The 72,089-nt window shown below is 35.8% G+C and overlaps 1 long non-coding RNA gene across 1 annotated transcript; it reads right to left on the bottom strand.

The window, feature by feature from the left end:
- Positions 1-49,146: 49,146 nt before the first annotated feature.
- On the bottom strand, positions 49,147-58,725 carry LOC125256304. Its single transcript, XR_007182088.1, has 3 exons — positions 57,849-58,725; positions 49,271-49,386; positions 49,147-49,181 (listed from the first exon to the last, which is right to left on the bottom strand). It is a non-coding gene; the product is annotated as an uncharacterized LOC125256304 (long non-coding RNA).
- Between the last annotated feature and the right edge of the window lie 13,364 nt (positions 58,726-72,089).

The raw sequence follows: 72,089 nt of genomic DNA, 5'->3' as shown, positions 1-72,089 counted from the left end.
AGGTTAGCCGCAAAAAGTCATCTGGCCGAGTTCCCAGAATCCATTGCATTCACTGACATGTTTGATATATAAAAAGTACTATGCCCTAGACCTAGATTGCATCTCCAGTATACACACTTTTGCATTATAAAGTTCTTTGTCTGTGTTGAGATGTTTTTCTGGTGAGCAGCTGGTGTTTGTACCGACATCAGCTGAATCTCTGCGGTCTCTGGTGTCCTCATGCATTGCTTACTATGAAATATACAGAAGGTAAAATGGAATTCGTTTGTTCTAATTTAGGCAACACAACATGTCATGCTTTTATAGATCATATTTAGCTTGCAGGACTTTAAACAGGCATGTTTGCTGGTGTATTTCACATGTCTTTATTATTATTTATTGTTTTTGTTTGTTTTTCTTTATTCTAATTTTATCACTTTATTTTGGCTTTTAAAAAATTCTAAATAAGACATGAAGGCACTTATGTTGTTGTTGTTGTTGTTGTTTTTATTTTAATGAGCAATACTTGGTCTACTGCTCACCACACCGTTGCATCACTATTTTCTTTTTATTAATATTTTCAACAATTTTCAATTTGAAAATTCAGTTTTGTTTACCTGTGCTCTTCATCTCACCTGTAAATGAGGTTGGAAGGAGCTCTGGACCAAAGCCATTTTCGTTATATCCTGCCAACCAAGAGACATACTTCCCTCCTGCTTTAAAGAGAGAGTTCACATAAAAATGAAAATCTGATGAAATCAAAATGGAGACTCAAATTTAAATCATTATTCACTGATAATTTTCCCCTTCAGTGCGATATTAAGACCAGAACCTCTGCAACTGGATCAGTGAGTCAGTGATTTATGAATGATTCAGTCTGATTCATGAATGAATTAAGTCTTATTTACAGTATGAACAGGATTAACTGGTTTGCACCTGATTCACTGAGTTAATTATTATAATCAGGTAGAGTGCACTAAAATCTATGTTGAACTCAAAAATTCAGACTTTGTGATGCATGAATGAAATCAGTTAACAGCAGAAATGCATTAAAAAAATCTGTACCTTAACTCAATTTGCTATACAAACTTAATGATTCATTCTTGAATCGGCCTGATTCTTTCCCAAATCAGTGAGTTCAACTCACTAAATGATTGATCCATTCACACCTGGTTTGCTGCTGCAACCAGATCATTCAGTCAGTGAGTTGAACTCTGATTCTTAAATGAATCAGTCCATTTCATAATTCATAATGATTCCTAATGAATTGCATGAAGTACAATTTGTGAATCAAATCAACTGGTAAATGCCCAATTCACAAAAATGAAATGTCAATCAGTCAGTGAGTTTAAATCCAATTTTGAAGGAATCAATCCAATAACTTCCGACTTGAAACATGCATTTTCGTTAAAGCTTATTTGAAAAAACAAGAAAATCCTGCACACTATCAACTTGCAAAACAGTAAACAAGTTCTTTATTAGCAACTTTCGATCGTATGATCTTCATCAGGCATCAGGTACCTTGTAGTAGTGCATCAGTGCCTGCTAATAAACGTTGCTAATAAAGAACTTGTTTACTGTTTTGCAAGTTGATAGTGATTTTCTTGTTTTTTCGTATTTTGACTTTATTAGTCTTATCCCACATGGAAAGAACCTATATGTGGATATATGCGCATATATGAAACCTATATGCAGTGTATATGTACATATATGCTGCATATATGCACATATATGATAATATATATGCTGCATATATGCGCATATATACTGCATATATGCTATATATATGCTGCATATATGCGCATATATACTGCATATATGCTATATATATGCTGCATATATGCGTATATATGCTGCATATATGCGTATATATACTGCATATATGTGTATATATGCCACATATAGGCAAAATTGAGGTGCATATATGTGCATATACAGGAAATATAGGTCTCCTGTATTGCTTCTTCATATCCATATATATGCCCTATACATACAAGATATGTCTTCTATATAGCTAATGGCAGGATCTGGTCATTTTGTAGCTCATATCTCATTTTTGACTGTCATACATGATGCCTAGCTCATATTTTCTATTATCAAGGCAAAAACTAAGAATTAACGAAAAAAATTATGCAAGAACTTATGTATGTGCGAATGTAGCAGTTATGTATTTAGACAATTATTTTGTGATTCCACTTGCCATGACCATATTTGGGGTTTCCTGCCGCCATGCTGACTTGGGGTGTTGACGCACTTTGCTGCTTCCCAGTCTGCATGAGACATCACAGCGGTAGGTCGCACAAAGTTTTTGCGGTGATTCAATTAAGGCCATGTTTCATGTAACAGCTGAATTCACATGATATATTTGTATGATTGTAATCCAAAACCCCTCTGTGATGTACATTCAGATGTTTCGTTGATTATTTTTCTTTACTTAAGTTACTTTTAATATCTCTCTTTCTCAGCGTTGTGCGTTTCTGCCGCATGCTGTTTGTATGCTGCACAAATCCTCATATATTGCCATTTGTGTTATACAGAATAAAGTGAGGACCTGATGGCAAGATTTTTCGCAGTCTGTCTTTGATTACGACACAACGCAGAAAACACACTGCTACACGTGAAATTGGTCCCACATGGAAAAAACCTATATAAACATATATGTTTCAATATAGGTTTGATATAGGTTTTTAATATATGTGACATATATAAAATTGGCCGTTTTCCTATATTATGTGTACATATATGTGTACATATATGTGTGCATTATGTGTACATATATGTGTGCATATATGTACATATAATATAGGAAAACGGCCAATTTTATATATGTCACATATATGTAAAACCTATATCAAAACCTATATTGAAACATATATGTTTATATAGGTTTTTTCCATGTGGGATCCTACGCACCCATCTATGACCTACAGGTGTGCAATGCTAATTGACCGCTTATTTGAAATGGTATGTGTTGTGACAAATGCTATACAAATAAATGTGAATTGAATTGAACTTGTGAACTAAATCCACTGGTTGGCACCTGATTAACTAATGTAAATATACAAATCAGGCTAACAGTGCAAAAAATCTGTCCTAAACTCAAGTTACAAATCGGACTGAACCATTCATGAATTGTTTGTTGCTTACAGAAATGTTGTTCAGGGTTTGCTAAACCATACCTGTTTTGTTTTTGTGGTTAAAATGAGTCTGTTATAGTCTGTTCAAATTAAATCTACGCCATTGCGACGCAACTGAAAACAAATCAGGCATTGCTTCCCAAAGCCCACATCAACATATTTGAAAGATCTCAAAAGCAACTTTAATGAAGTTCAGATTGGCTGACGGGAATTAGAAGTGATGATAACAATAGTGCATTACGCTTGTGTTCTAAATTTCCAGTGTAACTCGGCCTCTGTAAAAGTGCAGAGGCAGTGAGCTGTGCTGTTATGGCCCTTAGCACCCTGTGGTGGGTTATTTATAGCTGACATTGCCAGCCAGCACTGGGTGTAATGTAAGGACACATCCACAGAGCAGAGGGGTGATTAAATGTCTGAGTAATTGACAGTAGCCCTGGAGGAAGTGAGGGAAGAGTTAGAGAGAGAGGGAGTGAGACAGAAAGAGGCAGAGAATAACTCATTTGGTTTCCCCTACTACAGCTCTCCTTTGTCTGTCCCCAGAGATGAACAACTCTAAACTGCCACCAAATGCCATCAGTTCGATTGGACAAATACTGACGGTTGGACGGGTAGTAAAGTCTCAACCATTCATGACAGGTCTTTGAGCGTCTGTCCTGACTCGGATCAATCAATATTTTTGATGTAAACCAAATTCTTCAAGAAATCTCAGCAAATTCTCAGTAGTCTGTGCAATGAATATTAATCACTAAGAACAATTCTGGTGAGATATTTATAGTTTTAATAATGCTCTTGTGTCCTAGCAGCAATGAGCTGATTGCGTAACAGTAATTAGCAAACAGACTTAAGCAGCAGTGACGGATGACTTACGCCGACCTTAAACGAGACAGGATACCTCTTTTCCACCGAAATAGTCATTTTAAAACCATTCCATCTGTTTTGACTAAAGAAAAGACTCTACTAGGATGGAAAATTCCAGTGTGGCCACTTAAACGTGCTGGTCTTGAATCAGTAATTGTCGAAATAAAACTTGTTTTGAAATTATAATCAAAAGTTTTTTTTATTGCCCAATGTAACACCACACATTGCAAAGCACAATGTGGGTTTCTCCTTCGGACGAAATCGCGTTCCTCCCTCGGACGAAATTGCGTTCCTTTTGGCTACTTTGTAGTTGTACTGAGTATCAAAGATATTAAAGGTGCCCTAGATTCAAAAATTTAATTTACCTCGGCATAGTTAAATAACAAGAGTTCAGTACATGGAAATGACATACAGTGAGTCTCAAACTCCATTGTTTCCTCCTTCTTATATAAATCTCATTTGTTTAAAAGACCTCCGAAGAACAGGCGAATCTCAACATAGATTATCAATTAATTTTATGCCTCCAATATTTGCATATGCCAGCCCATGTTCCCAACATTATGAAAGGCATTAGACAAGGGCAGAACATCTGGATGTGCACAGCTGAATCATCAGACTAGGTAAGCAAGCAAAGACAACAGCGAAAAATGGCAGATGGAGCAATAATAACTGACATGATTCATGATAACATGATATTTTTAGTGATATTTGTAAATAGTCTTTCTAAATGTTTCGTTAGCATGTTGTTAATGTACTGTTAAATGTGGTTAAAGTTACCATCGTTTCTTACTGTATTCACGGAGACAAGAGCTGTCGCTATTTTCATTTTTAAACACTTGCAGTCTGTATAATGCATAAACACAACTTCATTTTTTATAAATCTCTCCAACAGTGTAGCATTAGCCGTTAGCCATGGAGCACAGCCTCAAACTCATTCAGAATCAATGTAAACATCAAAATAAACACTGTACTTGCGCGATTAGACATGCTGCATGACAAACACTTTGTAAAGATCCATTTTGATGGTTATATTAGCTGTTTGCACTTTTTTTATGTTGTTTAAAGCAAGCGCGAGCTCTTGGGGCGTGGAGCACGAGATTTAAAGGGCCACACACCCTGAATCGGCTCATTTCTAATTATGCCCCAAAATAGGCAGTTAAAAAAATGAATTAAAAAAATCTATGGGGTATTTTGAGCTGAAACTTCACAGACACATTCAGGGGACACCTTAGACTTATATTACATCTTTTTAAAAAAAGTTCTAGGGCACCTTTAACAACTTTCACTCTTTACTTGTCTACATTTTTGAACTGAAAAACTTTGAACTTTTTACTCCAATACATTTGTGATGAGTAATGCAGTTACATTTTGCATTACATTTTTCATGGCACCTAACTTTTTCTGCAGCAGTTTGTTGTTGCTATAAAGAAGCGATATCTAAGGGCATTGACCCAAACTTGTCAGCAAGGCTACTTTACGTGAATGCGAATGCATTAGCAGGTAGTTGCGGAAACGCTGAACCCACTGTTTGATTTGGAGATGAGAAAACCAGCACATCCATTGCAAGTAGACTTTGACTGTTTAATTTTACTTAACATTATTTTATTGGTCTGCTATATTGACAAGACCTTTTTGAAGGATATTGATTTACTTATAGGCTATATGTGCACTTGAGCTTAACTGAGACTTGAGAGTTTGTAGACATTTAAGAGACTGTTCTGTCAACCTTGATTTATTGCAATATTGAGGTATTCAGTTTTATTTTGATTTTACAAAATAAACATGATTTCTCATCTTACAAATCAATTGTTTCTTGTGTTTCACTGGCATGTCTCTTTGGTGTTGAGGACTAGTGCATCTTTAAGCCTATATTTAGTATGAGTAAAATACTTAAATACTCTTAAAATCAGATATTCTAAGACACTTACTCAAGCTGTTTTGGAATTGGTGACTTGTAACTTGTCATGGCAATAAAATAAGTATTTTTAATGCAAGTGTAGCAGTGCCCACTACTGCTTGAGCTCAATGCATTATTGCATTCAGTGTTGCTTGCAAACGATAGCTAATAAAACAACAAAAATAAAACAAATTAAAAGCGAAAATTGGCAACCATGCTTATTCTTCTCCATATTATTCTTACCACATAAAAGCTAAATGCAGTTTGATTGGTTGTGATTAAACTCACCTCTAAAATAGTCTATTTTTAAAAGTTTTTAACAGAATTAAGGTGTTCATGTAGCTCAAGAACAGTAGAGCATGGCACTAGCAGTGGCAAATGGATTTAATTCTCAGCAAATGAACCAATAACGCCTTCAATGTAAATCATTCTTAATAAATGCATCCAGAAAATGCATAAAATGTAAATGCATTGCTGACACTTTCACCTGCTACCTCTCTCTTAATGAAAATAAAGTGGCAAATCGCAGTTACTGTGTACCATGTACGGACAGCCTTAAAGAGATACAGATGCAAGGGTGAGTAAATAACTAACATTTTAATTTTTTGGAGAACTATCCCTTAAAGGTTAAACACTGCACTGTTTGTTTGTGAGCAGATTATGTATTAGCATACATTTTACATCATAGAACTGACCCGCACTGACTTAAGGCCTGTTCACATCAAAAAACAATAACTATAAAGATAACGATAAAGATATAGTTCTAAAAATCATTCTAAATATAAAAGAATAGCACTGTCCACACCACAGCTATAACGATAACGGTATAGTGAAACGATATCGTTGGGATCACTTTCAGAATGATTTTTTCCATCTGTTGAACGATAAAACACTGACAGCCAATCAGAATACATTCTAATTTAAGGGCTCGCACATTTAAAATGGCAGATGACATTGTGGAAAAGTTAATTGCCGAGGTCCAGAAAAAGCCACCACTGTTGACAAGTCAAACCCCCTTTTCAAGGATACTTTAAAGAAAATGGATATATGGAAAACAATCGGTCATAACCTCGGAATAAATGGTGACAAGTATTAACGATGAGATCATTATGCCAGGCAAGAAAAAAGTGTAACATAAAAATTACCTCAGGTATCTAGCGCTAGTTTCGACAACATTATCTTGCTTCCTTTGAAGTTGCAGTGAAAAAGACTAGGCATTGTTTTTATTCCACTATATTGACTTTGTCAGCTAAATTCACTGTTAGATTGTATCGATTACATTATCTATTCACTCAAAACATAGCATGCTGAGGTTATCTGCTGGTTAAAGCAGCGTAAATGCAACAAGAACAGCAAAAACATGTTTTAGACACTTTGAAACCGCAGCGCGTGAGCTTAGAATAAACAGACCATTATCATTCGTTGGTGTGGACACAAATGTAGTTATTGTTATAGCTATCATTCTTAGTGTGAACGGGGCTATATGCACCAAACTGAAAGAGATTCACAGACATCGGCGGCCAAGCACTGGCACCAGGACCGTTTCATTGGAGAAGTTATAGGAATCATTAAGATTCTCCACCTTGACAACATAATTTTGTGTTTTTATTCCCAACTAGAAAATATCAAGACATATTTAATTCACTGAAAGCCATTTGGTAAAGGTTGTGCAACAAAAAAGCCAAGTGCTCTTTACTCTGAAAATGGACAAATATTCCATGAGTCATGGCCTGTCATTGTGCCTGAAACAGTAATAATGCCAGTCCAAATATCAGCAAGGACAGTCAGGCATGTTTCCGTTCTTCAGTTCCCATGGTGCCTAGTGCTCTGTAACGCCTCAGTAACCAAGAGAGCGAGAGCAGAATAAAAAGAGCCCAGCAGGATCAATATCACTCAGAGCTCTTTTATGATAGCAGGAAAATGCCCTGGATCTGCCATGTGCAATTATATCAGAACTGCCTCCGTGCATGCATGCAGACTCCCTGACACTCCACGATCATCTCCAACCCTGAGGGGTGTTTCTGGATAAAAGCAACCAATGAATATCTGAATATGTGCCACCTTGTCCCTTTGTTGAACATCTAGTAATCCTACATTCCACATTTGTATGTCAGTCTACAGGTACCAAGTTTCAACACACACATGCAATAATGGCAACCCAGGCTTAACATGCCAGTGGCGACATTTCTGCAAAAAGATTTTGCGACAATTTCAAAGTGAAATGTCCAGTGAGTGGCACTTAAAGCATCTTCGGTTTTATCCACAACATATTGTGAATCTGACAGTGTTTTTTTTTTTACTTTGTTTGTTGCACTTAGAGCACTATGGAGATGAAGTGTCACGTGAGTAGCGATAAAAGATTCAAAGATTATCGCATCTGAAAATAACATACCACCTACACTTAAATCCCTACCCTAAACCTAACTGATAGTGTTTACAAAAGCAATCGTGAGATAAAAAAACGCATTTGCTAAGGCAAATATTCCATTAACATGCTACACGTGACTGCAGTGCTGTACCAGATGAGCTACTACTAAGCAAGTTTACAAGCCATGCATGTAACACAGACTTGACTTTACAAATCATTTACTATAGTAAATGTGTTTTGAGTCATACAATTAATTGATAATCTTCCCTGTAATCATAATTTGTGTGAAAAGGTATTGGTTTTTTACTGCTACTAAATATATAGGTATGTTTTTGGAGTTTTGCAAAAATGTAGGTAGAAGCACATTATGAGACTAGGTTACAATAACATGCTTAAAGAGAGAGTTCAACCAAAAATGACCAATTCTCACACTCATTTTAAACCCCATTTGGATTTTTATAGTTTTATGGTATTTTTGCATACTTTTCAAAGTGTTAAAACTACAGACCCCATCATAATTGCATGGAAAAAGGTGACTAGAACATTTGGTCCCACTTTATATTAAGTGGCCCTAACTACTACTATGTACTTACATTTTAAATTAATCATTTGATACAATGCACTTATTGTGTACATACATGTTTTTACATTGTACTTATATTTTAAAAACACCTGCATGCAATTACATCTGTAATTAATTTCTGTACTTACATTTATAATTACACTGTTGACCCATCCCTTACACCTTACCCCTACCCTTAAACCTACCCATACCACCAAAGCTTTCCCTAACCTTACCCGTATCCCACCTCAATAGCAGCAAATGTGTTTTTCAATTCAATATGAACCCAATAAGTACATTGTACTTATTTTTTGATGTAAGTACATAGTAGTTAAGGCCACTTAATATAAAGTGGGACCGAACATTTAAAGTCATACAGGTTTTGACTGACATGAGGCTGAATAAATGATAAAATAATTTAAATTTTTGGATTATTTACCCCTTTAGTGTAGTGTTGTGCACATCTAACAGCCTGCAAACATATGAACTAGGGAATGAATTCGTCTTTCATTTCTTTATCCCTTCAGTGATAACAGATTCTTGCTAATTTTAGATCTCCATCGTCTCTTTCTTGCCTCATTATACGTGTCATACTTTATCTGAAGCTGTGGCATTTTCTCACATGTAATGAAATACGAGAGGTGGCAGCCATTGAGGTAATATCCTGATGCCTTGCAAAACTGAGATAAAAATACTGTATTCATTTTCATTTGGTGATTGCAATGCAGCGCTCAGATCAGTAAACATGTCACTGTCAATTGAAAGCTAATATTAAGGCATAGTTATTCGTGTCTTAAAGCTGACAGGACCCAGAGGAAAATGTCATTGCTCTTGATTTTTCATCACTCAGGAGACCTAATGGTGATCTCAGATGGTTCATTTAAACATGTTTCTCCTAAAATTATATTGGGAGAAATAAAAATAGAATTTCTGAATAAAATATGATTGGTGCTTCTCTGACACAATGCTGGGGTGTTTTTAAGAAATTCTGAAGTGCAGTTGCTAGGATCAAAAGAGCCCATTACCAATTTGTTCAGGTAATATTGAAAGCTTTGACTTGATAATATACTTTGGTAAATTGCTAGATCTGTGCACGATGTGAGACTATGTTGAGGTCTCTAGAGCAGTGGTTTTTAAACAATTTGACAAAGACCCACAAATGTGATGATCTAATTGTGAAGGGCTCACTTCTAAATATTTAAAATATTTAAAGGCAGATATACAGTATACACTACCCAGAAGTTAAGGGTTTGAGATTTTGAAAACACGAACTCTGTCATTGTATCTGAAGAGCGCGAGCCTTCCCGCATCGCACTGTTCCTGTCTGAATGGAACGTCGAAACATCCCAACACCAGATGATATAAAAACTTATGTTTCTCGGCTGGATAAAGCAAACCAGTGTCTCGCTAGTAAAGTTTTGATGGATGAGGATTGCAATCCAAGTTAAGATGATTGCGGTGAGGTACAGGAGTTATACATTAAACAGTCCGTTATATTGATTTGCAAACAGATCATGTATGAGCACTCTCGATTTGCAAACAGATCATGTATGAGCACTCTCGACGCACTGATCGCACATTGTATTTATGCACAGACACATTTTAGTACATTCACGTAGTTTTCACACACATTCAGGATAATGTTTTGATTTGTCCTGTATATGTTGCTGTGTACTTCAGTATGCAGGTCAAGGCGGTTGGTTTAGGGTTTTTTTGGCATCTCCATGTGGTCCTGTTCAGTATCTCAACTTGACTGTTTGCTGTTGCAAATAATAAACACTGTAAATTCTGAAATGTTTTTTACTACTTCTCTTCAGTTCACTCCACTCATTTTCTTTAGGGTTCAGGTCAGAGGACTGAGATGGCCATGGCAGAAGCTTCATTTTGTGCTCAGTGACCCATTTTTGTGTTGGATTTGATGTTTGTTTTGGGATCGTTGTCCTGATGGAAGACCCAACCACAGCCCATTATTGGATTTCTAGCAGAAGCAATTAGGTTTTGATTTTTTTTTATCTGTTGGTATTTGATACAATCCATGATACCATGTATCTGAACAAGATGTCCAGAACCTCCAGCAGAAAAATAGGCCCACAACATTAAAGATCCAGCAGTATATTTAACCGTGGGCATGGGGTACTTTTTATCCATGTGTGCACCAAACCCATCTGGTGGGTTTGCTGCCAAAAAGCTCTTTTTTTTTTTTTAAGTTTCATCTGACCATAGAAGCCGGTCCCGTTTGAAGTTCCAGTCTTGTCTGACAACTGAATATGCTCGAGATTGTTTCTGGATGAGAGCAGAGGATTTTTCTTGAAACCCTCCCGAACATCTTGTGGGGATGTAGGTGCTGTTTGATAATTTATTTTAGGCTTTCTGAGACTCAAGACTCAACTAATCTCTGCAATTCTCCAGCTGTGATCCTTGGAGAGTCTTTGTCCACTCAAACTTTCCTCCTCACTTCACATTAGGACGATTTAGACACACGTCCTCTTCCAGGCAGATTTGTAACATGTTTAGTTGATTGAAACTTCTTAATTATTGCCCTGATATTGGAAATGGGGATTTTCAATGTTTTAGGTATTTTCTTACAGCCACTTTCAATTTTGTGAAGCCCAACAATCTTTTGCTGCACATCAGAACTATATTCTTTGGTTTTACTCATTGTGATGAATGATTACGGGAATTTGGCCTTTGTGTTTCCTCACGTTTATTCTCCTGTGGAACAGGAAGTCATGGCTGGAAAATTTATGCTCCTAGTCACCCTGGTGTGCTAAAAAAATTTAAATATGAATGGGAATATACTTCAGAGATATTTTACTCATAAGAATTTCTAGGGGTGCCAATAATTGTGACCAACATATATTGGAGAAAAACATTTATTTCATAATGTGAGTTTCCCCCCACTTTCAACTGTTTTCCTTCAATGAAAGGTTAGAATTTTGTGAATTTTTTGAATGAAAGATCAAAAGGATAAACAATGCAGATTTATTTTCACATCCACCTTTGCTCATATTTACTAAGGGTGTCAATAATTGTGGAGGGCACTGTATAATGTATAATGTATATTTATATATATATATATATATATATATATATATATATATATATATATATATATATATATAAATATAATATAATATGAGTGCTTTGGTGTACATAAATGTGTGAATTATATTGACTCATATCATTTGGTTATTTGGTGTCCTTTTGGAGTCCTTTTTTGGAAAGACCTTGAAAAAAGCTGAAAAATACAGTTTTCACTTCAATCTGATGGTTTACTTTGCTGGATATAGGCAATGATGGCAAAATGGACGTGATTAATCGTGATTAATTTTGCTCCCTGTCTGATTTTGTTGCTGCAGCAACATTTGAGAAACATTTGAACTATTTAGAGAGATCTTGTGTGCTTTGTCTTTCCTGTTGTGGGGGTGTTTGACTTCAGCTTGTGCTGACATCTTGTGAATAACTCAATGGCAGGTCTGAGTTTGAGGTTTGAAAGATACTCTGGAATCAGTTTATCATTAGGTGAGTGCCTACCACCTGTCAGGGGTCAAACTTGAGAGAGGAATGAGAAATGAATGGCCACCAGCAGACAGGTGCGGACTGTGTGTGAGTAAAAGTGTATCATATTCAGCACTTTCTTGAAAAACCCTTTTATCAGGAGACATATTTCTTCTCCACTCTCTATAGGTAGTCCCCTAGAGGTGTGGCAGTTTGATCTCTAAGATTGTGTGTGAGTATGTGATGTTCAAACACTGAACTGGACTCACCCTCTGCCTCTCTGCACCTCTCAAGAATCCATCTCACTCCCCTGCAGGACTATCAATAACCCGTTTGGCTGGAAATCAAAAGGTGTGGCTGATGTAATGTAATGAAACATCCTTTTTGGCCAAAGGTTATTGAGGAATTTAAGTTTTAATGAAGTAACAGAATATGGAGAGTTCAGTATCTGAACTGTTTGTTTACAGCACATTATTTACTAGCAAACTGTCTACCACACACATACACACATATATATATATATACACACACACACACACACACACACACACACACACACACACACACACACACACACACACACACACACACACACACTTTCAGTTTAAATAAACATTTTTCTCTTGTTTCTAGAAAGAGAAAAAGTTATTTAAATAAATTTAGCTGCCCAAAACTGCATCATGATATAGGTGCTTTTTTTTGGTTTGATTGTTTGGTCCAACCCAGAGTTCGATTGCCCCTCTCCCCCGCTGGTCTCTGTTCACATTATATTATTTGGGTTCAAAACGTGGTACACTTGCATCATCAAGCGTACCCATGCTGCTAACGGCTATGAAGGAGAAGGCACCATAATGGATAGAACTGCTCACATCACATTTGAGTTCTTTTTTTGTTTGTTTTGTTTTTGGAACCTTTGGTTTTGTTTCCAAAGCATCAGTACATAACGGCACTTGCGTCTATCTGCCCAAATGCACTGCAAATGTTCTAAAGATCGTGGGATTCAATTTGTGCTGAAGGTGAGCAGAAATGAGATACAGTACACATTCTCTTTAGTGTGTGTCAGTCACGCTTAAGTGAGTGAGAACCAGTGTTGGAGAAAGTTACTTTTAAAAGTAACTGTGGACTTAGTTACTTTTTTATGTAAAGTATTGTGTTACATTACTTTTGTTACTTTTTCCTCACCTAGACTGGATTTGATTGTTTGTTTTTAATAACAAAATAACAAAAGTTCTATTTTCAGCAAATGTATAGGCCTTTTCACACCAAAAGTGAAATGAATCAGGAGAAGTAAGTTCAACACTCAAAGTAAAGCACTTCAGCAATCAATAAAAAAAAAAAAAAGAAACACAAATGTGATGTTTAAAGTCATTTTTGCTTATTACTATGGTTGGATTGGATCATCGAAGGTCAGCAGCAAAGACATTGGTTAATAAAGTGAGATTAAATGCATAAATTATGTATTATTTAAGATTGTAATTATTGCAGGTTTGCATAATAGTTCGAATTTCACTGCATGTTTTATTCATTTTAAGGAATACTAAATCTGTTTTTGTTGAAGTGAGATGAGTAAATGCCTGCACATTTAGTCTAGAACTACAATAACCATCATGTTTATACAGCGCACACAACACCTCTGAACCTTACTCCTGATTTCTCTCATCGTGGGGACATGAGTGGTGTCAGTCAATAAATAGGAAAACTAAGTAACTTGTGTTAATTATTTGAAAAAATAACTCGGATGTTCTGTTGCAAATTTAAAAGTAATGTGTTACGTTACTTGTTACTTGAAAAAAGTAATCTGATTATGTAACTCATGTTACTTGTAATACGTTACCCCCAAGGGCTGTGACGGTAGGCATGACAACCGCGCCGCCGCGGTGGTGAAGTGTCACCGGCGGTAGTGTGACGTCATATATAATATGTATTTATATATCTCAGAGATCGCGTTAACTGAAAATTTTCCGTCTTTGATGGAATTTGTTTAGCAGTGACGGAAAAAATCTGCAGCCCGTCCGTCATTTTGACAGATTATGTAGTTTGTATGTAAGCTTGTTGTAATTCCTACCCCTGTCCAGTAGGTGGTGAGTGCACTCCAGTGTGTCCGCAGAGCGCGAGTTCAGTCTCCAGAATAAAATGAAAACGATGCGCTTGGTTACACACAGACGAGCACCGTTTAAGTCAATTGAATAATGATAAAGTTACTTATGCATGCTTACTTAATTAAGTTTTTTTTTATTTTTCTTGCTGACTATAAGTTTATGGTCAACGAATGGCTTTTCTGAGGTATAATGTTAGGTGACATTGTTGGCAACACTGACTGAACTGACGTGACATAGATTTCGGTAAGCTACTGTATCTTTCAACATATTTTTTATTTTCATTCATGTTTATTTTGTTCTGTACAGTAGTAAAGAGGAAAGGATGATCGCATTCACTCACAATCCATGACAAGAGTTCAAGATGAAAACTGAAAGTGACGCAGCTTGTCTTTGATCAACTTTCTTTTCATAGTATAAATAAATGCAAGCCTATGCCTATTTGCTTATCCTGTAAGTTCGTGAATAAAATGTCTTATCATTAAAATATAAAAATTAAAATGACTGGTAATATTGATTATGATGGATTTTTTTTACGATCCTGTCCATCAAAATGACGGAGAAACGCAAGTCTAACACTATATATATATATATATATATATATATATATATATATATATATATATATATATATATATATATATATATATATATAATATATAATATATATATATATATATATATATATATATAATATATAATATATATAAACCCCGCCCCCCCCCTTCGGACCCCACCACCGCAACACCGGTGGTTGTTGGTGATTTACCACCGCGGTAGTAAAAATTTGCCACCGTCACAGCCCTAGGTGAGAACACACACACACGTAGTGTTTTATCAAATCATAGGTATTTTAGAATATAATTTATACCTGTGATGGTAAAGCTGGATTTTTTCACTTCCGCAATTTAGTATGAATGCGTTCATATCAGCAGCAAACCGTACCAGAGTTCATATGAATCGTACTTCAGACCACCCTTTTTATGCAGACTCGGGTACATTTCGCGTTTGTGCACCTGATTTTGGTAAACAGCGTTCACATTATTCAAACAAACCAGGCTATGATGCCAATTGAACTTGGGTGCATCCCAAAAGTACTAGTGTGAAACCACCCTAAAGGCCCGTTCACACCAAGAACGATAACTAATGATAACTTTATTTATGTCCACACCAACGAATGATAATGGTCTGTTTATTCTAAGCTCCACGCTGCTGTTTTATAATGTGTCCAACATGTTTTTGCAGTTCTTGTTGCATTTGCATGGCTTTAAGCAGCAGATCATGCTATGTTTCGATTGAATATCTAGTGTAATCGATATATCTAACAGTGAATTTAGCTGACAAAGTCAATAGTGCAATAAAAACAACGCCTTTGACAGCAATTTAACCACCACTTTCAAGGTCCAGAAAGGTATTAAAGACATCATTAAAATAGTTGACGGGACTGCAGTGGTTCAACCTTAATTTTATGAAGCGATGAGAATGATTTTTGTGTGCGAAAACAAAACAAAAATAACGACTTTATTCAACAATATCTTCTCTTCTGTTTCATTCTCATTCTCTGTTTATGTCCAGTTTAAGCTTGTTTTTTTAAGCTTAAACTGTGAAAGTTTTTAAAAGAATGTTTGTTTGACTTTGTAGTTGGATGTTCTTGACTCTCACTCTGAATGTCTGAAAAATCTCAACACTTGCTGACTATTTCAAACTTCTGTCTAGCAGTATTTGACCACATAATTAAGGAAATCTTTTTAATAGGACATAGAATGGTCTGTAAATTCTTGTCTTTATGTTTAAGTCTAAGTAAAACGAAAAGGTTTTTTTTTTATGACAGAAAAAGTTTTTGCTTTTCTTATTATATTTTTGCATCCTCCTTATTTAAATTGTGCAAAAAAACAAAAACAAAAAACGAATAGCTTTGGCCTCTATGACCAGCAGTGGTTCATATCTGAAATGCTCAGACACAAAAGCATGCATTAATTTCCTCTCCAATATCTGGCATCAGGTCGCACAATCCAGTTCATAACATACATGAAAATCCCGCTGCTGAGTAGTGCATTTAACAAAGGTTCTTTATTTCTGTAGAGTTCTGTATTTTTTCCACTCCCTTGTTGCATTTTCTTATGACAGTTCATATGGTAATCATGTGTATAAAGGTCAAAAAAGGACAAAATAACAGCAGACACGAGAAACTGACTGAAATATAGGTTATTTACTGAAAACTGTCCTAAAAAGATTCTTTTAAATGTTACCTTTTGTGTTCCATTGGAAAACATAATAGCATATGGGTTTGGGATGACATAAGGATGAGTAAATAACTATTTCTTTAACTTTAAAGCCTTAAACGGAATGCGATTATATTATCTCTGTATGTGCATCCAGGTAAGAACTTATTGTCAATCACATTATAATTCCTGAAGAATGTTTGAAAATGTTAAGAGGGTCTAATGTGCTGTGTAATAGCATCTCTTGGTCCTTTCTGGTTGTTTTTGGAGCTTGAACAAGAGTATCTCTTGGAGTAACTGGCCCCAGCGGAGTCCTCTGTCCCTCACATTTTACACACTTACTAACAAAATTAATATTTGTGGGAATGACACTCAGCACATATTACTGTCCAAAAGGCAATCTTTTTCAATTCTGGGTTTTAAAATTTTGTTTTAAGAGTCTGGCTCCACTAAATTATTCTTCATATTTGGCAAAAACAAGGAGGCTGATTTTTATAAAAGATTTAACAAGGATGGAAAAAGGCCACAGTCAGCCAAACCACAGTGGCTTTCAATGAAGCGTGTGCTGCAATAATGCAGACTGGAGAAGGTATTCAGCTTTCACTGAATCACTATTAGTGCAGAACAGTGGGAATGTAGCTCTCCTCAATGTTTGGCAAAAGCCTCATCTTTGCCTTGATTGTTTTAGCAGAGCCTTGGGCTGGATTTTAATTGGGAGAGAGAGAGAAAGAATATTGAATAACCTTGTGGTGTCCACAGAATGCTCTTTAGGGACAGAATACTTGAGCTTGACTGGGGAAACCTTGATGTCTTTATTGAATATTGCCTTTAGGCAATATTAATATTGGGGGGAGGGGGTTACTGTGTTAACGGTAACTTTCACTTTTAAATTTGTGACCCTGCGTACTCTGTGTATATAGGACTATAGGTAGCGGGCATCAGAGAGCCGCTATTAAAGGTGCCCAAGAATGCTTTTTCACAAGATGTAATATAAGTCTAAGGTGTCTCCTGAATGTGTCTGTGAAGTTTCAGCTCAAAATACCCCATAGTTTTTTTTTTTATTAATTTTTTTAACTGCCTGTTTTGGAGCATCATTAACTATACACTGATTTTTTTCAGCGCGCCGCCCCTTTAATTCGCCTGCTCCCTGCCACACGAGCTGTCGACTCTATTACAGTGCATTTACAAAGTTCACACAGCTAATATAACCCTCAAATGGATCTTTACAAGATGTTCGTCATGCATGCTGTATGCATGCTTCGAATTATGTGAGCAAAGTATGTATTTTGATGTTTACGTTTGATTCTGAATGAGTTTGAGGCTGTGCTCCATGTCTAACGGCTAATGCTACACTGTTGGAGAGATTTATAAAGAATGAAGTTGTGTTTATGCATTATACAGACTGCACATGTTTAAAAATGAAAATAGCAACGGCTCTTGTCTCCGTGAATACAGTAAGAAACGATGGTAACTTTAACCACATTTAACAGTACATTAGCAACATGCTAACAAAACATTTAGAAAGACAATTTACAAATATCACTAAAAATATCATGCTATCATGGATCATGTCAGTTATTATTGCTCCATCTGCCATTTTTCGCTGTTGTTCTTGCTGGCTTACCTTGTCTGTGCACAGATCCAGACATTAATACTGCCTTTCCTTTTCTAATGCCTTGAACATGGGCATACATATTAATGATCCCGACTGTTACGTAACAGTCAGTGTTATGTTGAGATCCGCATGTTTTCCGGAAGTCTTTTAAACAAATGAGATTTACATAAGAAGGAGGAAGCAATGGGGTTTGAAACTCAATGTATGTCTTTTCCATGTACTGAACTCTTGTTATTTAACTATGCCGAGGAAAATTCAAATTTTTATTCTAGGGCACCTTTAATTACAACTTTTGAAAACGTATGTTTTTAATAAGTAACTAGATAAGACAGCTTGGGGTGTGAGTTTGTGCAGTGTACATTGTAGAACAAAACGTCAGCGTAACGTTAAGTTACGTTTACCAAAGGCTTTATTTTACTCAGAAATTGTAAAATCCCATTATAAAACCCATACCTTAAATGACTCTTTGAAAGAAAAAAAAAAAGAAGTGTATTTAGATCTTTTAGTTTGGCTTGAGTCCCATTCAATTACATGAAGAGGGCAGGGTTTATTACCTATACTGCAGTCAGCCACCAGGGGGCAATCAAAATGTTTTGGCTTCACTTTTCAGAATGTGTCCAACGCACATACCTGGACTCTGTCCGAAATCAACCCCCTATACCCTTAAATAGGGCACTATTTGAAGGGACAGCTATTTGTACTGGTGTCTGAAACCATAGTGGACGTTATCGAGTGCATTCATTCAATCCCACAATGCACGCAATAGCAAGTGTACAGCTGATGTACGCTCAACAGCTAGAAAATACCCATAATACGCTACGATTTTCCGCATCTGACCAGAAGATGGTGCACACAGATGAATCATCCATCCATCCAGAATAATATCATACAGATATAAATTCCTTGTTTAGTTAAGGTTTATACATAGTTTCCATGAACTGGATGTAACTTGATATAACTTATGGTTATATGGTTACGATTTAAAACAAACCTGGATTGTTTATCTAAGTGTATTTTAAAGTTGTTGTCATTGCAACAGTTTGATAAATTCAAAGGGAGCAGGTTTATTTATGTAAATGGAATTAATACAATGTTAAAAAAAATATATATATATATTATTATTATAAAAAAGTTTGGGGTTGGTTACTATTTTTGAGGCTCACTAAGGCAGCATTTATTTGATCAAAAATAGTCTATTTTAAAATATTTTAAAATCTAATTTATTCCTGTAATGGTAAAGCGGAATTTTCAGCATCATTACTCCAGTCTTCAGTGTTACATGATCCTTCAGAAATCATTCTGATATGCTGATTTGATGCTATAGAAACATTTCTTATTATTATCAATGTTGAAAAACAGCTGTGCTGCTTAATATTTTTGTGGAAACAATGATACATTTTTCAGGATTTGTGTTTAAAAAAAGCTTGAACTCAAACGAGTGATTTCTTAACTAAAAAACTTGTGATGTTGTATAATCAGGCTCTAAAAAATAATGGTTAAAAGGCTAAACAGATGGCATCATTGTCACATAAAAAAAAAAAGGAATATGCTTAGTTTTACAAATTTTTAAAAAAAAATCTCATATATAAAATTTTAAATGTTTGCACAATAAGGCACCATCTGTTCTATGTAAATTGATAAAAAGACAGGATGACACAAGAAGAACCACTAGGAGTATAGCGAGTGGAAACCGTAGGATTGATTATCGTACAACTACACAAGGGCAAAGAGCCTTTTCTGTAAAGGGCTCCCAACTCTGGAACATGTTGCCAAATGAGTTTAAAACAGTATGTGATTTTTAGTTTTAAAACAAACCAGAGCTGTACACATATTTAAATTTAATAATTGTTATTTTTATTCATGTTTGTTCATGTTAACTAAAGTAGTCAACTAATGTTAACTAATGAAACCTTACTGTATAGTGTTACCGTTTTTGTGACATTGTAAGTCTTTACTGTCACGTTTGATCAATTGAATGTGTCCTTGCTGAACAAAAGTACTAATTTCTTAAAAAATATATATTTTTAAATATTCTCAATCCTAAAAGTTGTAATTTATATAATCGTTCTTATTTTTAAGAGTATATGACATCATAACATGCTCTGTCTCAGCTCTGCATTGCTATTCGGCGTTTTGAGTAACGATACATAGATGTTTCGGTAAGATCTCTTTCCTGAAAACACATTTAGCCCATAAAAAGGAGGGCAACTGCACTGAACAGTTTAAGAGGTAGTAAATAATTGGAGTGTTGGCTGGTTTGGGCAGACTTCTTATTCATTCCACTGACTGCACCTTTCATTTTCCCTGACGGTTAGTGGGCTCTACTCCTCGGGAGTCATATTTTACATGTTTAATATGGTAATGTTCTTTCTTCACCTTGCAGATGCTGAAAGCCCCCCGTGCATCAATGTCTTAAAACAGTCATTAGCCACCTACCATTTTAAAGCACATAAGCGCTCAATGATTCCGGTAGATGCTTATCATTGTCGGTGCCTGGGGCTCAGAATAAAACCGGCTGGAGATCTCTCAGGCACCAAGGACCTGTTCAGAGCGTTAATCAGGATTGCTGATGTCTAAAGGCCATGTGCAGTCTGGAATTACCTGGATTTAGTCTAACTCACCACGTATATTAAGAGTGAAATTACTACACCAGAAAAAAAAAAAAAATCTTTCTTGACTAAGGGATAACATAAGTTAGGAAGAGCTGATGCTCAAAAATGTTCTCTCAGCTGGACTAAATTTAAGCACAATCCTGAATTGTTTTTCTAAACATACCTTGAAGTTGTTCAAAGGGAAGCAGGTTTACTCGGGTAAATGGGATTAATACATACAAATACAAAATAATAATTGGATTAATTTATTTAAAATGTATTTAAAATATTATTTTGTAATAATAATAACAATACTAATTATTATATTTTAATAATTAATGGTTTTTTAATAGTTTTTAAAATCTCTCACCAAGGCTGCATTTATTTGATTCATAAATGGTTAATAGAGAGCTATATATATATATATTTGGTTATGGAATCTATCTAAATGAGTAGAATATGGCTCTAGAAATAAAGCTATTAATGTCAAATTTGGTGCATACGTTAAATAAATGCCATTGATGGCATTAAAAGGTTAGTTCACCCAAAAATGAAAATTCTGTCATTAATTACTCACCCTCATGTTGTTCCACACCCGTAAGACCTTCGTTCATCTGCGGAACACAAATTAAGATATTTTTGATAAAATCCAATGGCTCAGTGAGGCCTCCATTGAGAGCAAGTTAATTTAGACTTTGAAACGCCCAGAAAGGTACTACTATCTGATTGAAATGAACCTATTCTTCTATATTCATACATGAAGTGCTTTAAAATGCTGTCAGTGTGTTAATGTACTTTTCAGTCTCTATGCAAATGTACAAAAACTGTACTGTATCTGTGCTAAAACCACACTTTACACACAAATACCCATGATTACTATGAGAGCTCAATCTAATATGACACACTTAAACCAGCACTGGTGAGGGAGTCCACAAGAGAACAATAACAACTCTGAAGGAGCTACAGTACAAGCTTCGTTGACTGACAGACTGCGCATTCAACATCTGTTGCCTGGTTGCTTCACCAGTAACAGCTTTATGGTAAAGCCACTTATGATTTAGTGGCAAAGAATAGCCTATGTCAGGGGGAAAAAAAACTCTCGGCAGTAGAAAAAATCTTGAGTAGAGTCTGCAAGCGGGACACTCTCAAGCCAGCTGGAAGAACGTTCTATGATCTGATGAGACCAAAATTGAGCGTTTTGCCATCGAAGTAAACAGCATGTTTGGCATAAACCTAAGGCTGTGTATCATCAGAAACACACCATCCCCACAGTGAAGCATGGGGGTGGCAGCATGATGCTTCTCCGCAGCAGTCCTGGAAGGCTTCTGAGGGCAGAGAGCAAAAGAAATTCAACAAAATCCGGGTGGAAATCCTGATGGAATCTACAAGACAACATGACTTTGAAGACAATTTGTTTTCAAGCATGACAATGACAAGTGCCCCTATTATGCTATTTTAAAGGTTTCTAATTTTGTTTTGGAGGTCTCCTACAATTGTTTACATGCATCCAACATCATAAAACACTATATTTCTCATAATATACATCATCACCTCTTTTCTCACAGTGTCTGAAACGGTTCAATAAAGGATTCGGTCTCTCTAAACCCCTCCTTTCTGAGAGCCTCTGGCTCTGATTGGTCAGATGGTCCAGTCTGTTGTGATTAGTCAACTGCTTACAACGCATGTCGTAAACAAATTCCCCATCTGAATTTCAGCTCTGGTGTCTTCCTCAGCACTTGTACAGAGATAGAAACAGTAATGATGGCGTCGGTTTTACCGTTTCAGTTCAAGCGCGAGTCCTCATCCTTTGGAAGTGCGTGCAAAGTGGATTTGCTTTCACAGCGCAGAAAACAGCATCTTCTCTATATGTCGACAACACAAACCACACTTTTTCCAGGCCTCAGCTACAACTACAGTGTTTGAGGGAGGGTCAAAGTAGATGTTGTTCGTGGGCAGCCAATGAAGACCATAGGCTAGCATTATGCAAATTTATTACGAACCTTGATCTTTGAAACTTTGCAGACCTTTTACGTCCACAGACAACTATATTACACCCTACATGATAGGTAATATCCGAAAACCATAATGGGGCACTATAATGTCCTATAGTAGTCACAAAAGAGTCCAGATAGCAACCAATTGAGAATGTATTGAACTTAAAAAAAAAAAATGCTAATTGAAAATCATCAGTTCTGCAAACAAGAAATTTAGTGGTTCATAGTTCTAAAACAAGTGTAAAAGAATAAACTTTCTAAGGGAGTGAATACTTTAGAACTGTAGATATTAGCCTGTGTTTGTCATACTTGAGCCATCTGTTTCTGAGATGAATGGTGCCACATCAGCTACAAAGATTTCCTGCACATCAGTGTAAATCCCCCATCATTACAGCTTTTTTCCGTGTCATATTTGGAGCAGATTCATTATCTGAGTTTTTCATTCTTCTATTTGTTTTAAGATCCGTCTTTGAAACTGTCATTACATAAACACTGTACCCACCCACTGGCATACACACAATCACTAACTAACTTCACATAAACACAAACACTAGAAACCAACCAAAGAGGGGGGAAAAAAAATCTGGATCGAACAATGTGCCCTGTGTGTACACATATTCTTTATCCAGACGCTACCAAAGTGACATACAAGAATGTGCATGTATTTCTGTCAGCAGAAAGAACAGGGTTTGGCTCTCTTTCCAGAACATGTCTATTCAGATTTTCCAGCTTGCATATTTGGGTTTCAAAGGGGTTTCTATTGAATGCAAAGTCAGAATAATTAGTTCCCTGTCTGCATATTCCTTGGCACTAAGTGTTCCCCTTTGGTCCATCGGAGTGTTTTAACATGTTTCTACTTGGGCTGTCAATTAAATCACAGTTTATCAAATATAGTAATGTTTGTTGAAAAAAAACAAACAAATGAAGACATTACGTTATTGTGGCAGACAAGTAAATCACTGAATATACATAACAAAAAGTGGCTATGGAAGTCTGCATATTATTGAATTAATTTCCATATTTATTTCCATTTCATGACTGGACTACAGTCCCCAGCAATTCATTTAGTTTGTCAATCTGTCTGAGTTATACTTAGGGACCTTTTGCATAGAACTTATTGTATTCCATCTGTGGTATTTCTAAATTGTTGGTCCACGCAAATAAGCCTGGCAATATCTTTGGCTGTTGTTTCTAACTGTTTTGTTTGTTTGCTTGTTTGTTTTCTCTGGGTCTCACACCATGAGCGCCACACAAGATCATCAGAATGCAACTTAGCTCAGATTTGGGCAAAAATGTGTTTGTTGTGCTTACAGTTCATGGAAATAAAAATACAGGATTGTTGGTAATTACTACAGAAAACCGACAGAAATTCATAAACTATTATGGCAGAAAACACAAGCAGAAGAGGTGTCATCTTGCCAACATAATTTGCATACCTGTTTTTGTTGAATGAACGAAAAAAATATTTTTTAGTTTATCTTTTTTGTAAAAGTTTATCTTTTTTTTAATAAACTTGTAGCTGAATTAAGTGTTGGTCAACACATTTTAGCATATGCATTGTTACAGTATGCTGTTACGCTGGCCCATTTTGAAAGCTTTTCTTTGCTTTCTTTTTTTCTTTGTTTTGTTTTTCAGCAACGGATTAATTAATACGCATCAGACTCAGTATGCAAGGTTTCTGTGCATGACAAATTTTTAGGACGATGAATATGGAAAAACACATACAAACATGGCGTACTCCTTGTGCAAAGACCTTAACACTTTACAATAAGGTTTCATTTGCAAACATTAGTTATGAACGATACTTCTAATGCATTTATTAATCTTAGTTATTCTTAGTTTCAAACAAACTGCTTAGTTGAGCAAACAATGAACAGTTTTATTTTTGTTAAATAATGTTAACAAATGAGACCTTATCATAAATTAATAATGACTTTCTTCTGCAGAACATATGAAAATGTTTGTTTACCATCGATTTACTATGGGAAAAAAACACACACTGAAACATTTCTCAAAATATCTTATTATTTCTTATATCTTATTTAGTAAGTCATGCAAATTTGGAACAACATGAAGATGAGTTTTCTATCCTTAACAAAGTGACGTCCATGTATTCAAGTGAACAGTTTTTGCTTTGTAACAGTAGTGTTTTGTACATTTAAAATACCTGAATATTTTTTTCCTGGTAACATTTTATTTTAATTTTACTTTAGGGGAGTAACGATACCCTCACGTTACGATTTGATACATATCCCGATATTGAACTCACGATACAATGTTATTGTGATACTCCAAGACATATTGAAAAAGGTTAACAAAAAATGTACTGTGGATTAAAATGCTAAATTTGGTATTTCATTGGGGGTGGAATGAATAGGCTTGGACTTGGTGCTGGTAACCCAGTGCACAGGGCTATGGTGACACCAGAATAAAAATATTCATGATTCTGAAGATGAAAATACAGACTTATTTTAGATGTATATGCTTGCAATCTGTCATTAGATAAAATAATAGGCCACTTTTTACTGGTAAAATAAGGCATTTGACATTATTAGGACCCACAAATATTATACATATTGTCACTATCCACCATATATTGTTGCATTTTTTATATTGCGATATATTGTGACATGATATATTGTTACACCCCTACTTTTCATACTGACTTCAGTTGCTCACCCTACATATCCAAATGCCCACTCCAGAATGCCACTGAATCACAGTGTATGATGCACATGACGTTATTGAGCTTCTTTTACAAATGTGTTCTAGGACAGAGGTGTGAGAATCAATGTGGGACCTGTCATCCCAGTGCCTAAAAGTCTCATCAATCAGCTCAGATGTGAACATCATCTTGGGTGACACTTTTACTTTGACCTTTGGATCTGTCAGTGTCATTCATTGTCACATAAAAGCAGGTCATATGAGGCTAAAATACAATGTTTTTGAAAGTCTCTTTTGCTCTCCAAGGTTGCATTTATTTGACCAAAATACAGAAAATAAGCTATAAAACTGTGAAATATTATTACAATTTAAAATAGCTGTTTTCTATTTTAATATATTTTATGTCATTTATTTCTGTAATGGCATTACTTCAGTCTTCAGTTGCACACAATCCTTCAGAAATCAATTTAATATGCTGATTTGGTGTTCAAGAAACATTTATTATAATTTATTGAAACTATATATTTTTTTTTGTAACATTACATAATGTTTGTAAATGTCTTTACTTTCTCTTTTGATCAATTTAAAGGGGTCATGACATGAGAAATGATTTTTTTGAAATACGAGGTCTTTGTACCATCAAAACATCCTGCAAGTTTCATAGCTTGAAATGTTCTCATTATAAACAAAGCATTTATTCACTCATGCTCCAAAAATGGTTCGTTTTGATATTGCGGGTTCTGTGACATCTCACGGGCAAATACATTTGCATAAGACTGCCTCCAGATCAAGACGTCAACAAATATACATCATCACACCATAGGCCCTGCCCACTGCCATTCAGTCGCTTAACGGCTTACATTTGGTTACACTGGATGTGTCGCGTCAAAAGCAAATAGAACCCATTATAATCACTGACACTGTCTACACTGAATACAGTATACAGGTGCGTGTTCAGTTTCTGACATGCTCCACGCACTTGAGTCTGTCGACAACAGAACAAATGGAAGAGTAAAAGAACATTTACCTTGACACGTCCAGTTTAAATGGCTCATTTGTGTCTCTCTACAGACATCAGAAGGATCCCAGTGTCGGAAATAATTTTATTGGCATCCCAGATCACGTCACAGGATTATATGTTTGTTCAGCGCATTGTGCTTTTAAAGAAACTTTTGTTGAAAGATGAAGCAGCCAACTGTATTGGATCTGACAGCATGTAAGTAAATGATTTTATAATGCTTTGTCTGCAAATGACGGTTTTATATGGAAAATACTTTCAAAACACTTGCATTCAATAGCGGGTAGGTGTTGAGTTCCTATGAAATTACGTTCAATACGGCCAATCATAAGGGTCAGAATTAAGGTTGAAAATAGTCACTTTTTCCGCATATATATATGTTTTTTGTGGGGGGAAAAAACGGTATTAACAATATAAATAAACCTCAAGACACATTAAAATAAAAAACATGTCATGACTTCTTTAATACATTATTTCTGAATAAAACTATTGAGTTCTTTCTATATATATATATATATATATGGTTAGTTCCTGTCCTTGATTCTGATTGGTCAATAGCTGTATTTTATTCACGATAAAACACGGCTTTGACCGCTTCACCCAACGGTTCTGTGCATCACTACACAACACCCTTAGCAAGCACTCTTAGCAACGTAAACTGTATGTTCTCAATTGATATTGTTCATTGAAGCTTATTGTATTATGTAGAAGAGTGTTGTGAGAAAGAGATCGACTGAGCGAGTTTAGAACCCGAATTCAGATTTTGCATTTTCCTTCAGGTTAGTCGTATGTTCATAATAAAAAATCTGTTTAAATGTCCGATGTATTATCTTGTCCTTTTAACAGTTAAGGGGTTTTCCCGTGACTGACAGTGCTAGTCAAAGCATTTGTCAGTTGCGTTTTGTTCTGTGTTCACAACAATTAAGTCTTTTCAATGTAAAAGTCTTCACTACTGACTGACACACTCATAAAGACAGTCTTTGCCGCCATTTAATGGCGTAATAATGTAACTTCTGTTGCTATTCACGGTCAGGGACTATTTTTTCCGGCGGAAGGAAAGCTTTTAGTGAAACTTAACTTCATGAAAGTTGCACTGATACATATTTTTGGCTTTAATATTTGTATGGTGTGGTAACTCCGCTTTGCATCGTGCCTAACAACGCCCTTCATCTGTGACTTATTCACAATACAGCACAGCCTCTTGTACCTTATTGCTTACATATTGCTAAACCCAAACTTTTGGGAGGTAGTGACCTCCTTGGGCCACTTAAAATAAAGTTAAACTTCTTGGTAGCATGAAATAAAGATGAAATATGTCCATGCTTGGTCCAAGAACTATACTTTCGGTGTTTTGAGCCCCAGCGTGCTTAGAATTACAGTGCATACACTTGTGTGGCAACTGAACTGAAGAGCCCCTTTGGCTCAGCGGTCCCATAGAGGAATATTGTTGGCCAAGTCTCACACACGCTCCGTATTCCCCAGCTGCAGGAAAGGTTTGAGTATAGAGCAGACAGCATGTGAAACAACTCTTTAGTGGGACCTTCAGAAACCTATCTAACATTATGGTGTCAAGAGGGAGCAAAAAAGGCGAGAACTTGAAGACAGAGAGGGTTTTCACACTCGCTAAGTGTTTGGTTCTATTATGAGCGCTTGTGTTCTGTGAGTTGTCAGTGAGCTCAGATTCATTGGGAAATTAACTGGCTCTGCTCCCTCAGCCTTTAAACTAACATAACAAGAAAAGACAGAAGGAAAAGGAATGGAGATAATGAATATACAAGTTCCTGTGTGGCTTTCCCTGGTAGCATAAAGATGATTTGGCATCAGTAAATATTTCTGGACTAAAGACAGAAAGGAGGGAATATGATTCACAAGATGGAGTCTACAGGTACAAAATACTGAAACTAGAAGAAAACAAATGTTAATGCAATACATCCCACAGTGCATCCTGGTGCCACCACTTCCCCAGGTAAATGGCACACACGGCAATTAACATTAATGAAACAGACAGCCTATATATTAAGACCTACTGTATCACACTGATCTAATATAATATTACGCATTAGATGCTTTTCCTCAACAGTTAACCAAACGTTAACTTAAGAGATAACAAATAATGTTTGCGTGAATACTCGCCAAGAATTTTTTTTTAAATACTGTAATTCTGTGTATATCAGGATCGCACGCTATGAATATTCACAAAGTTGGAATGCTGCATTTTAGAACTATACCAAACTTGTTCTGAGAGGAAGCGGCAGTCGTCCAGAAGTGAGCAGAGAAAAATTGCATTTTTCAGGGACAAAGGAAAGGTACTCTTCTCAGAAAACCTACAAATAAAGATAATTTTAGATGTTTTAGCTATTTGGAGCATCCAGAAGCTTAATGAACTCATTTTTGTGAAAACCTCAAATTTTTCACTTATTTTGCCTGTAGCTCGAAATTAGCCTGTGCAATTCCGACTCATTTTGACAGCACGGGTCACATATGTTCTTAAAACAAGGAGATTTCAGTCTTTTTCCCCCATTTTTCTGGGAGTATTCATGGATGAACTGGGTCAGCATGTTGTATTTTTCACCCTGGCAGGGCTCTTCTACTCAGTTATTTTTAGAGTAATTAAGACTTGTATCCTTGTGAAAGGCTGGAGGTCTAGGAGAGGCAGAAAGGAATAAGATGACTGCCTGTGTTAGCCGGGTCCCAGTCAATGATGGTTATAATATTTGCCACTGAAGAAAAGCCTGGAGCAGTGATGCAAGAATAATAGTCATTATTATTAGTACTAGTAGTAGTAGCAGTAGTAGTAGTAAACTCATCCCGTTTTTTTTTTTGTGTTTTTTTTTTTTTACATCACATGGATGGCCGTGTGCACTGTTTACCTGGGAAAGTGATGGCACCAGGATGCACTGTGGGATGTATTGCATTAACATTTGTTTTCTTCTAGTTTCAGTATTTTAGACTTCATCTTGGGAATCATATTCCCTCCTTTTTGTCTTTACTCCAGAAATGTTTACTGATGCCAAATCATCTTCATGATAAGGGAAAGCCACACAGGAATTTGTTTACTCATTATCTCCATTCCTTTTCCTTCTGACTTCCTTCTGTGGCTGTAATTCACTATAGCCACAGTGCTGACAAATTCATGTTGTTGTTGTTATTTGTTGTCTAAAAGTGATTAATTATTGTGTAAAAAAAATAAATAAATAAATGTAGGTTCAATAAATAAAACTGTCTGTATATAATAGAAAAAAAAGTTTTGTATGTAATAAATAATAATATTAATAGATCTGTTCTTAAGTATCTGGCAAACACAGATCAGTCTGTTCTGCAGTGGGAAGAAATGATTGATTTTTTTTTTTGTTGTTGTTGTTTATGCTTACTCATGCTTTCTGTTTTATTTTGTTGCATGCCTTCCAGCAGCTTTTAATACCACGTGATTAAGTTTAGATAGATTTATGGTTGCAGTTAGGCTTTATGTTGTGTCTATGCTAGATGAATGAGTAGCATTTCTACTGGCAGTTTTGCACATTCTCTCTTCTTTTTTTCCATGATTGAGTTTCACAAGTAGATATAGGTTTGATTTTGCATAAAGCAGAGCAATATAATGAATTCCATAGTTATTAGGCAAGAATATGGAATTTAACACAGTGAAATGGCTCAATCGTATTTTAGAGAAATAATTCTTTCCCATTAGATGCTTATGCAATGGTGATCTCATATTACTGCAGTCCACACAGCTGCTGGATGTTGTAGCATCTGTTATTCATACTCATCTATTGCCTTCCACAAGGCATATGCAATGCAGCGTTAAGCCGGGAACACTGGCACAACAAATGTAGCATTAAACATAATTGTCTTTCTGTGCATCACAGACAGAATGGAGGAAGAGAAATGAGATAGTGAGAGAAAGAAGGACAGATAGAGCCATCTCTATTTAGAAGGCAATCAGCCGCTTTGTAATGGCAGATTAGAGCATATAATTTTTTTCGGCTTTCTGCAGTGTTCCTGCGTGACTTTTGCCCATTTCCTCACACTAAAAATAGCCCTGCTGAGCACACACTTCAAATCTGCCGGTGAGTATGCTGGAGGTCTCTCTCTGTTTCTTTCTCCCTCCATTATTTTCTTTCTCTTCCAGGCCAACCTCCACCCTCATGACATAATCTCATACAGCAGGGCCTTTTAACCTTTTTTGGCCCATGAGACAAAAAAGTATTTTAAATTAATTAATATCCTGACACATCTAAGATTTTTAATGGCAGTGGACAGGACCAAGGAGTTTGAAGCTGAAGAAAGTGCATCCGTCCAAAGCAAAACATACTCTACACGGCTCCGGGGGGTTAATAAAGGCCTTCTGAAGCCATATTTAACAAGTTATAAAGAAAAATATCTAGCTTCCGGCAGACCGCCTTCCGTATTCAACTTACAAAGAAAGTGTAATGCCGTAACACTTTCTTCAGCTTATAATGTCAGTGAACGGGACCAACGAGTATGATTCATACTCGTTGGTCCTGTTCACTGACATTATAAAACTTAGATGCGTCAGGATATGTAAGCAGTAAGGTACGAGAGGCTATGCTGTATCGTGAATATGTCATGGCTGAAGGGTGTTGTTAGGCATAATGCCAAGCGGAGTAAACTTTCACTAAAGCCTTCCTTCCGCTGGAAAAAATAGCCCCTGACCGTGAATAGCAACAGAAGTTACATTATTACGCAATTAGATGGCGGCAAAGACTGTCTTTATGAGTGTGTCAGTCAGTAGCGAAGACTTTTACATGGAAAAGACTTAATTGTTGTGAACACGGAACAAGACGCAACTGACAAATGCTTTGACTAGCACTGTCAGTCACGGGAAAACCCCTTAATTGTTAAAAGGACAAGATAATACATCGGACATTTAAACAGATTTTTTTTATTATGAACATAGGAATGACCTGAGGGAAAATGCTAAATCTGAATGCAGGTAATAAACTCACTCACTCGATCTCTTTCTCACAATACTCTTCTACATAATACAGTAAGCTTCAGTGAACTCTAATATCAATTGAGAACAAACAGTTTACATTGCTAATTGGTTGCTAAGGGTGTTGTGTAGTGATACACAGAACCGCTGGGTGAAGCAGTCATAGCCGTGTTTTATCGTGAATAAAATAGAGACCAATCAGAATCAAGGACAGGAACTAATAACCGTTTTATAATTATTAATATAATGATTATGTTTATCAGAAAGAAGAAAGTCCTATACACCTAGGATGGCTTGAGGGTAAGTATAGCTTGGGGTAATTTTCATTTTAAAGTGAACTAATCCTTTAAGAAGTGTCTCAGTTTATTTTTTGACTTATGAAAGTCAATGGTCACCAAAACTGTTTAGTTACCAACATTTTTTTTTCCAAATATTTTATTTTGTGTTTCGCAGAAGAAAGTCATGCAGAAGAAAGTCATACAGGTTGGAATGACATTCGGACATTTAAGCATAATGACGGTTATATGATGGATGGATGGATGGATGGATGGAGCATACACTGTGTCTAACAGTGTATTGAAACACTAATTTATCTGTCGCACTGCAGTTTATTGCTCATTTATTTTGTTCAGCTCTCTCCTGGTTATGAATCTGAATAAGAATCAGATTGTAATGTGCTTTAATAAGAGCTCTCCTTTCCTCTCTCCTCTGACTCTGCCTTTGTCAGAGCCAATGAATGGAACGGTCTAATCACTGAGAATTTTTTGTACAACACTGAAAGAGTCTTTATATTTCACCTCTGTTCTGATCAATGCATGTTTGAAGGTCAAGGTCAGCTATGATTAACCACACTGAGCCAATGCCTAATTTTTAAAATGCCACCCTCTAGAAATTTGGATCCATTTCCTGCTTTTTACATTTTTTTTTTTACTTTTATCTTCGACACAATGGACATCCTTTTAAGAGAACCAAGTTTGCGGGCATTTCTGTTGAATAGTAGAGCATAGGACTAGCAACATGAATATCATTGGTTTGAATGCCAGGCAATGCATGAACTGGTAAAATATGTACCCTGAATGCAATGTAAGTTTCTTTTGATAAGAGCATCTGCCAAATGCATGAATTTAATGTACATCGGAAAAAGTGTCACTTTATTCATATAATTGTGTAGAGGTCCCAATATACTTCAAGCTAAATCAAAGAACAAAATGGTGACATAATTTCAAACAAAACCAAGCTCATTTCAGGAGTTTAAAACAGCTTTCCAAAGTGAACTTTCTGAAAAAGTTTGCTCCAGCTGGTAAATATCTTTGAAGTATCATTAGTCTTTGGCGATTACATAATTGGTGGGTTTCTTCTTTGACATGGAACTCTTCTCTGGTTCATTTCTTCTGTTCCGTCCATCGAGGTAAAACAAATACGTAGTAGAGCTGCTGTGTAGTAGAAATTGAAGTTGTACATGTATAGAAGTTGTACATTGCCAGGGTCAATATTGTCCCCACCACTTTTTGAAACATCTCGTGGCATGGATGTACCAAATACAAAAGAAACATTTACCTTTGATTAGCAATTTGATCGTTTGTGTTAAATAAGAAGTGTAATCAGTGCATTATTTTATTGTCAGTGGCACAACAGTGTTCTCTTGGCGCTCAGCTCATGCAGTCTTCATACAGACGAGCGCTTCAAACGCTTAAAGCTGTTGCGAATGCTCTGTTTGTTTTGATGAAATCACAAAATAAAATGCTTGCTCTGGATATACATCCACTGATGAACACCTTTGGTTTTAATGAGAGAGAAAAAAACAACTCTACAAGGGTGGATTAGAACCCAGAACCTCTCTGACACGCTTACCAAAAGTTCTACCACTAGACCATTAAGGAACACAAGTTTTCAGTGCGAATCTATGTATTTATTCACTAACGTTAAGAATCGCGGGATTAACATATTATATTATAGTAGATGCAAGTCTGAAACTGTCACATTAAACATGGCTTCTGTGTCAAGAAATTGTTATAGTACATATCATTGTATGAGCCCCCTCCCCCATTCCTGTCCTAATAGATTGTATAACGTATAATAATAAACGTGACGTGACTTGACTGGAGTACTGAATTGCAGAGCTCATGCAAACATAGGCACATCGCTGTTATCAGATGCTTTTTTAACTGATGTTTTCTCACCTCTGTATTTTTTGTTGTGTGTTTTTGTTTTTGAGAGAAAAATGTGCATATTTACAATCTATCTAATCAATCTAAATGCCGTTCTCAGTAGCGTGGGCAGCATCGGGATGTTTGCTAACAGTAAACAGCTGCAAACCTATTTAGAAATTCTTTTTACCCCTAAGCAAAGAATGACAAAGAACTTTGCCCTGAGTATATCATAGCCTTGAGAGTTGCTGCAAGCATTTGCTTGTGCAGACCTCTGGTGCACTTGAGACTTTAGTGGACTCCAGACGATGTGTGTTTGTGCTAACAGGGGCCTCTTCCTGTTGTCATTTCTGCAGACATCTGAGAAGGGCCACATTTCATGCTGACTCCACTCCAAGTTACAGAGCGGTAAATCAACACAATCTGTCTCCATATTAAATTCATTTTCAGTAATGTGAACAGTTACAGTAAATCTAGAGCTCTCATTTGAATGCTCTCATTATACAGCTCTTCTTTCACTCTCTAACAGTGTACTGGATGACAGGAGGTGACATCACACAGATGGGAAAATAGTGCTTTGATGATTTTGGCCACAATTTTGCCATCTGAGACAAATTTGGGGGATAGTAAATGATTTATGTCTTCATAGGGACACATCGACAGTCTTAGATCTGCTGTAGCTCCCAAATCAAATTGGTTTTAATGGGTTTGACATTTTTAGTAGTCCAATTTTTATTGATCTATTCCTTTAAAGTGTCACTATTATGCTATTTTAAAGGTTCATAATTTTGTTTTGGAGGTCTCCTACAATAGTTTTGCATGTGGCCAAGTCTGTTTTAATTGATCTTCTAGTTACAGCGCATGTTGGAAATGAAACTCCTATTTCTTAATTTTCAGTCTTTCTCTGCACTTGTATAGAAACAAAGGCATTGATTTTTGACCCCGAGTCCTCATCCTTTGGAAGTGGATGTGTTTTCCCAGCACAGAAAACAGCGTCTTCTTGACATTTTGACAACACAAACCAAACTTTTCCAGGCCTCAGCTACAACAGTGTTTGAGGGTGGGCCAAAGTAGTCATTCGCAGACAGCCAATGAAGACCATTATACAAATTTGTTACAAACCTACATAGGTTCGTGCAGGAAGTAAGTCTTGAATTACTGACGACTCCTTTCAGGTAGTTCAGAATCGGTTCTTTCTTTTGGAGACAATAACTCCATTTATATAGTGCACTTTGATCATTGCAGACCTTTTACATTCGCTAACAGCTATATTACACACTACAAGAAAGGTAATGTTCGAAAAAGCATAATAGGGGTAATTTAAGTCATGATACCGTAATGTCAGTCTCCACTCTCTCCTGTAGCCACTTGACTGTGGTGTGTTGAGGGTCTGCTGAATGACATAATTATTGCAGATTGCAGACGTGTGTGACGTGTCCCCCGTTTTCTTCTTGTCTCTGTTTCTCTCTCTCCCTCTTTTGCTCTCTGAATCTCAGTGCTGTGTTACAAATATCGATTTCTCATGCCATTGCAATTGATTTTCTGCTCTCAGCATTCAGTTAGCTTGAGGCTGCAGTGACCTCCATGCCAAGGTCATGTCTGATCACTATACATATAATTTTAATCTTCAGCAATACACTATAAAGAATGTTCAGAGTATTGAACATGAATGTAAAATTATTATTAAACTATAACCTGCTGGAAAATAAATTACAATTAGATTATAAAGAGACAATATATGTATTTTTTATAGAAAAATACTGAAAATTTTATATTTTAGTATGAATTACCATGTAATGTATTCAGCTTTTACAGTAAAATGTTTGTAAGTAAAAAAGCCACCTTTATAATTTTTGTATTATATTATATTATATTATATTATATTATATTATATTATATTATATTATATTATATTATATTATATTATATTATAGCTAGTAGTAGTTTTCTTAAAATAAATTAACTGGTGCTTTGACTTAGAATATAGGGTATTTGTCAGATTGTCTTCTATTGATTTATTGACCTTTAAAGGGGTGATTATTTTTTTTTTTTTTTTTTTTTTTTTTAATTCAATTCAATTCACATTTATTTGTATAGCGCTTTTCACGATACATATTGTTTCAAAGCAGCTTTACAGAGAATGCATGTCAACATTACAATTTAAAGAATGCAGTTAGCAAATAATGTAATAATTTAGGCAATTAATTTACAATCACTGTTAGCAGTTTAACTGAAGGTAGAAGCAATGAGCTCCTGGAAAAATGAATTACATATTAACAATAATTAGGATATATAAAAATTTGGGATTGTGCATGTTGATCCAGATGATTGCGTCTTCTGAAGTCCTCGAAGGAGTTGGCGGCCTCTCTTCATAGGTGTTGGTCATCTGAGGTCTTCTTAAGAGGCTGGATCTAAACTGAAACTGATGTCTTCGCCGCGATATCGACTAGGCAGAACAATTGCGCTGCATTTTTTTTTTTTTTTTTACCAGTAATGTAAGTCTCTGGTGTCCCCAGAAGGTGTCTGTGAAGTTTCCGCTCAAAATACCCCACAGATCATTTATTATAGCTTGTTAAATTTGCCCCTATTATAGTGTGAGTAAAAACACACCATTTTTGTGTGTCCTTTTAAATGCAAATGAGCTGCTGCTCCTGGCCCCCTTTCCAGAAGAGGGTGGAGCTTTAACAGATCACGCTTAAGTTGCTCAACAACAACAAAGCTGGAGAATCTCACGCAGCCAAAATGATGATTGTCAGTAACGGTGTTCAGCTTTACATTGTTCAAACTGGAGTCGGACACTGATGGAGAGACTCTGGAAGAAGTTACAACTTTTAGAATCTGGATGTTTCTGAATGGTTAGTGTAGTTGCTGTGGAGTTGATTCAACTCATCGACATTACACACTAACTAAAATTTAAGAAGTGAAATCATAATCAAGGACCCCTTTAAGTATATCTTTAATTTGAGCTTTTAACAAACAAAAGACAGAAAATGAGAAATCTCTGCCAGCTTATCCCAGCCATTTTGAGAGTGAATTATTTTGTCTTTAAAGGTAGACATTTGTCAACATGCACTTTTTTAGGTCGATGACAGGCCATTTTGGCTTCTAAATTGCAGGTCTCCTCCAGCAGCTAAATATCAAACCATTTCCACATCACCACAAAATGTATGTTCTAGGATATTTTTGGAGTGCGGCCCCAAAGTACAGAGCAAAGCTTTCAGGATAAGGCAGTAAATGGGGAAGGTAAGAATAGGTCCGGCAAAGATAAATCCATTTAGTCTTCAACTATCTCTTCTCCAAAATGGAAATACTTGTGTGCGTCTGCAAAGTCATGTTATTCTTGTCTTCATATAACTTTTCTGCATATGGCTGCAAAATATTCTATGTAGAGAGATACTTGCATATTTACACTCAGAAATACGTCACATTATTGAAGTAAAATTGGTTGCGAACACAATTTCATCATTCAAAATAACATTGTTGCTATTAATGATTCCATTTTTCCTCTGTACAAATGCTTATTTATGACATTACTACTTGTTGGTGGTCCACAAATGATGAATGATAATTTTCCAAACAAAAACAGAACCTTTTTATTTGATAATATGGGTTCTTTGAAAACATTTTATGAACTTTAATTTAAGAATAGTACGCCTGCGTCGTTCACCTTTATTTTACAAAGAGTAAATTTAAGCTAAGGGCTTTGCTTTAGGACTTTCAGGAGTTTAAAAAAAGTAAATTTGGTCCAAATATGAAAATCTGCTTGGCATAAATGCGTCGCAATATAAGATGACATTTTCTGCTGGCTCAAACTGTTTTGCATTCAGAGTGGTCTCTTTCACTCACGGCAAGCAGAAACACAAGCGAATTACTTTAAGATGAAATTTATTTAAGGCCACACCTGACACATTTTTGTAGCTTTTTAGAGCAGCAGGGCTTCAGTTTCCATTCAGAGCAGCTCAGCTCTTCTGTGGTTTCAATGCTAATCTGTTCTCAGACATTATGTAGTGTATTTAGACCATGAACAAATCCCTGAATGGTTTCTATAAATGGGGGTGTTTGTTTTATTTTGGCGGTGCGTGAAACCCGGGCTGTTATACAGTGGTTTAGACATGAAGTCTACTGTAATCAAGGCAGCTGTTTTGATTTTTACCATCCTTCCTCTGAAAATAAGCAAGGACAGATTTATATTTGTCTTTTAAAAGGTTAATCATCTCATCTCTAATGCTTATCAACCACATAATCAAGCATCTAGCACTTTACTCTTCCACGTAAGCCAATTATCTGCTTACGGGTAATATGATCAGCCTTTGGCCTGCTAAAAGTGTGTGTGAGTAATGTTTTGTTTGTGTGTGTGGGTGGCCAATGTGAAAGCGTGTGTGTGTGTGTGTCTTCCCCAAAGCTTTGTTCTCTTTTCTACATGATGAGCTCATGAAGTATTCATACTCGGCTCTGTTCTAATTCAGTTCCCTTTCGCTCCTGTGGTGGACAGTGGACAGTTCAATATCTCCTCTCATCCGTCTCTGTATCATTCGTCTGAATTGCTCTTATTTCACAGCGACTCTCACTGTGATGGGTACAAATCAATGTGATTAAAATAATCTCTCAAAATTTCATGTGCTTTTACTTGGGTTTATCTGAAGAGTAGCACAAGCCATTTCTTCAAGTTCTATACCTGCGATTTGATATGAAATATGCTGATATATCCATTCTTGCTATTTTTAGCAGAATTAACCCTGTAAATTCTGACATGAAATAATAGTCTGAAAAATCTTTTTTTTTTTTTTTTAATGGAAGAGTTTGCATATGTGTTTTTTGTTGATATTTTAATTTTTGATACATAAGGCATTAATAGATAATATAGTATATGATAAATGAAAATATTGACCTCATACTCAAAGGAAAAAACACCTCATTTTTATTCAGGAGCCTAAAGTGAGCAAAAAATGCTATTTGGTGCAGTTGCTGATGTGTATGGCTAGAAAGTAAGATGAAATTGTAATGTAAATCAATGAGATCTTTATAACAGCATAGCAGACTACATAAAATGCATACAAATATCAGTTGTCACTCTATATCTCCAATCGTATACTTATAGTACATTATATACTGTAGAACTGCTTAGTTTTATGATCAAACACATAAAGCAATGCAATACAATGACGCTTTTGGGCGAGGTACATACAACGTTCCTCAAGTCTGATGTATCATATTTGCCTGATGACTCATATTTTAACATGATTATAAATTATGTATGGATAATTATATAAACCTAAGTTGCTTTAGTCAAGTAAGTGAAATATCTTGACATATTACTAACAATATAAAGTTATCATTACGTTTATTTTATAAAAATCGGTTAAAGAGCAAAAAGACACGTGTACCACAACCTGAATGTGGACATTTTGAGAATTACAGTAAAAGGTCCTTTAGTTGCTAAACTCAATCAGACAACAGAAGGCATGCAGTAGATTGTTTAACAGCAGGGTTTTTTTTTTAGCAAAGTTTTGATCATGTTGATAAATTAGATGCCTCATATGTGTATCAAATATGATATATGGAGTCAAATTAATGCTTTAAAGTTTTGCACAAAAATAAAGTTTTGCAAAACAAAAAAAAAAAGAATTTAGCAATAAAAAATGTTTTGCAAACAAAAATAAAGAATTGCAAAGGAAAAATAAATTATTGAGCAGAAAAAAATAAGTTTTGCAAACAAAAATAATAAATTGCAAAATAAAATAACGTAGTATAAAAATAAAAATATAATCAATTACAAAAATCAGTGACAGCTGTAATCCTATTTTATCTTTGCCACATTTTTCATGCTCAAACCTACTAAATCATTTGCAACGCTCATTTTATTCTTGCGCTGCACTTTTCTGTGCGGTTCTCTTTATGGCACTGGTTTGACATGGGGGTGGAGTCAAGAAACGGGGGCACGCCCCCGCGAAACACATCATCGGCAGGAGACGCAGATCGCAACAGAACAGATCAAGCATAGAGACAGAGCGCATTTATTAACCATATCAAAGAATTATTTCACCTGTCGCCGATTACGTTCCCCTTCAATGCATTTCTTATAGTAATATGACCCGTTGCTCTCTGTCTCACTGCCTGTATCCACTTTTGTGTCCTTAAACATTCGTTTTTGGGGTCAACAGCTTATAAAAACTTATTTCTAGGTTTTTTAGCTTGTTAGTTATGCCTTGTCAAACAGCAGGTTTGTTCAGTTTTTTGTAATAAGTCAGAAAAGACAAGAAGGCAGCCTCATGCAATACAAAGTCAATGGAGACGGTTGGATTGTTTTCCCCCCGGTGGGCGTGGTTTTCAGATTATAATAAATGCGCTCTGTCTCTATGCTTGATCTATTCTGTTGCGATCTGCGTCTCCTGCCGATGACGTGTTTCGCGGGGGCGTGCCCCCGTTTCTTGACTCCACCCCCACGTCAAACCAGTGCCATAAAGGGAACCGCGCAGAAAAGTGCAGCGCAAAGGAAAACCGGTATCGTGAGCGCACGCTTGACTGAAATGCAGAATAAAATGAGCGTTGAAAATGATTTAGTAGGTTTGAGCATGAAAAATATGTGGCAAAGATAAAATAGGATTACAGCTGTCATTGATTTTTGTAATTGATTATATTTTTATTTTTGTACTACTTTATTTTATTTTGCAATTTATTATTTTTGTTTGCAGTACTTATTTTTTCCGCTCAATACTTTATTTTTCCTTTGCAATTCTTTATTTTTGTTTGCAAAACATTTTTTTATTGCTCATTTCTTTTTTTTGTTTTGCAAAACTTTTTTTTTTTTTGTGCAAAACTTTAAGGCATTAATTTGACTCCATAATGATACAGTATGCTTTATAGGGTAAAGGACAAATAAAACATTATAACTGTATAGTGCAAAGGCAAAAACACAGTTGTTGGTGGTATAATATGATGACTTTAAGAAGAGGCAGAAGCCTCTGCCAAATAGTAGTGTCGTTGATGCCAACATTTTGGTTTTGGTATATAGCAGCCTCTCTGGTAACTCGATATTGATAGTACCATAAATCAATATCTTAGTCAACAAATAAACAGCCTCAGTGCACTGATGAAATGAGACTAGAACTGTCAATAGTTTCAGTAATTGAATTTAAATGATTCACATTTATTTCAAAACATCAGTTATCATGCTAATGCACCGAGTTGAAAAAGGGAACGTGTAATGCAAGCGATGGGTTTGTGATGTCATTTTTATGATGCATAGTGGAATATAAATGCATAAAGACTGTAAAATAAAGAAAAATATGTTTTGCCTCTGTCATCTGATGGTCTTCTCATTAATATTTGTACAGAAATGCAATATTTCATACTTGTTGAGTTTCACCGATAATTAAATTTCACTATAAAGAGCTGATAACATTACTTGTATTAAATAGATTAATTTTTATTTGATTTATGGATAAATTATAGGAATAAACCAGTATAATATCAAATTCGCTAAACATATTTAATGAATGTCATGCATAAACAGATGTTGTAAATAAAACAAAGATTACTGGAATACAAGTTTTACAAGAAAATACTATTTCAGTATTTGTACTTCAAAATTTCACGTTTAATTCAATATGTTAGTTGCTGTTTCTTTGTAATTAAGTGATAGCTTAATCAATTTCTGAATGAAAACTGAATCTACACCAAATTTTTTTCAGTGTACTAATCTCATCTGCTTACCTCAAAGGTCAGATTGGATAGGAAACTTTATATAAAGTAATTAATATAAATGAGAAATACTGATTTCCATATTGTATTTTTTTTATCCCAAAATATACAAAATAAAACTTAAGCGATATCACCAAATTAAGTGATTTTACCTGTCCCATTGATTAAATAAAAAAACTTTTTAATAACTAACCCCATTAATCTGCTTCCTCTTGGTGGTCATTAAGGTTCCTCTGAGTACTGAAGTATCAAATGAGGTCAAATAAACCAAATCTGTCTTGGGTTTTCCCCAGTCTTGGCCCTGTCCTCTAGCACTGAAGGGCAAACTCCCTGGCAACATGGTGTTTGCTGCAGTATTCATTTTAACAAGTGCTTGGAGGAAATCCCAATCCAATCTTCTTTTTAATGGAGTCACATTTCCCTCACTCCACCATGGTGCACTTAGAAAACTGTTTGATAAAGGCATGTTAGATCCAAAATACACTTTTAAGTGTATCTTTTATAGCACTTTATCTATTTGTGTCTGTATATTTCAATTACAGTACATATTTTTAAAGGCCGTTTTCTCAAAATGAGTTTTTTCTCCTGCTCTGAGTCAGAAATCGCCACTTCAGAAGAACATACACCAAACTTTACAGTTTTATTTATCTATATTCTGAAGGTTTTTACAGAGGTGTTTATTGATATATAATTTGCCTGATTTTATACAAAATCTAATTCCTAAAAATGACTCTTTCTTTCTTTCTTTCTTTCTTTCTTTCTTTCTTTCTTTCTTTCTTTCTTCCTTCCTTCCTTCCTTCCTTCCTTCCTTCCTTCCTTCCTTCCTTCCTTCCTTCCTTCCTTCCTTCCTTCCTTCCTTCCTTCCTTCCTTCCTTCCTTCCTTCCTTCCTTCCTTCCTTCCTTCCTTCTTTTTTGGCTGTTGACAGTATTTTCTGATTTATGGAGTGATAAAAAGAGATCTCCAAAATCCCCTCTGTAAACACCTTTGACATTAATATGTCAACAAAAAAAAAGAAAAGAAAAGAAAAGAATTTTAAACTTCAATATTCAGCTAACTTCTATAAATCCAATATTCAGATTTTTATTCTAGAAATGTATGCAATTTATTGCATATTTAATTAGATAACGCCTTATTTGCATAACATTTATGAATATAATCAATCAACTGAGGAGTATGGTGATATCTATTAATGATTTTTTTTTTTACCCTATTCACCTGGGGTGTCTCGCCTTAATGGCAGTACTATTGAAATACCATTTACGAAGTACTGTTGAAATACCATTTTACTTACTACAGTGAGGCATTGGAAGTGCCTCACTGTAACCCAGAATTTTGCTTTTTGCTTTTTTTTTGCTTTTTTTTTTTTTGATGGACATTTTATCTTTGTGGTAATCAACATTATGCCACAAATGTTGCCGACTGTAAATCTGGAATATTTCTTTAACACAAAGAGAGAAAAAAAACAGTCTTGGATTAAAAATGCCACAATTCTCATTCCTCTAATATGCAGCCAAAACAAATAAAAAGCCTCTTCCTCCCTGAAATCCGCCTCTCACTTTAATGGCTCATAGAAGATTCTTGTATAAAAAGCACACACGTCTCACGGTGACCTGAATTGCAAGAGTTTCATACTGAGTCATTGCCTGTGCTGTTTCACACAAAAAGCCTATCAGCAGCACTTAGAAAGGAAGAGGGGACTCAACAGAACTATCTGACTTATTTATGTAAGCATCCAATGGACGGCCATACTGCATGCACAATACTGGCAAGCCAAGGTCCCTGCCTATAGATGCAGAGTGCCCTCAGATAACCTCCACATAGTCGCAATTCATTATTCATCCTCACTGAGCACAAAGAGCTCATTCTTTCTCCCCTCCCCTCACTCACTCCCCCTTCTCTCTCTTCTCTGTTGTGCTCTTTCTCTTCCTTTACTCTGTCTTGCTCTGTTGTTTGCTGTTTATCCCTCCTCCCCCTTAGTAACAGTTGCTACCTTGTGTATTTGTGAGCTCTGTCTCTTCCTGCTGTGTTGGGCATAATCATTCTAAGTGGTCTTTCTCTGCCAAGTAATATCCATCGCCAGAGGCTTAAACTTTAGTGTTGCGTAAAATACAGGAATCAAGCCAAAATGTCAACAGTGACTTTTCTTACAGTAAATCTCTGTATAGCAGAGATGTAAGAACTGGATCAGAATGTAAGAACTGGATCTCTATCGGTTCATAAGTTGGGATTTGAATTGAATTGCTCACACCTCACAGGAAGTTGAATTGGAATTTGAATTGGAATGACAGGAAGAGGAATGTACTGTATTGTAATTCGAAGAAATTTAGGAAAGTCACTCAACAGAGGAATTTCATTAGTCACGTTCAGGCTCATGCCTCTACCTACTTTTTGCATTACTCCAAAAACTTTATACATACTATTTACGGCCGTTTGGATTATGATTACATGGGTGGATTATTGTTCAATGAAGGCTTATTGTCATGTAGTTCTTTGCATAATGACCTTGAAACACTTTTACTATAGCACATGATTTGTAAACTAATACACTTTCATGTTCACATTACATAATTAGCCCCAAATGTATGGCTTTTCTGATGTAGTAAACTTACTTGGAAGATTGCCTAGTACAGCATTGCGATCTGGTGCACTCTGATACGAGTCTCGTCAAAAAAGACATGTAGAAGCAAGCTAAAATTGCATGGTTGTTTCAGCAAATGTATTTTTATCTCACATTTGCTTTTATTAACCCCATCGGTTAGCTATAAAGTAAGCATTTAGTGTAGGTGGTTATTTTCAAATGCAATAGAGCATTAACCTTTTAGTGCCACTCACCCCACATTTGATTTCCGCACCACAATATGTACAACAACAACCAATATAATAAAATGTTGCCACCCTAATGTTCATCTGTTTCGCTTTTAGCTCCACTCACTGGACATTTTTCTTTAATAGTGTGTCACGAAACATGCAAAAAAACAATAATATGATTTTGCAGAAATGACGACTCAAGCAAAATGTTATTTTTTTCTAACCTAAGTTCAATACTGTCAAAATTATTATAACATTTTTATTGTGGGGGAAAAAAAAAATTGCATTCAATTTTGAATCTATTAATGTTGATGAGTTGAATCAACTCCACAGCAACTGCATACATTTATCCACTAACCATTCAGAAACATCCAAATGCTTTCTAAAAGTTGTAACTTCTTCCTGAGTCTCTCCATCAGTGTCCAACTCCGGTTTGAACAATGTAAGGCTGAATACCGTTACTGACAATCATCATTTTGGCTGCGTGAGATTCTCCAGCTTTGTTGTTGTTGAGCAGCCAAAGCGCAAGCTGTTAAAGCTCCGCCCTCTTCTGGAAAGGGAGCAGCAGCTCATTTGCATTTAAAGGGACACACACAAAACGGTGTGTTTTTACTCACACCCAAATAGGGTCAAATTTGACAAGGTATAATAAATGATCTGTGTATTTTGAGCTGAAACTTCACAGACACATTCTGGGGACATTTTAAAAAATAAAAAAAAATGACAAAAACAAAAGACAATTACTAAATCTTAAATTAAACAAAATTAAAATGGAATAAATAAATAAATAAATAAAAACTGATTTAAAATTGTATCAAAAGCTACAATATTATCTCAATGATAATAAAATAACTAATTTAAATATGGTGCAAATGACAGTAACAATATAAATTATACTAAACCAGCTATATGAAGTGGAAAAAAAAAATGATCTAAGTATAAGATGGAGTGCAACAGAGCAGTGGAGGGAGAGAGAGATTCTGCAGGTGTACGGAAAAAAAAATGTCTGCCAGGAAAATGCGAAGTGTGGTTTGGACACATGCCGCAACTTTGTCACTGCAGCTGTTCTAGCTCAACAGAGAAGGAGTAAAATCCTTCTTAAAGGCACAGTCTGTTATATGTCAGAATGTTTTCATCTACACCACATGTGTTTGTCTCGCAAGATGATACCTTTAGATAAGTCAGCCTTTCGCCAGCCATAATAACAGTTTGCAAATAATAAAAAAGTCAAACAAACCATTTACAGGCTCTGGATTTGGTTTATGGTTCCCCGCGTCACCGACCATTGGCGTTAATTGGAGTCCAAAAGTATGAATTCGAGAAAGGTGAGAATTCACCAACATCTTCCCAGGAAAACAAATCAAGAGTCTGGATGGTTTAGAATCACAGTATGCCTCATTACACAGGCTTCATCGAATATAAGATGGTTAATGACCTAATGTTGATGTAGCTCAGGAAATTACAAAGTTGAGAGTTTCTGATGTGTTTTGTTGGAAATGACTTTGAATCACACTACAGCAGAATCATTGTGACATGTGTGGCGGTCTCGGTGGACCCGGCTAGCTGCCGGTTGTTTTGTGGCTATTTGGGTCTAGACAATGAAATGGGCCCCTGAGGGGAAATAAATGCTGACTCACACCATCCTTGTTAGCGTGTAGGGACACAGGCAGTGCCCTAATCTCTCCATCCATCACCCGCTCTGTGATTCCATAATGACCTGCTTTACCGCCTCGGTAAGGGCTGTGGAGCCACGGTTTACATGCCAGCTCCTCTACACAGATGGCCAGAAATAACATTCTCTGCCGCGATCGCTCACAGAGTCCATTTTTCACAGGTTATTATGGTGCTTGTGGACCAACTCAAGGTTGATGATGAAATCAGCAGTCACTGGTTGCCTGATGCTTGCCGTATTTAAATCACATTAACTGGGGAAACCCCTCTCAGAATACTGACTGTCTTTACTGGTGAATGCAGTATGCATCACAATCTCAAAATAATGTTGAGGCATTGAAAGATGTTGATAAAAGTAAATGGACATTGGCGATCAATGACTTCAGATGACACAATATCTGGATCAACATGCACATTCCCAAATTTCTATATATCCTAATTACTGTTAGTATGTAATTCATTATTTCCAGGAGCTCATTGCTTCTACCTTCAATTAAACTGCTAACAGTGATTGTAAATTAAATTGCCTAAATTATTACATTATTAGATAACTGCATTCTCTAAATTATGATGTTGACATGCATTCTCTGTAAAGCTGCTTTGAAACGATATGTATCGTGAAAAGCGCTATACAAATAAATATGAATTGAATTGAATCAATGACAGGCTTAAATTACTAATTATTTTAACAACTTAAGTAAGCAGAACTATCAAGTTTTGAGTTTGTAGTACTCATAGATGTTAATTGCATGATTAACTGAAATATTTACCCTCCCTTTCGGGTGCCATGGGCAAGGCATGCTAGGAAATAAAAAAATCCCAGCCCAGTTTCAGTTAAACTTAAGTTAGTCTAAATTGACAACTCAAAACAATGAAACGGTTCAGATTCCTTGAAATATGTCAGTGCTGTGAACTCAAAAGAAAAAGAAAGTTCTAAATACTCAAAGTTAAACAAATTTGTTTAATTAAAGTTTGTCCTACTCAAACCAATTAAGTGTTTAAAGTGTTAGGGTTTACAGTGTACACAACTCTTCAATTTTCTCTTCTTTTCAATTCATGAACAAACACTGTCAAATGTGTTGTGTAATGCAACACAACCAATTGGAATATTTGTTGTTTCATACACAGTTATGTGGAGCAGGATTTTGAACCAGTAAGATTAGTGGGTGGGGCTATCCAGCATGATGATGCAGAAATAAAAAAAATCAAACAAAATGTCCTTATCATGGTTATTATAGTAAAGTAAAATTTAAAAAAAATGTATTTAAATTATATTTAAAAAAAAAAAAAATGGTTTCTTGAAATAAAATAAATGTTAACTGAAACAAAATAAAATATGAAAATCTTTTTTTTTCAGCCAAGGCAACATTTCTCATTTTTTATGTAACTGTATGCACAAAATAATAAAACTAAAATAAAAAATAATAAAACTATAGAGATTTTTAAAAAATAATGAGAAACTAAAACTTTAACATTTAAAATGCAAACAGAATATATATATTCTGTTTGCAGAATATATATATATATATATATATAACAACTAATTCACAATATTAATAAAAACTGATAGAATCTCAATTATACTAAAATAATAGTATTCATTATTATTATTATTATTATTATTATTACCATGTCCATCCCTTTATGACCACAGTGTATCTTCTGATGGCTACTTCCAGCAGGATAACACACCATGTCACAAAGCTCAAATCATCACAAAATTTCTTGAACATGACAATGAGTTCGCTATGCTCAAATGGCCTCCACACTCACCAGATCTCAATCCAATAGAGCACCTTTAGGATGTGGTGGAACAGGAGATTCACATCATGGAATGTGCAGCCTGACAAATCTGTGTGATGCTATCATGTCGATATGGACCAAAATCTCTGAGGAATGTTTCAGCACCTTTTGGAATCTATGCCACAAAAAATTTGTAAAGTTTAGTCCACCCAAAAATGAAAATTATCCTATAATTTACTCACTCTCAAAGCCATACTAGGATGTATATTACTTCCATTCCTTCTGTTAAACACAATCAGAGTTATATTAAAAATATTCTGGCTCTTCCAAGCTTTATAAAGGGAGTGAATAGTAACTGATATTTTGAAGGCCAAAAAAAGAACATCCATCCATTCAAAAAGTACTCCATTACGGCTCCAGGGGTTTAATAAAGGCCTTCTGAAGCGAAGCGATGCATTTTTGTAAGAAAAATATCCATATCTATAACTTTATAATCACTGACTTCCATATGCGAGTTGATTCCGGCAGAAGAGTGAACTTTGACCTGACGTCTGACGTGTTGATGAACGCTGAAGTGCAGAGGACAGAGCAAAACAAAACACCGGTCACGAATTAGAAGTCTAAAACAAGAATCTTTAAATGGAAATGTCGGAGAACCTTGAGTTTATTGCCCTATTTGTTTGACCACGAGAGGAGTCTAAGCTCACACTATTCCTACATCCTACGTCATACACCAGAACTCATACAACAGTCTCTTTTATGAAAACTTGGATGGATGTTACCGGAAGCTAGTGATTATAGTCTATAAAGTTATAATTATGGATATTTTTACAAATATATGGATATATGTTACAAAAACGCATCACTTCACTTCAAAAGGTCTTTATTAAACCTTGGAGCCGTATGGATTACTTTTTTACGATGGATGGATGTGCTTTTTTTTGGGCTTCAAACTATTCACTATTACTATTCACTCCCATTATAAATCTTGGAAACTCAGATTGTGTTTGACTGAAAGAAAAAAGTTATATACACCTAGGATGGCTTGAAGGTGAGTAAATTTTTGGGTAAACCCTTTAAGGCAGTTCTGGAGGCAAAAGGGGGTCCAACTTGATACTAGCAAGGCGTAACTAATAAAGTGGCCAGTAAGTGTATATACTAATGGAGGTGACCGGCTGCTGCATCAACTTATCTCTCTTGTAACGAAAAGTGGTTATAGTATCCATGGCGACTGTTTATTTTGCTCCAGAAATTAGGTTTTAGAAGACTACCTAATGCATAACATTTAGAAGGGCTGCTACTACACTATTAAAACGTATGAGATAGTTATGAATCAAACATTAAATATAAATAGTTTGAGCCTAATGTTAACACACAAGACAATAATCAGACTGTTATGAACAGGGAAATGATGATTAGTGTTTCAAACCACTTTGAAGCAGGGCTCGATTTAACAGGCACGCATGTGTGCTTGTTTTGAATAAACGGCCTGCACAGATGGACAAGCGTTATGTGCTTTAGGAAGCACTGAAACATCACAGTGATCAAGGCCCTGCACCACCCCATGCTGCACAGCCACATTAAGCAGGCTTAGTTGAATGTAGGTGAAAGGGCTTTCTCTCTCTCTCTCTCTCTCTCTCTCGCTTCCCGAAGCAGCTCCCTGCAGAGGAAGGAAAGAGAGGGGGAGGGGAATTTGTGGTATTCTGATGAAAAACAGGAAGGAAAGATGATGGTGATTTTACTTCTTACTGAAGGCAACTTGACAGGTTTGTCTGCTCAAGGTGAGTCATGCCGCATGGCCTGCATATGCTCCAACAAAGGAAATCACTCTTTCAGGAATCCCCACAAAAAAAACAAAAAAAAACCTGTGAAGAGAAATGTCACACTGTTAATGTCAAACTACTTTTTATATGAGGAACAAGCCCCGACAGAACGAGGAAGAAGATTTTGCGTCATCCGAGAGCTTGCCGATTAACACCCACCCTTGGGTTGCGTAAATGGAATGAATGCAGGGTTGCCTTTGGCTTCAACAGCAATGTAATCGATCAAACATATGTGTTGTCTGTAACAGATCGTGACACCACAATCAAGGATGTTTATCTGTGTTCATCATAAAGCAAACATTCCTCATGATTAATGACTGCCTACAATGTCCTGAAGCGCAGCACTGTTTTATCACCCTTTTCCGTGACGGATAAGTGTGATTATCAAACAGAATCTACTCTTTGTAATCTGAATTACGTTTCATAAGTTTATGACATCATAATCGTCATGTATCAGGGATTTTTCCAAAAGCCTAAACATTATCCGTCACAGTAATGTCATTACACCTGCCGTTACGCCTCACACATGGCTGCATGTTCTTGCCTTTCAAAGTATCTTTTATGGAGTTGTATGGATACTTTTGATGCCCTGTGATACTCTACCTGTCCTATAGAGGACAACAGAGAGTTACATTTTCAAACTCAAGTATTTTCTGACCTCCTCACACATCTATTGTTGTTGGTTCCAATCCAACCTTATGCAGTTTTATACTCGTCAACGAAATTATCAATGACTTTTGTTTTTATTGCAACAATGAAAAATGTGTTAATGTGCAATAACAAAACATTAAGCATATGTTATTAATATGTATGTATAAAATATTGACAAAAGGCCCATTCAAACCAATGACGAGAACTATAACTTTAATGATAACTATAACGCTTTGTTGTTCTACTTCTATGATAAATGTGAAGTCCACACCACAACTGTAATGATCGGAATCACTTTCAGAACGATTTTCCACTGTCAGGCCAGTGCGAACCAGGGCTTTCAGTGGGTCAGGCTAGGCTAATAGCCTCGGGCCTGTAGCACAGAGCCCAAAATCACACTGCATTTCCACTGTCGGGCCAGAAGCTCCGAAGCGCTTCACTAAAACCCTCCCATAACACGCCTCTCTGGAACAACGTCACACAAACCCATCATTTCACCAACAAATGGAAATTTTATCAGAAAAATGAGAAAGAAATCACTGGAAACTAGTGAGATCGCAAAGCGAACATGATAAAAGCGGCCGTTTGTTGGCATTTTTGTTGTTTACTAGTTAAGATTTAAAACCCAAGCGTTGATGTTTTACCACAATTTTACAATAATAAGTGATAAATTGATCATAATGAATCAAAATTTAAAGGATATTTTTGTCAAGACAAAATTAAATCTGTAAACACTGATCTGCTTCACTGCCATTTTCCAGCTTTTTTCAAGTTGAAGTCAATAGCTAAGCTGTTAGTTTCGCCACCTACACTGTAAAAAAAAATTCTGTTAAATTTATGGTACAAAACCCAGCAGCTGTGGTTGCCAGAAATGTACCGTAAAAAATACGGTAGCAATATTTTAGGTTTTACAGATTTAACTTAAATTTACAGTAAAAATCAAAACAAAAAAACATTTCATTAACTGATATAATGTTAATTTGCCAACCTATTGAAGTACTAATATCTGTTTTGTACCTTTGTAATACACTGACAACGACCAAACGCAGCGGTGATGAGTCACGTGAAGTTCATCACAAGCAGCTTTTCCACTAGCTGAGAAGGAAAATACTAATATATTGATGGTGCACACAGTGTCATCCACACAAATACTAAACACTTGTGAAATTTTAAAAATGCAATAAACATTAATCTAACAACAGTAGATGTAACATAAAACCCTAATGTACATAACTGATTAGAAAACAACTAAGAAAAATGTTATTATTATTTCAATGAAAATACTTCAAATGTGAAGTGTCACAGGGAATTGTGGGAATGTCAATTTACGGTTTTTCACTGTAACAATGACTTATTTTTCACTTCCAAAAAACTATAAATTTAACAGTATTTTACTGTAAAATTACATTAAATGTATGGTTAGATCTATTACAGTTATTCACCGTATATAGTATGGAAACATTCTGTAAACCAATTAACTGTTTTTCACCGTAGCATTTTTACAGTCTTTTACCGTTAAAATCACGATCATTTTTTACAGTGTAGAGAAACCACCAGTTAGTGTTCAATTCCATATATGTGTGCGGTAAGACCATTTTAACTGCACACACGCAGTCCACACAGACCCTGCTGATGACAAAATGTAAATAGTGGGCCATAATTCTCTCCATTTTGGGCCCATAATTCTCTATACGTTTACACTTTCATCTTTTTTCTGCTACTTTACAGCTATAACCATCACTGCCATTTGCTCAGTGAAGCTAAAATCAGTTTGGCTCCGTCTTTCACTTCAGTCATGTATTATTGCTTTTCACTGACAGCATGTTTCAACAAGAACCAGTTTGAGAAAGCACAAACATACCTGGCTTGTCATTTACTTCAATACACCGGGCCAGTTCACAGCTTTTAATTTAATGGGTGTCTTGTCCACACAACCAGATGTGAGGGGGGGAAAAAATGCTTTTGTTCATTTGCAGGGCCTTTTTGATTGTATTGTTGCATGCTGGGAGTTAATTAACATGTTTAGATTTAGTTTTCCAGGTTGGAGTGACATTTGGAAATGAACACTGAATGGTTTCTCTTTTTGTAGAACTTTCCTGTGCTCCTGATTTTCATGAGAATGACTCATTTCATTTAGAGTGAGCTCTGACACTGTTGCTAAGGAAACCATGGCTCTGGTTTTGATTGGTTGAGTTGTATCTAGGCAGTGAGACAGTTCACATCATCGCTGCTCTTTACAACATCACGCGATGAGCGGAGGGCGGCACAGAGAACCAAACTCCTTTGATGTTTTTTATTAAAATGTTCTGATATTGTTGCTATTTGCTAACATTTTATCATATGTGGTACTCTTATGTAAGAGTGGAGTATGTCAGAATGATTTAATACAGTAGTTCTTAACTGGTTTACTACAGTGCCTTTATTTTACATTGGTAGCCAACACAGAACCAAAATTTTTATCAAACTAAAACAAACAAATTTGTTCTTAAACTCAGACATTGATATTGATTAATATTACCTTGAACTACATTGACCTAATAATATTAACATGACACAGATTAATGGACCCTTTTCATAGACTGTGATGAAGTATTTCCACAGTTATTAACATTGTAAATCTACATTTATATATATATATATATATATATATATATATATATATATATATATATATATATATATATATATATATATATATATATATATTATTTATTTATTTATTTTTTTTTTTATTATTTTTTTTATTCTTAAAAACGGTACATTTATAAGCCTATTCTATAGCCTACCCTGCGTTATATTACCTGCCATTAAATTTCAGAAAAAAATAGTTACCCTGCTGGGTAAGTGTTTAGCCAACAGCTGAGGGAGTTGCGGTAAATTTGACATTTTTTTGACATTTGACTTTCCCTTTTCTGACCACCATAATCAATCTCTCAATATTTTTTCCTCATTTAGAAAGGCATAGAAGCACAATCATGGATTTTTTTCTTTTGCTAAGGGCAAATGGGAACACAAATATATATATATATATATACACGTATATTTGGTTGTAGTTTCCATTGACCACTACAGAAGTTACCCAACTATGACAACTTCCGCTTCTGTGAACCCCGCAGATGTAAATAGAGTCTATTGAAAGTGTAATTTACAGTCTTACTTTAGACAAAAGAGGGGCAATAGTAGTTCTACCTTTTTAAAAGTTAATAAATATAGCTGCATTCTGCAGTTTTGGGGCCAAGCCCTTTATATGGCTATTTTGGCATATTTGGACATAGGATTTTATTAGGGAACTTTATGGATATTGCACAATTTACATGGATAAACTCTTGCTACACACTGGATTTGAGCAAACAATCTTGGATCTTGTCTGTTGCTTTCCACAGCACACCACTCATACGCCTTGATTTGCTTAATTTCACAGAAACCTGACATTTTGAAGGCAAAACTGCAGTTTTTGGCCCTAAATCAAATACATAAGTAATTAAGTCTCTAAATGTAATGATTAAATGTGATCGTAAAAGTCCCAAGGAATCCATAGACACCAATATTTTGATTTTCTGACAAACTGTTAAAAAGTTATGAGCAAAAATAGCCATTTTTTTCATATCTCATGACCTATAGTTGGCGTTGTTCCCAAATTTGGCATGGACCCTCAGATCATGGTGCTGATTAAGCATACCAAGTTTCGGTTTGATTGATCAACCAATTTTGGGTCGACATTGTTTAATTTGCAACATCATAACTTGAATAAAGATGAATATCAAAAATCTTAATGTAAAATATTGAATGTGATCAACACGAGAAGAGGAATCAGGTGTACTAAGTTCTAGAACAAATGGTTCAAAAGTTATAACCATTTGAAAAGTGAATTTTTTTTAACTGGTGGTAGCGCTATAGAGTCAGTCCTAAAGACCCCAAAGTTGGTCAGATCACTATTCATTACCATCTCTGCAAGTGTGCCAATTTTCATATTTACGGTTCATAGGGCTGCCATATTACTAACAATTCCAATATTTATATAAATATTTAATTTATAAATTACTTTTATTAAAATATATTTATCTAGAGCCACTTAAGACTAATTTTTGGGTCAGTGAGAACAACTGATACAAATATACATTGTAGTAATCACCTCTCGATAAAGATGATCTTGTCTATTTACAGCACAGCCAAGAAAAGATTATATGGATCTGTGGTTTAAACGAGAATCTCAGGGTACAGATCAGGGGATTTTTCAGGACAGTCTTCACCTCATAACACCTCCAGGCTTTCATATCTCTGTCCAAACAGAGCATCCAAGCAGTCTAGCATTGACATATTATTTTTGCTATGTAAAAAGATTTCAAGTCCTCGCTCAAGGCATCATGATTCATAGACAAGATCTAAGAGGAACTGAGAAAGCCTCTCATGTCAATGTCTGCTTATGGACAGCACCTCACACAGCCCATGCAGAGTCTATACATGGAGGAATATTAGCTTTTAAAAAATTAATTCTGCTATTATTTACTCACCCTCATGTCATCCTAAACCAGTATATCTGTCTGTCTTCTGTGGAACACGAAAAAAGATACTTTGAAGAATGTTTGAAATGTTTTTGTCCAATTGTATGGATAACAAAAACAGAGATGTTTTCTGTTTTCACAGCTGGTGGAAAGTCATACAGGTTTGGAATGAAATGAGGGTGAGCAGATGATGACAGAATTGTAATTTTTGGCTGAACTATCCCTTTAATTCCACTTAAAGTCTCTAAATGAGGAGAACCTTCTTGTCCAGCTGTGTCTCAATGAATATGAGTTTGTGAGTAAAGTTGCTGAGGAAACAGCACTCCCACTCTGAGTTCCCTCATGTTCACGGGTTAGAACATTGCTTTAAAAAAAATCGCCTGAATCTGAAGTGAGACCCTGAGCAGTCTCACTTCAGTTTCAGGCGATTTTTTTTTTTTTAAAGCAATGTTCTAACTCGTCCTCCGTCCAGGTCTGGCAGTACACCCACGCTTTCTGTGGGCTGTCTGCGTGCATATTTATGTTCCAGTAATGCCTGAGAAGCAACATGAGTCACGAGAGGGGGTGAAAGAATATAAATGTGGCACGGTAGCCCACACGATTAGTCTTGTTATAAAAAAGAATACAGTACTTCGTAATATTTCAATATTTGTGTACAATCTGATGCCTTAAAGGCACAATTTACCCCAAAATGCAAATTCTGTTATAATTTACTCACACTCATGTCGTTTCAAACCTGAATGACTTTCTTTTTTTCCTCTGCGGAACATAAAAATTTTTTTGAAGAAGTTTTGATGACCACTGACTTTCACTGTATGGACCAAAAAAGACTGAGACATTTCTCAAAATATCTTCTATGGTGTTCCAGAAAAGAAAGAAAGTCATACAGGTTTGGAATGATATGAGGGTAAGTAAATGATGACAAAATTCACTTTTTTGGGTGAACTATCCATTTAAGTTCTAATAATCAAGATATCTTGTTCCATTCCAGTTGTTTTGTCATTAAAATAAATGTTCAAATATTGGTGAATGCCAGAAGAGTAGCAACCATAAAGCTTTATTTTACAGATCTCTGGAATACTTTTTTACTTTGTTCATTCAGAATTATCAGGTCTTTAATCGTTTACTCAAAACGTTAGCACAAAAACATTATTTATACATTGTTCATGAAATGTTGGACTTTCGCCTAATGTTTTATTTTAAAAATGTTACTACTTGTTATGGAAGCTTGTTTCCGACACAGAATAAAAAAAAGTTTTTGACTTTTTCTCAGAATTGCATGATATAAAGTCGAAATTGCGAATTATAAAGTTAGAATTGCAGGATATAAACTCACAATAGTGAGAAATAAAGTCAGAATCGCAAACTCGTAATTGAGAACTCAGAATTGCTAACTTTTTTCTCACAATTGCGAGTTTACATCTCTCAATTCTGACTTTTATCTCGCAATTACAAGTTTATATCTCGCAATTTTTACTTATTTTCTCAGAATTGTCAGATATAAACTCGCAATGGCAAGTTATAAAGTAAGAATTGCAAGATATAAACTCACAACTGAGTTTAACTTGCAAATTCTAACTTTATAACAAGCAACTGCAACTTTATATCACTCAATTCTGATTTTATAACTCGCAATTGCGAGTTTATATCTCACTATTCTGACTTTTTTTTCGCAATTGCAGTTTACATCTCGCAATTCTGACTCAGAATTGTGAGATATAAACTCGCAATTGCGAGTTATAAAGTCCAATTCCAAGAGAAAAAAAAAGACTGACTTTTTTTCTCAGAATTGTGTGATATAAACTTGTAATTGCGAGTTATAAAGTAAGAATTGCTAGATATAAACTCGCAATTGAGTTTAACTTGCAAATTCTGACTTTATAACATGCAACTGTGACTTTATATCACTCAATTCTGATTTTATAACTTGCAATTGCGAATTTATATCTTGCAATTCTGACTTTTTTCTCGCAATTCCAAGTTTATATCTCGCAATTCTGACTTTTTTTCTCACAATTGCAAGTTTATATCTCACAATTCTGACTTATTTTTCACAATTGTGAGTTATAAAGTCCAATTCCGAGGAGAAAAAAGACTTAGACTTATAAAGTAAGAATTGCTAGATATAAACTCGCAGTTGAGTTTAACTTGCAATTCTGACTTTATAACATGCAACTGCGACTTTATATCACTAAATTCTGATTTTATAACTCACAATTAAATGTTTATATCACGCAATTCTGAGAAAAAAAAAAATTTCAGAATTGTGAGAGAAATATGGCAATTACCTTTTTAATTATATTTTATTTTATTTTAATTTTTTTGTGTGTGTGTGTGTGTGGTGGAAACAAGCTTCCATAACTTGTTTCAGAACGTTGAGAGAACATTCAAAAGTAACATTCTCATAATGTTTGAACTATGATACAATGGAATGTTCTCTTAATGTTCTTATAACCAAGAAAGTAACTTTTTTAAAACATTGAGAGAACATTCAGAAATAACGTTTTCATAACTTATAGGGAATATTCATGTGCTAAGCTAATACATTTTATACATAATGTATACTGTACCCCCCAAATCACTAGTGAATACATACATGATATTAAGCAACATATTGTGTCAGGGAATATGGTTGTTTCAGGTTACCATGCTGCAGACAGTTATTTAAAAGGAAGCAAAAAATTCTCTGAGAAAGCAAAGAACAAAGGTTGAGAAGAGAGAACGTTAGACTTATTGATTGTTTAATCTCAAATCTAATTCAACAAAAGTTATAAGATGGAGGCTCTCAGCGGGCCGCCTGGCAACCCTTAGCAGGAAGTAAAAGAAGGTGACATCCCTATGGATATCTGCCACCTTCAAAAGTGTGTATGTGTGTCTCAGACTTGTTCACAATCTCAAGGTCAAGGATGAGAGGCGTGTGTTTCCTCCCCCCACTGGTGAGTCAGCCTCCATTCACACACACACACACACACACACACACACACACACACACATCCAGCAGGGTGACAGTGGAGTGTGTCGCTGTGCCAGAGCACTTAATGTGATGAGCCTGCCTGGCCAAACGCTTGTGTCTAAGTGCACTGAAAAACAGAAGAAGATGTGCACTGAGGCAATTCTGCCTGTCTCAGCATAGCATCAGAAATCCGACTAATTTTTCTCACCATTTTAATATTTCCGTCACATTTTCTTTTCCTATTGCTTTGAATATCATTTACACTTTCACTGTCACTTCACACCCAGACATTTTGTCCTCTATTTCCACAAGCCGCCTCATTGTGAGACCAAAAATAAGCAGCGCTCGCTGATCTTCATTAGATTTCACCCCAAAATATTTTGATTCTGAGTGCCTACCCTCATCTGATTAACCACAGTTCTGTGTTTCCACCTTCCAGCGGTCCGGAAAGATATCGTAGACTTGTTTTTCCAACAGCATAACGGGAATGTGGGCTGCTGTTACTGACTTGACTTGATAGACTTTGTGCTCTGTTGCAGAAAAATGTGCTGATAAGTCTTTTTTCCTTTTTTCCGCCTTTAAGACAATACTCCCATTGAAGCCCGCTAGTGAAGATCCATATCGTACATGGTTACACAGAAAACAGAGTGTAATATTGCTGAAGGAAATGGCTTGGGAAGAGACGGAGGTGGTTAGTGTGGTGGATGTATAAATATTAGGGACCGCAAAAACCAGAAACTTATTTGCTAACCACCCACTGTCCAAGATATGTTTCCTATAGATTAAAGCAACAGAAGTTCATCACATGATGTGGAAAAGCATCACATCTGGTCATGGGTTTGGATGTGATAATGTAGTGAACCAAATTTTGACAGGTTAGGTGTTGATTAGGAGTCAAATCTGGTGTCTGGATCACAGCGGTTCCTTTTGTGAATCGGGTGCTAAAACAAAGCAGACAGTAAATAAACAAATATCTACATGCTAAGAAAGAAAGACAATCTAAAAGTCAAAGCAATTCAAGTAATTTGCACCCTTAAAAAAATAAGTGTACTTTAATTTTATTATGTAGTAAGTATACTAATATAAATGTATTCATAGTATACTTGTAAGTGTACTATTTTAATACTTCTTGGGACTAAATTAGCCCACGTTTTAGTTTCTAAAAGTTTACTTGGTTACACTTTATTTTAAGGTGTATGTGTTACAATGTAATTATACATTTAAGTACTGAGTAATATTAATTAACTACATGTACTCACTACAGGGTTAGGGTTAGGATTAAGTTTGGTTTAGGGTTAGTTGTATGTAATTATGCTAATTTATAATTATTACTACAGTAACTACATGTATCATGTATAACAAGGACACTGTAAAATAAAGTGTTACAATTTACTTTTAAGTGTACTTTAAATGTAACCGTAGCAAACTGAGTAAACAACTAGTTTACATCTTAAAGGTGCCCTAGATTCAAAATTTGAATTTACCTTGGCATAGTTGAATAACAAGAGTTCAGTACATGGAAAAGACATACATTGAGTTTCAAACTCCATTGCTTTCTCTTTCTTATGTAAATCTCAATTGTTTAAAAAGACTTCTGGAAAACACACGGATCTCAACATAACACCGACTGTTACGTAACAGTCGTGGTGTACGCCCCAATATGTGCATATGCCAGCCCATGTTCCCAACATTATGAAAGGCATTAGACAAGGGCAGCCAGTAACGTCTGGATCTGCACAGGTGAATCATCAGACTAGGTAAGCAAGCAAGAACAACAGCGAAAATGGCAGATGGAGCAATAATAACTGACATGATCCATGATAGCATGATATGTTTAGTGATATTTGTAAATTATCTATCTAAATGTTTCGTTAGCATGTTGCTAATGTACTGTTAAATGTGGTTAAAGTTACCATCATTTCTTACTGAATTCACAGAGACAAGAGCCGTCGCTATTTTCATTTTTAAACATGTGCAGTCTGTATAATTCATAAACACAACTTCATTCTTTATAAATCTCTCCAACAGTGTAGCATTAGCTGTTAGCCACAGAGTATATAGCCTCAAACTCATAGAGAATCAAATATAAACATCAAAATAAATACTTTACTCACATAATTCGAAGCATGCATACAGCATGCATGACGAACATCTTGTAAAGATCCATTTGAGGGTTATATTAGCTGTGTGAACTTTGTAAATGTGCTGTAATATAATCGAGAGCTCGTGTGGCAGGGAGCACGCGAATTAAAGGGCGGCGCGCTGAAAAAAATCAGTGCATAGTTAATGATGCCCCAAAATAGGCAGTTAAAAAAATTTATTTAAAAAAAAAATCTATGGGGTATTTTGAGCTGAAACTTCACAGACACATTCAGGAGACACCTTAGACTTATGTTGCATCTTGTGAAAAAGCATTCTTGGGCACCTTTAAGGTTTTATTTTGTATTGCAACTATACTGTGAACTACAGTATACTTTACTACAAATGAACGTATAGATATACTGTTAGTTTACTAGCTGTATAGTTTAGTTTATGAAAGTACACTTTGAAGTACACTTTCAATAAACTACTATTTTTAAACAGTTTTTATATTGCAAGTATACTTGTAAGGTTTTTTTTTTTTAAGTGAACTTAACCTCATACCTATAGCTTACTATTTATATGTTATTTTTGCAATTTAAGTATCAATAAATACATAGGTTGCTTTCACACTCGCAGTTTTGTTGAAAAGGGGCGTGGTAAAATTGGTAGCATGAAAGCTGTCATACGGACCTTGGAACGTACTGGGGTACCGAACCCGAGACCACTGCTGCATCCGAAATTGAATACTTTCCTACTATATAGTATGCGAAAAACAGTATGCCAACAGAATAGTATGTCTGAGTGAATAGTATTTTAAAAACAGTAGGTGAAAAGTCCCCGGATGACCTACTACTTCCATTGAGATTCTGAAGTGCACATTCGATGGACACTTTACGGTTACGCTTTATTTTACAATGCCGTAGTTACATTGTAATTACTCAAATAAGTACTGAGTATTATTAATTAACTACATGTACTTACTATAGAGTTAGTTAGGGTTAGGGTTTGGTTTAGGGTTAGTTACACGTAATTATGCATAATTTACTGTTATTACTATAGTACGTTCATGTAGTACTACGGCACTGTAAAATAAAGTGTTACCCACTTTACTATCCCATGAGGCCACAGGAGAGGATTTATGAATGACGCAACTGATGCTGGTGGTCATGTGACAGTAATAAAGTGGCAGATGTAGTACATCCCAATTTCATTCATATTATCTATATTCATATAAAACAAGCTTTTATAACAGTCGCAAAGCAAGTTCAAATTCAAATGCAGCCTAGTACCAACTCCGTATGCGATTTCAGATGCATCACATCTGTAGGAGGTGGTCTGTGTTCGGTTGCACTGAACTGTGGCGTGATTCACATGAATGTGAAAGCAACTCAGACTCTGGTGCGAGTTACAGTACATACAGTAAACCCAACTGTTGTTCACTTTGCTTCGTATATGTAACCCCTCCTGTTCGAACCACTCGCTCTAAGCAGGACTCGAACCCGGGTCTGCCGGCAGGCACCTCTTGAGATCAGGGGAAGGAGGTTTACACGCACAGCACTTACCGGCCTACATCCGTTACATATAATGGCACCAAATTATTAAAAAACACAATATATTGACCTGCGTCCTGTTTTTTTTATCATACGGCGTACAGGTTTGCGATGACGTAAGATGAACGCAAATGCACCAGTGTTAGATAGAATCAAGTTGAGAACCAATGCTGGGGAGACTCCGGGAACATTGACGCTCTGACTCGGACTGCAGCAAACGTGCCCAGTGTGAAAGCCCCTTAAAGGGTTAGTTCACCCAAAAATGAAAATTCTGTCATTTATTACTTCACCCTCATGCCGTTCCACACCCGTAAGACCTTCATTCATCTTCAGAACACAAATTAAGATATTTTAGTTGAAATCCGATGGCTCCGTGAGGCCTTCATAGGGAGCAATGACGTTTCCTCTCTCAAGATCCATAAAGGTACTAAAAACATATTTAAATCGGTTCATGTGAGTACAGTGGTTCAATATTAATATTATAAAGCGACGAGAATATTTTTGGTGCGGCAAAATAACGACTTATTTAGTGATGGCCGATTTCAAAACACTGCTTCAGGAAGATTCGGAGCACAGATGAATCAGTGTATCGAATCATGATTCAGATCGCGTGTCAAACTGCCAACGGCTGAAATCACGTGACTTTGGCGCTCTGAACAGCTGATTCGATACACGGATTAATTTTTTGATCCGATGCTTCCTGAAGCAGTGTTTTGAAATCGGCCATCACTAAATAAATCGTTTTTTTTTTTTTTTTTTTTTTTTTTGCCGCACCAAAAATATTCTCGTCGCTTTATAATATTTCGTTATTTACGTGCAGTTAGTGAAGAAGGGATAGGCGGAATTGCACTGAATGACACACAACAGAAGCGCTCTCTCGCGTGCGCTTTCTGTCTGGCGCGTGCGATCAGTTCTCCTCGCGCCTGAATAGTCAAATACACGTGCACACCATAGACAGTGGTACACACAGATGTCTAAATGTCCATCGTGTGGAGTATCTCGCGTGAATACAGTCGGTTATGGCTTAAGTGGACCTAAAACAGGTGGGTAATAACTGGATATGCGTCAGTTACGTCCATGCATTCAGCAGCCCAGTTAAAAAAAATACCTGTCTGTCATTAATGTTAATCAAACCACAAAAGATGTTAAACAAATGTAGGCTATATGTTAAATAAACCTACTGTATCTGAAAAAAAAATATTTTTTTAATTTACTATTGTTTTCATAGGGAGCAATGTCCCTTTATAATATTATTTTGAACCACTGTACTCACATGAACCGATTTAAATATGTTTTTAGTACCTTTATGGATCTTGAGAGAGGAAATGTCATTGCTCCCTATGGAGGCCTCACGGAGCCATTGGATTTCTACTAAAATATCTTAATTTGTGTTCTGAAGATGAATGAAGGTCTTACGGGTGTGGAATGGCATGAGGGTAAGGTAATAAATGACAGAAATTTCATTTTTGGGTGAACTAACCCTTTAATCATGTATTTCTTAAGTATATCTCGATCAAAAGATTAAGTACAATTATAGCCCAAATATACTTAGACTTTCCTGTATACTTGCCAGTATGAACCAAGTATACTCACGTAGCTATAATTTTGTTAAAGGTCCTGTTCTTCGTGATCCCATGTTTCAAACTTTAGTTAGTGTGTAATGTTGTTGTTAGAGTATAAATAAAATCTGTAAAATTTTAAAGCTCAAAGTTCAATGCCAAGCAAGATATTTTATTTAACAGAAGTCGCCTACATCGAACGGCCAGTTTGGATTACATCCCTCTACTTCCTTCTTTAATGACGTCACTAAAACAGTTTTTTGACTAACCTCCGCCCACAGGAATACACAAGAGTTGCGTTTGTAGAGTGTGTTTGTCGCCATGTCGTCGAAACGCTGTTATTTTCATCCCGCAGTCCAATCACCGGGTCTGATTCCTGGCTCAAATTGATAGGGTAAAATTAAAGACATGTTTACAATAACTCTGAGCGCGTGCATCTCCACGTTATGGTAAGAGGCGTGACCTTTCCGGGCACGGTTGCGCTAAACTGCTGTCGAATCACAACACAGGAACCGCTGGCACAATCAGAACTCGTTACATATTTCTGAAGGAGGGACTTCATAGAACAAGGAAGTCATCAGCCCGTTTTTATGACAGTGGAAACAGCGGTATACAGATAAGTAAATTATGTGAAAAATACTGTGTTTTTTTACACGCGAAACATGAACACATGTTATATTGCACACTATAAACACAATCAAAGCTTCAAAAAACCACGAAAAACGGGACCTTTAAGAATATCTCTTATAAGTATGTGAAAAGTAGACTGAAAGTATACTCTCATGTTTAGCTTAAATATATATATTAACATTTAAATATATACTAAATTACTAACATACTAATAGCACACTTGAATAAACATTTTTTTGTAAGGACAAAATATGAAATACAAGTAACCTTTTCATAATGGGTGTAGCTAGTTTGCTGGTAATGGTTTAGAATCATAATGTTCACATGACTGAATCAAACCACTGGAACAGACATTACTGACTTTTTTACATTTTATTTTGTAAATGAAAGCCAAAAGTGTCGGTTTTAGGGAATTTTAATTGGATTCTGTTGGGAAACACAATGCTTTGTTTGTGTTTCTAGCATAAAGGACTTTGCTAAGTACCATTTCCAGTAAGTGTTTGCTAACTCAAAGCTTCAGCGTTAATAGATTAAATTGCCTGAGCTAGCTATCAGTCACTCACACTGATTTATTTCCAGGATGAAGCCTGATCTCTCTGTAGAGACGGATGGGGCTAAAACCCACTACTGAGGTTAACATAAACGCCGACATGTCAAAAACCTTTGTTTTTCCCGGGTTGGATCCTAGCTGTTTCATCTTCCCTATTTTCAGCTTTTGGGAACTATGAGAGGAATTTGGGTCAGTGAGAAGCCTGCTGTACCTTAAGATGGAGGTTCCCCCGCCTTCTCTCTACCGGCAGCTTTAAAATATAGATGATGTATTACCGCTGCGAGCTCCCAGAGGCTGCCAAGACTAGCACTAAACATGGGGGAGGGGAGACGGGGAAAAAACCTTGTGCTTTGAAGCTTAGTTCTGTGAATTCACTGTTCATCTCAGTAAAATACAGCTAAATGAGATGGTATAAAAAATTATAACTAAATGGAGTCAAGCCCTTGGAGTCTGCGATAGGGATGTTTATTGGCATAAAAACATCAGGGTGGATTGAGAATCGGGCTAGGACATGGGGTGATTTTAATTTGCTTATTAAAGTAAATTTGTTGAGCTCATTGGCTACTGCTGTATACTGTACATTTTTGATTAGATGACTGCTTGTCTTGCTTGACTATATATGGTTTATATATGAGCTAGTTTATATAGCTAGTGGCAACATTTCCTGATATTTCTCCCTTAATGTGGTAAAAAAATAATGTTAAGTGCTCCATTTAGGACATCATTTAAAGTCACAATGAAATCAAAATTGACAATTATTTTTCATAGCTTAAAACATCCTCCTCATTATAAACACTGATACTGTCTACACCAGATACAGTATACACATTTGGTTTCTGACATGCTCCACGCACTGGAGTCTGTCGACAACAGGACAAATGGAATTTGTGAATTTGCTAAGACTTAATATTTGCTATATTAAGTTTCAATAATATTTCACAATATTACTGTTTTTACTTTATTTTTTGGTCAAATAAATGCAGCCTTAGTGAGCATGAGAGACTTCCAAAAACATTAAAGGTCCCGTTTTTCGTGGTTTTTTGAAGCATTGATTGTGTTTATAGTGTGCAATATAACATGTGTTCATGTTTCGCGTGTAAAAAAAAACAGTATTTTTCACATAATTTACTTATCTGTATACCGCTGTTTCCACTGTCATAAAAACGGGCTGATGACTTCCTTGTTCTATGAAGTCCCTCCTTCAGAAATACGTAACGAGTTCTGATTGTGCCAGCGGTTCCTGTGTTGTGATTCGACAGCAGCTTAGCGAACCTTGCCGGAAAGGTCACGCCTCTTACCATAACGTGGAGATGCACGCGCTCAGTGTTATTGTAAACATGTCTTTAATTTTACCCTATCAATTTGAGCCGGAATCAGACCCGATGATTGGACTGCGGGATGAAAATAACAGCGTTTCGACGACATGGCGACAAACACACTCTACAAACGCAACTCTTGTGTATTCCTGTGGGCGGAGGTTAGTCAAAAAACTGTTTTAGTGACGTCATTAAAGAAGGAAGTAGAGGGATGTAATCCAAACTGGCTGTTCGATGTAGGCGACTGTTAAATAAAATATCTCGCTTGGCATTGAACTTTGAGCTTTAAAATTTTACAGATTTTATTTATACTCTAACAACAACATTACACACTAACTAAAGTTTGAAACATGGGATCACGAAGAACGGGACCTTTAAACATTTGAATGTGTATCCAACTAAAATTAAATAGCAGAAATAAAGGGATAGTTCATTATCCCATGATTTACTTGCCCTCATTAAAAAATAATGCATTCATCCATTTAAAAAAAAAGTAATCCATACGACTCCAGTGGGTTATTAAAGGCCTTATGAAGCGAAGCGATGTATGACTCAGGATGTAGGAGTATTGTAAGCTTGGACGCCTCTCGTGGTTCAAACAAATAGGGCTGTGCAACAAATTTAAGCTCCTCTCCTCTTATATCAAAATCCTCTGAAATTTCTTTAAAAATATAATTTTAGACACCGTGACCAGTGATTTATTTTGCTCCATCCTCTGCACCTCCACGTTTGTCATTACGTTGCATTACGTTGTGCGTCAAGTCAAAGGATACTCTTCCACCGCAAATCGATTTGCGCATTCTGTGTACAGTCGACCGCCGGAAGCTAGTTATTTGAATTTCTAAAGTTTTAAATGTGGATATTTTTCTTACAAAAACGCGTCGCTTCTCTTCAGAAGGCCTTTACTAACCCCCTGGAGTCGTATGGACTTTTACTTTTTTTTTTTTTTTTTTTCTTTTTTTTTTTTTGGATGGATGGATGGATGGATGGATGGATGCATTATTTTTTACTTCAAAATGCGGCCCCCCCATTCACAACCATTATAAACCTTGGAGGACTAAGAATATTTTTAAATATATGATTGTGTTCGTCTGAAAGAAGATAGTCATATACACCTTGGATGGCTTGAGGGTGAGTAAATCATGGGATAATTTTCATTTTTGGGTGAACTCTCCCTTTAAATAAAATCTTACTGACACCAAACTTTTCAACAGTAGGCTATATTCGTTAATAAAGTATTTATTTATTTCACATTTAACTTCAGGAAACTCAAACAAGCCTATGTTATTGGTTTCTGTAAACCATTTGAGTAAAATTTGCAGTGTGTACACATTGAATCAGATACAACCCAGTGTTTGTGATAACACACTATGGCTGAATGGAAATACCCTGATATCTTTAAATGTCAAAACTGACTCTGGGTTTTTGTTCTAGGAAATAAAACCTGCTTATCCTTGTGTATTCTGCTCTTTGAGTTGAGACAGATCAGGGAGGTCATTCACAGAGCATTGCCAGGTTATGACAGCGAAATTTCCATTGTGAATGGAAGAAAGTCCAAATAAAACCTTCTGGATTACGTTATTGCTCACAACAGATAGAGCAAGACATAAATTATGCAAATAAACTAGTCTGTTTGCTTTTCTGACGAGAACTCGGCACTTGATCTTCATGAGTTAACCATCTGTGGGCATCATATCCCACATCAGCTCACTTAGCCGTAACACAATACAGGTTTTGCTTTTACAAGTCACTGATCAAGAATGTTCTTCATAGGGTCATTAGATTATGTCCTTAATTGGAAAAAGAGAAAGAGTAAGACTTCCTAAGTGCACTTGGTATCACTATAAAAGGCCTGCCCGTCGGTGTCAGAGCTTGACTGCTCAGTTTGACTGCTCCAGAAATAGGATAAATAGGAATATATAGGGTGAAATATAATATATATATATATATATATATATATATATATATATATATATATATATATATATATATATATATATATATATTATATTATATAGGGTGAAACCCCTGGTATAAACAGTATATGAATAAATAACAAATATTCATAATAGTATATATAACAAAGGCACTTTATTTGGCACCCACTGACATCTGTCACAGTGAGCTTATAGTGTTTGAATGTTCATGAGCTCTTCTCTGTGTATTATTGTAGTAGTTTGCAGGTTTTATGTAATTTTTATGTTAATTTATGGTCGTACATTCACAGTTTTCTGTATAGGTGATTAGTTCATTTGTGGGTGTTGAAGAGCTTTGAGCGCGCTCGGATGTGTTATTTGACTGAATGAGTAATCTAGTGCTGTATCTTGCATGCGCTGTGTGCGTGGGCAGTTTTGGGAGATGATTGTGTGTGTGTGTGTGTCACGCTGCAGTATTTTTTGCTTCTCTTCTTCTGCCTTCATTTGGACTTTCTTTCCTTCTCTCCCAGGGCATCAACACATGACTGCACTGCTAAAACTCCATCTTATGTGACATTTCCTCTCCTCGCAAGTTTTAAAAATAAATGAGCCACAGAGTGCGAGGAAGCTGACAAAGATAAAAACAAACAAGCTGAGAACTGAACTCTAGCCTTCTCATCATGAGACAGAATTAGTAATATTAATTCTATATTTACCAGCCGATGGTGTGAACCCATTTACACAGCCTTTAGCTTTTGTGTGCAAGCATGTGTCTGCGTGTGTGTTTCCACCAACCCATGAACTTGGCATATGGTATTGGATGGTGGATGCCAAGTACCTCACAACGTGCCTGCACAGGCAGAGAGAACACGATGCCTTGTGTTTCCACACACACACACATTTTCAGGAATTTGGCTCCAACATGCCATGATCATAATCTAACAAGCTGTGTACACCACTGAAACAACACACACACACACACTTGTACACGTTAATTTCACCAAACAGTTGCCAAAACACCAAACAATCACTCAAAATGTCTCTTTTTTTCAAAAATCTTTTTTAATTGCAGAGTTGTAACACAACAAATGAAAAATGTAATTATATTTTTCAGTCATATATAAATGAAACAGGTAAGAAAAAGATTTCTGCACTCAAAAAATCATGGCATAGTTTATTATTAACTATTTGTAAAATATTTATAAAATTTGTTTATATGAAAGTTTTCAAACCTAAAATGATGCCATAGTCTTTTTAATTTTTTATTATTAAGACACCATTAATAATAATGCAGACACCATAGATTTCTCGTCTGTTCATATGCTCGGACAGTTGCACCACCTGACATTTTCAGGGTTTAAGATAACAAAACATAAAATAATATGTATTATTTAAAAATAATAAAAATGAATTCAAACTATATAGGTTTTATAGAATAAAATGGATTTATGAAATTATTTTAATAATGCATGAACACAAAAATAAGCATGTCATTGACCTACATTGAATTATAGATGTAATTACAGAAATTAATTACAGATGTAATTACATGCAGGTGTTTTACAATGTAAAAACGTATGTACACAATAAGTGCATTTGTATCAAATGATAAATTTAAATATTAGTACATTTACCCAAATACATAAATCTTAATTTTAGGCCTAAATACTTTTGAGTGTACTTTATATATTTTATTTTTTATACTTCAAAATATATTTTTGTAAATACTATATTTATTTATATAATTAAATGTATATACATTTAATAAAAAAAAAAAAATAAAAAAAAACAATGTTTCTGTTCATTTTCGATTCGGGTGTCTAGGTCGCAGTGTTGGAGTGTTGCGCTAAGTACCTGTATGTAATTTGTACACTTCATTTAGTGAATCAGATGCTAAAACAATGCAGACAGCGTGTCCAAGTAAATGTGAATCTTAGTGAAATCCCCACTCGGTGAAGTAATGTTTTGTCTTCATCCATCCTCTTCCACTCCACCCCTATGAAACAGTCTTTAGGATTTCAGCCAGTGAGCTCAAAGCTCTTTGGAACTCAGGCTTGTCAAGGCAGCACAAACATCACACATCGCTTGCCTTTGATGATTTAAAAGTGGTAAGAGCTACAGTGAAATCCAGGAGGCCATCGGGAGAAGAAGAGGAACACAATACACCCCCTCTTCTAGCAACCAAACATGAAATTATAACCAGAACAACAGATGTCCAGTTAACTTGCTCCTAAGAGCCTTAGATAATACGTATTTAATGTGTATAATATAATATAATAATATAATAATATAACAGTATAATATAATACAAACCCGATTTCAAAAAAGTTGGGACACTGTACAAATTGTGAATATAAACAGAATGCAATGATGTGGAAGTTTCAAATTTCAATATTTTATTCAGAATACAACATAGATGACATATCAAATGTTTAAACTGAGAAAATGTATCATTTTAAGGGAAAAATAAGTTGATTTTAAATTTCATGGCATCAACACATCTCAAAAAAGTTGGGACAAGGCCATGTTTACCACTGTGTGGCATCCCCTCTTCTTTTTATAACAGTCTGCAAACGTCTGGGGACTGAAGAGACAAGCTGCTCAAGTTTAGGAATAGGAATGTTGTCCCATTCTTGTCTAATACAGGCTTCTAGTTGCTCAACTGTCTTAGGTCTTCTTTGTTGCATCTTCCTCTTTATGATGCACCAAATGTTTTCTATGGGTGAAAGATCTGGACTGCAGGCTGGCCATTTCAGTACCTGGATCCTTCTTCTACACAGCCATGATGTTGTAATTGATGCAGTATGTGGTCTGGCATTGTCATGTTGGAAAATCCAAGGTCTTCCCTGAAAGAGACGACATCTGGATGGGAGCATATGTTGTTCTAGAACTTGGATATACCTTTCAGCATTGATAGTGCCTTTCCAGATGTGTAAGCTGCCCATGCCACACTCGCTCATGCAACCCCATACCATCAGAGATACAGGCTTCTGAACTGAGCGCTGATAACAACTTGGGTTGTCCTTGTCCTCTTTAGTCCGGATGACATGGTGTTCCAGTTTTCCAAAAAGAACTTCAAATTTTGATTCGTCTGACCACAGAACAGTTTTCCACTTTGCCACAGTCCAATTTAAATGAGCCTTGGCTCAGAGAAAACGCCTGTGCTTCTGGATCATGTTTAGATATGGCTTCTTTTTTGACCTATGAAGTTTTAGCCGGCAACGGCGAATGGCACGGTGGATTGTGTTCACAGACAATGTTTTCTGGTAGTATTCCTGAGCCCATGTTGTGATTTCCATTACAGTAGCATTCCTGTATGTGATGCAGTGCCGTCTAAGGGCCCGAAGATCACGGGCATCCAGTATGGTTTTCCGGCCTTGACCCTTACGCACAGAGATTGTTCCAGATTCTCTGAATCTTTGGATGATATTATGCACTGTAGATGATGATAACTTCAAACTCTTTTCAATTTTTCTCTGAGAAACTCCTTTCTGATATTGCTCCACTATTTTTCGCCGCAGCATTGGGGAAATTGTTGATCCTTTGCCCATCTTAACTTCTGAGAGACACTGCCACTCTGAGAGGCTCTTTTTATACCCAATCATGTTGCCAATTGACCTAATAAGTTGCAAATTGGTCCTCCAGCTGTTCCTTATATGTACATTTAACTTTTCCGGCCTCTTATTGCTACCTGTCCCAACTTTTTTGGAATGTGTAGCTCTCATGAAATCTCAAATGAGCCAATATTTGGCATGACATTTCAAAATGTCTCACTTTCAACATTTGATATGTTATCTATATTCTATTGTGAATAAAATATAAGTTTATGAGATTTGTAAATTATTGCATTCCTTTTTTATTCACAATTTGTACAGTGTCCCAACTTTTTTGGAGTCAGGTTTGTATAATGTAATGTAATGTAATGTAATGTAATGTAATGTAATGTAATGTAATGTAATGTAATGTAATATAATATAATATCACACAAGTAGCCGTGCGATATGGCTGTATATCAGCATGGCTGTGATTTGCCCGTAGGTAATCACAGCATTCTGATATACAGCCATATCGCACGACTACTCCTGTGATATTGTGTTTATACAAGAGTGTAGAGATATTGTGTTTTACCTGTGTCTGAAATAACATTCATTCTTCAGGTCGATCTCCATAATATTATATCCATTATGAAAATCCGATTGAATGTCTGCTGAGGAAAGCAATCTTTGTATTTGTCCTTTTTACAGTTAAGGGGAATTTTCCATAACAGCACTAAAACAATGTCCTTGTTTACAAAAGTCCCTTTCAATTTAAAAGTCTCTTGCACTGACTCATCCACTCATAAAGTTTTCTGCCACTAATTGATCCTTTCTCAATACCAAATACAACATAATATTTATATAAAATAATATTTAAATTAATAACAATAGCCATTATAAATGATAATAGGAAATAAACACAATTGTACAATTCATTCGGTTAAAACATACAAAAGCAGTGCTCTACAGGATGTAAATTAAATAGCTAAATATTGAGTTATTAAATTTAATTTAGCCCAATTCGATTTGCTCAAGAACAAGTAATAGATTAACAAGTCCAAAGATTGCTCGTTTTATGTACCCAAAATGAATTATATCTCATGTTTAACCACTGGCCGAGATGAAGCTGTTCTCGGCGGGTACATGGGCACTGAATGGCCGCTGATGGCCTGGAGCTCCGAAAACGTCTAAAGTTGTAAATTAGCCACTATGATTAAATATGAGTCACATATTTCAGGTCTAAACAATTACATTCTTGACCAAGAAACTCTTAAACTACAGTTTGTGGTACAGTAAGTGTAGTATTTGTAAGAAAATACAGTGGATTTGCTCGGCCGATTCAGATTCAAGAACCAGAAAGAACTGTTATATAAAATATAATATGTAATGTTGTTGAATATACACACCTTCAAAGATATAATGCAACACTAAAATAAAAAAAGCAGATATGTGATGTATTTTTAATACAAATTTCTCTACAAAAGTTATAATATTCGGCAT

Source organism: Megalobrama amblycephala, linkage group LG21, assembly GCF_018812025.1.
Source record: "Megalobrama amblycephala isolate DHTTF-2021 linkage group LG21, ASM1881202v1, whole genome shotgun sequence".
Lineage (NCBI taxonomy): Eukaryota > Metazoa > Chordata > Actinopteri > Cypriniformes > Xenocyprididae > Megalobrama > Megalobrama amblycephala.
The sequence above is the reverse complement of the archived record's forward strand: the minus strand, read 5'-3'. Positions and strand labels throughout refer to the sequence as shown.